The sequence below is a fragment of the Pseudorca crassidens genome, chromosome 14 (genome assembly GCF_039906515.1).
Source record: "Pseudorca crassidens isolate mPseCra1 chromosome 14, mPseCra1.hap1, whole genome shotgun sequence".
NCBI classification, from domain to species: Eukaryota; Metazoa; Chordata; class Mammalia; order Artiodactyla; family Delphinidae; genus Pseudorca; species Pseudorca crassidens.
In genome coordinates, this window is record NC_090309.1 from 45,983,135 (window position 1) to 46,055,223 (window position 72,089).

Consider the following 72,089-nt stretch of genomic DNA (forward strand, 5'->3'; position numbering starts at 1 on the left):
TTTAGACGTGTTACTACATTTTGTTGTTATTCAAACTTTATTGTTAATTATAATCTATTCTATTTTGGGGGAAAGCTGGGCACTCCTTTATTTCTTCTTTCTAGACAATTTTTTTGGTAATTTCACCTGCATATTTTCCCAAGTACATTTCAGAATGAATTTCTGATGTTCTAAAAAAAAAATCCATTAGCATGTATGAAGCATCTGATGTGATCAATTAATTAAGGAAGAATTAAAATTGCTCTAATACATAGTTTTCCTGTTTAAAAACTTTTTAAACTGCTTTCAGGCTTGGCTAGGTACAGGCCTAGCCTGCTGGATAAGCTTGTGCAGCCACAAAGCATGTGAGGCTGAGATTTTTCTCAAGAATGAGTCGCACTGTTTATCCAACCTTGGTGACCCAGAGGAATATTATCACCACAAAGCCAGGAGAGTTCTATCTCTAGAACTTTCTGCCCCACAATGACAACCCTAATTGACAGGATTAAACTACGGACTGTTACGAGGCACCAGAATGATAAAGTGTGTCTCCCAGCCTGATTCTCAAATCAGGTAAAAAGAAAAAGAGAGCCAAGTTCAGCCTGTCTGTGTCCTGAGGCTGCCTGGCTCTGCAGGTCTCCGGAAAGTGCTCTGGTCAATTACCTGGGTATCCGTGGAGACGCTTGTTAAAGAGAAAAAGGACTGACATGTATTTAGCTCCTGTTATGTGCCAAGTGTTTTACAAATGTCAGTCTTTAAACCTCACAGCTGCTCTGTGTTTAGGTATACTCTCTACCTCCTTTTCCTCTTTCTTCTTCCAACAATCCCATAGGTAATACGTATTATTAAATTAAGAGTTAAAGGTTAATTAAATTGCACATTGGCACAGAGCAGTCACTGATCTATTTGACTCCAATGTCTATGCCTTTCTTCATCTACTGCACTATTCAGCCCCAATACCAAGCCCAAGAAGGCACAAATACAGACATGCATCAGTGTACAAACACCTGTCTACATACAAACAGACGTATGTATTGTCCAAAACCCTGGGAGATCTGAGCTCTCATTAAGGAAATAATGACTGAGTTTTCCAGGAGAAAGAATATGCATAAAATCTTGCAACGTGGTGGTCTCAGGAGTGTGCTGGAGCCTTCTTGTACTGGCTTGCAAGCGTCGGTTGTTAAATTTTCAGGAATTTTGTGAGCTTGTTGTTAAGCCCAGCCATTATTAGAAATATATAAACTTACAATTAATTAAATTTTATTAAAACAAATGTCATTCTTACAACTCAGTGCTTACTAATATTTTATTACACTTTACTTTACACTTTGAGGTAGAAATACTGTATAACAGTATGCTGCTGTGTACACTGCCTTCCAACTGACATTCAGTGACATTTTGTTGGTAGTTTGAGTTTGGCCGTGGGAATTGTAGCCACACTGTGGAAATCAGTAAATATTACCAACCAGCGCATAGTTTCTCCAGGAACCAGTTGTTATACATTCACCAACACACCGCTGGGCAGTCCCCATACAGGTGTTGTCATGAAATAAACAATCTGCAAGGACTAATGAATATCTTCCGTAAGCCCACTAGTGCCAGCCACTCAATAGAGACTTGGTTGGGAAGTCAGAAAAAAACAGAAAGTCTGTTGGAATGTTGGTGGGCTGAGTAGTAAAGACTTGTTCTTTCACAAAATTGTGGCACAAAGCCTCTTGTGTGAGCTTGACAGTGACCCTGAAAGGTACAGCCTTTGCCCTCAAGGAAAACTAAGCCTAATTTCTTGTGCTTACAGTGACAGAAGCCCTGGATTGTGTCTAATGCTTTTTCCAGAATACTCTTCTTCCTGGGCCTCAGTGCTAATGGCCAAGAGAGGGCAGCCCGGGCTGGTGAGGTGTGTGGACACACACACACAGCAGGTTGTGGAACATGGTATCTGGCTGGCTTTCTTTAACTCACTCTGTGTGATTCCTGATTCTGAGCTCTGCCAGCCCATTGTCAGGGTGTGTACACTGTTTTATTCTAGGCAACCTTCACAAAAGGTCAGATTTACCTTCATGGGAATAAGGTATCTGGAAGTGAGTAATTCAGAATAATTGGGAAGAGGTTCAGAAACAAAACTCATGGCCTCAAACGTAAAATCATTCCTCTACTCTAGTGCCAAGAGAAGGAACCATAAAGTAAGTTTGAAATTTTAAGGTAAATATGGTCTTAGGGAATCTCAAACTTGGTGGGTCAATACCCATGACAGGAATATAGGTAAGATTTCTTTGGATATTATTTGTATTCTTCAATTATTTTTGTAAAAAAAAAAAAAATTAGAAAGTGACTCATGTCACTGTAAAAATTTTAAACAATATTCAAGATTATAAAGCTAAAAAGGGAGTTGCTTCTTATCCCAACTTTCCTGGGATAATCACAATGATGTGTATCCTTCCAGAACTTTATCTACATACACATACACACACGCACACGCACACACACACACAAACCCATCTACATGATTTGAAAATTTTTAGGTAAAAATTTGGATCATACTATCTGTATAAATAGTTTGGTGCCTTGTTCAGTTCACAACATATCTTAGAGATCTAACCCATGCTTTGGGTGTACATTAGAGAATTCAATTGTGTCAACGTACCATAATGTATTTAAACAGCTCTCTATTGAAGAACATTGGCGTTTTCTTCAATGATTTGCAACTAAAATAATATAGTAAATAAGCATCCTTATAAATACGCTCCTGTGAACGTGTGTAGCTATGTCTGTAGGACAGCTACCAAGGAATGAAATTGTAGGGTCAGACTGTATGTGCATCTACACTTTCGATTCTGTCAAATTGCCCTTCCAAAGAGTTGTACCTGTTTATACTCCCACAACCTTATAGTAAAGTACCTTTCCTCCCCCATCCTTACCAACACTTTATATGAACAATCTTAAATTTTGGCCCAACTCAGGTGAAAACTTGTATCTTGTACTTATTTTATAATTATTTGACATTGTTTTCACATTTTTTTGTATTTCTTCTTTGAATTTCCTGTTCATGGCCTTTGCCCATTTTCCTCTTTATTTGAATGACTTTATTTTACTGATTTGTATGAGTTCTTTATATAGAACTTTTTAGATCTTTATATATTAGGGAATATATTAATGTTTCATTATACGTTACAAATATTTTCTCTCTTCCGTTTATCTTTTAACTTTATTAGAGCTATATTTTTGGCCATGTTAACATTCTTTTGTAGAAAAATCTGATCTGTTCCTTCTGGCTTCTGGGTTTGGGGGTCTTGTTTTGGATATTTTTTAAAGGCTGATAAGGTAAGGGAAAGCCTTAAGGAGAAGCCTTGAAAGTCTGACTAATTAATGTCAAAAAATAATAACTAGCATTTACTTAATACTTTACTAGATATTCTATTATATGCAGAAGCAAAACCTCAAAAACGATTTTCCAGTAAGATTAAGAAATGTATTTTCACAGATCAGGAAAGAAAATGATGCAGGGTAGAAAGCTGCTGTAAACATGTATGGGAATGGAGTAAGGGAGGTAAATGGGAAACGGAAAGGGTGCCTTGATGTACGCGTTTCATCGTTCGCTCTGGAGCCAAAATTTAGCACTGGCTTATTCTGCCTTTATTTGCCACATAAAAAGAAAAGAAAGAGAATTAGAAATCTGTCAAGTGCTCTGTGTTTGAAAAGTGACCACTATATTTAAGGCCAGGTCTATCCCAGTTTTCCCTTTCTAACACACGTTTAGAAAAATGTGTACGACATTCCTGTAAAGGGACCAAAATGGGAGCTGGTTGCGGCTTAAGTTCTTTAAATGGAAACAAACAATGCTGTTTTTCTGGAAGGAATTAGTCATTCTCTGAGAAACCTAGGGCATGTTTATTGGTTCTCTAAGCATTATTTTGTCTTTACTTAAAATATTTAAATCCGTATGCTCCTTTTGCCCTGAGATAGTTTTTCTTTTTACTTGAACTCCCATCAATGACCAAAGCAACCGTGAATGTACCAGCAATTATTAACTATCATTCCTCAACCAGATAACTCAAGTCTAATTATTCAGAATACCTTGTTTTAAATAGGACTCCCAGTACATGGGTATATAATTGCTTGAAATATCTCATAATAGAACGAGAAGAAAGAAAAGAAAAAACATTCATTTTCAACATTTTAGGATCCCATCTGTAAGAATTACAGTGTAGAGCAACGAATGCTCAGACAAGACTGTAAAAGCAGTTACTACGGAGAGTATTGAGGGTAAGAAAAAAAGAGCATTGCAGGAGGCAGGCTGCATAGTAAAATACAAGGTAAGATAATTGGACAGGAAGCAAAAAAACCAATACTTCTGATGCCAGGTGTCTATATGCCATTGCCTAGACAATGGGCAATAAAGAAAGTGAACTTGCTGTCTGGCACCCAGAATTAAGTATGACCTCATGGGCATTCCTGAGACTTGATGTGGAGACTCGATGATAGGAATGGAAGGATAAACGTTGTCCAAGAGACAGAGACTATTAGGAAGATAAATATATGAGTAGAAATTCAAAAACTGAGGTCAGGACTGTGCTGGAGAATATCTGGGTACAGACAAGGGGAGAGAGGGTCAGAAACAGCCCAGAGGTGGGCACCACCCACCCAACTTAGTGGGCAACCTGAACTGTTTGACCATTATACTGAGTCTCCTCCAGCCCATAGACATAGGTGTAGGTCGCAGATGCCATACTAAGGAGTTCTGTCTCTACTCGGTGGAGAACCACCTAAATTTTTGAGGGGAAGGTGGCCTGTTGGGGGTTATATTTTAAGAAGACAGGGTGGAGATTATTCTCTGAACTAGGGCAGCAGCAGTGGATATCCTAGAAGCATTGATACATACATATTGTATGCCAGGCAGGCTGCACAGTGGGCCCTGGAGATGCAGAGTGTAGAGACAAACATCAAGTGCGTGCTACAAAGTGACATGCAAACTGGGAAACAATGGGATGTACAGGAAGGAACAGTTTGTTCTGCTGGGGGCTGGTTGAGGGGCCGCTTCAGAGAGAGTGATATCTGAGCTAGACCTTGGAAGAATAAAAATATGTTACCAAAAAAAAAAAAAAAAGTTACAGACGTGGGGGAGGTGTGAAGGTGTGGGCGGTCCAGGCAGAGGGAACAGTGTGGATAAAGGCACAGAAGCATGAACATGCCTGGCATATTCTGGAAAGAGTGAGTAGCTCCAGGTGTGAGCACAGGGCATTGGGCTGGGGCCTGGGTGGCTGGAGAGAGGTGGCCTGGCTGTGAAGATCCTGTAAGGCCTTCTGGCAGCAGTGGGGAGCTTTTAGAGGGTTTTCAGCAAGGCTGAGACTGCTCAGACTTAGGTGAATCTGCAAAGACCAAATCTGGCCAAAGTGCAGAGAGTGCATGGGGTATGAGAATTTAAAGGCAGGCAGGGCAGTTAAGAAAGCATAGCCTGTAGATGAGTGAGTGCTAAGTCCTGAGCTAAGTAAGGCAGAGGTAATGGAAATAGAAAACAGGAAACAGATGGATGAAATAGAACTTGGTGACTAACTAGAGATGGAACATGAAAGGTTCTGACCCATTGGGTAACCTATGATCCATTAACTTAAAGGCAGAAATAAGGGAGGGGGAACATAGGGGGCAGGGCTGAGTCTGATCTGGGACATGATGAGTGTTCCAGTTATCTATCGCAGCACAATAAATGACTCCAAACGTAGTGGCAAACGATAGTGATCATTTTATTATACTGTGGGCATGGCTCATGTCTGTTCCCTATCTGGGGCCTCCGCTGGAGACTGGGGATGACTCAGGACAGGAAGGCTGGGACACCCTCCAGATGGCTGGGACAGGAAGAGCTAGAGTGGCAGGAGCCGCTTCCAAGTTGAGTTTTTCATTCATGTATCTGGCACCTCAGTGAAGACTGGAAGGCTGGGCTCAGCCCAGGCTGGTGGAATACCCGCATGCAGCCTTCCCTGCACAGCAGCCTTGGGGAAGTCAGACTTCTTACATGGTGGCTTACTGTGGACAGTGGCCTTTTATGACCTAGCCTTAGAAGCCTGAAGCATTCCACATGCGTCATCTCATTTATTCCTCACTAGGACCATCTGATGTAGCTGTTTGGTTATCATCATCTAACAGATGAAGGAATGAGAGGTTAGGTGACATTCTCAAGGTCACACAGCTGGAAGGTGACTGAGCTGGAACTCGGAAACCTGCTCTGCTGCTTCCCTAGACTCAGCTCTTCCCACGGCAGCCAGCACAGCTGCTCCCCAAGTAAGAGCTCACTCCCGCGCCCACCCACACTGTGGGATTAGCTTCCTGGCAAAGCCACTGTGTTTCTGGCACTGATGTCGTCCTCCCGGGAGACGCCGCCGTGGCTACCTCGGCCCTCGCCCACCACCGGCATGTCTGAAATTTACTAGAGGCGAGAAGCTGACAACTGTGACAGCAGGTGTGGCTCCTGCAGGCACCGGGCCTCCCTGCTTGAAACTCCCAGACTGTCGCATTTGCTCTGGCACGGGGGTGGGGTGAAGCCAATAGGAACTGGGGATTGGACGCATCAACGTACTCTCTGCTCCCTCCGGACCCAGCACCAGAGCAGATGCCAGGCCCAGGTGTCCCTGACCCCTTTCCAAGCATAGATGGCTGTGGAGGTTAGGGGTGCTGAATAAGATAGGCCTGCCTTTCCCCTAAAAACCCAACAGAAGCCAGCACCCTGGGGAAGTCTGGCAGCCCCCAGTGGTGGTCGCGGCTGGGTGGTACCTCTCACTCCCTGGGGGCTGCGGCCCAGCTTATACTTTTCCCAGTCTCAACCCACCCCATCTTCCTATTTGGAGGACTCAAAATCGGACAAGGAAATATTCAGAACAGTGAGGGGTTTTCTCTTCCTCCTTGAATAGCCTAAAACATGGATGCATCTGTGAGAAAATGAATCTCTCAGCCCAGCAGAGACCCTGAAACCGTGGGGAAAGGAATAACAATGTCCGCTGCTTTCTGTTAAAGGTCACTCTCTAGGCCCTGAGGAATTTTTCCTGAATTACAAAGGAGGAACAGATCAAATGCCTGTCATAACACACTTCGGAAAACAAGGAGCAACCAGAAGTTTCCATTCATCTAAGGAATCTTTGAAAATCCTGCCTTGGGTGGAGTGACATTTGGTAACAATAAAAACAGCTCCCTTGGCAGGCGGCCCTGGGTACGGCCAGAGCTGACCGGTGGACTGTCCCTCCAGGGATTGGGCCTCACCTCTCAAGGCTTTCAGGAAGTTCCCAAGAACGTCAGGAACCCTGTCTGGTCTTGCCGAGTCCCAGCCCAACCTCCACCCAGGCTTCCTCTCCACCCACATCACAAGGGAAAGGGCCTTTGAAACAGAACTTTTTTTCTTCTAAAGCCCAGTGGGGCTACTTCACCTTTCCCCACAGTTTAAGCTGCCTAGGAGGGGTCACCAGGCAGAACTCTCTCACAGATTGTGTGTTTCCAACAAGTTACTTGGGTTCCAGCCCACTTCAGATTCTGAGAGGTGGAATCCTGGATGGCAAACCCAGAAAACATCAGCTGTGCAGCAACAGGTCTGAGTTAATAAATTGCTGCTCTTCTTTACATGGTTTTTTTTTTACAAAGCACTAAAATAACAACTAATATTTTGAAAAGAAATATGTACTTTTAAAGGACTATGCAAAGTTATTTTAATAATTAACCTCTCATGATTTCCACAACATTTTTGTACAGGTAGTAGGAAATTTTACCTCCTTTCCCTCTCCCTTCTCTGAAAATGTAATTTTGACTTTTTTTGATAGCTGGCAGCACTGAATTATAATATAGGACTAAAGGAGCAGAGAATTACCAGGTGTTTTTGTACTGTGTGAATTTACTGGTTATAATGTTAGAAGCAAGATGAAGAAAGGAACTTCCCACTCGACCATCCGGCAGCGGGACACCCTTCGTTGCTGTCACTGAATTCTTTTAGACTCTAGCAACTTAGGTGTGATTGGTGTGATGAGAAATGTCAGCATGACACTGACTTACAAACTACCCTGTGGCCTAGGAAGGAATGTATTTCATATATATATGAAAATAAGTGCATTCAGTAGTATTCTTTTTTCTCCTTTTAAAACAGTGCTTCACTGTAACCAAGGAATTGTCCTAGTTATTTAAACAACCATTTTTATTTGCCTATTAAAATTTTCATAGAATCATGACTTCAAAGATGTCATGAAACCTCACATCTGTCTGATGCTTTACGAATTTTTTTTTTTTTTTTTTTTTTTTTTTGTGGTAGGCGGGCCTCTCACTGTTGTGGTCTCTCCCATTGCGGAGCACAGGCTCCCGACGCGCAAGCTCAGCGGCCATGGCTCACGGGCTTAGCCGCTCTGCGGCATGTGGTATCTTCCCGGACTGGGGCACGAACCCGTGTCCCCTGCATCGGCAGGCGGACTCTCAATCACTGAGCCACCAGGGAAGCCCGCTTTACGAATTTTAAAGCACTTTCCAATCAATTTTTGTTTCCAGTTTCATCCTCAAGATCACCTGTGACTTAGGCAGAGCTGAATATAATTGTTCTCACTTCATGGAATAGAAAACTGATGTTTATATAGATGAGATAACCTGCTCCAAGACCTGCCTTGGTTAGAAATCAGGTTTTTCGGCATTTGGTTCAGGTTTGGTCCAAGCTGCCTCCCCAGAAATGTTCAGGATTTTTTTTTTTTTTTAGCGTTCTGAGAAGGGATTACTGTCAGATGATTCTAGTCAAAGTGTCTGTAAGTCTAGGATCATTTCACTTCAGACACACACCACACAAATTCTTGAACATTTTGCCTGTGTCAATTTAATTTTAGTTTTTGGTAAACTGAAGATGTAAGTGCTTATTATGAGAGGAGCATTATTCTGCGAGCTGGTATGACAGTTGAAGTTTCTCGTGGCCAGTTGTGCTTCACGTGCCTGAGGTACGAGGCACCACAGGCCAATAAGGAACCTGAGAGTGATTGAGTAGCTCCTGAGGAAGCTGGGACTTGGTTTTGAGAGGGTTCAAGGTTTCCCAGAAGATTAGAAGGACGGTTGGGCTAGATTTGATTGAGCCACCCTATTGGAGCTGGAATCAGTAATCCCAGGTGGGCAAGGGGGCAGCAAAGAAGGGAGTAACGTGACAGGGAGACACCTCAGGCTCACTCTTGGTGCTCTCCTGACCAGGTCCCACGTGTGGGAGACAAAGGGGATGACAGCCAAGAGGTGATGACTCACTTCAGAGGGAAACCCCTCCCTCTCCCCTTCCCAGTTGAGAGGCCAGAATCTCTAAGAGGGCTGGTGTGATGAGATAAAGGCCTTCTTAGAGGATGCTTACTTGGGGCTTAAGTATGAGTCTGTATTTTATTTAACGAGCTCTGTATATTTAATGTCTCTGAATTATATCTTTAGAAGGGACCTGAACTCCAGAGCTTTCTGTAGATTTAAGCACTGCCTATTGTCTTTTTTGTAATAACAACTTCATTGAGATATAATTCACATGCAATAAAAATGCACCTTTTTAAAACTGAAGTATAATTGATTTACAATGTCGTATTAGTTTCAGAAGTACACCACAACGATTCATATATATATGTGTGTATATACTTTTCCAGATTCTTTTTCCTTATACGTTATTACAAAATATTGAGTATAGTTCCCTGTGCTGCACAGTAGGTCCTTGTTGGTTATCTATTTTATATATAATAGTGTGTTTATGTTAAACCCAAACTCCTAATTTATCCCCCCCACCCCCAATTCACCATGTTAAAGTGTAGAATTCAGTGCTGTGCGTTGATCACCGCTATCTAATTGCAGAACGTTTTCATTACCTCAGAAAAAACCTCTTACCTTGCAGTCAGTCCTCACTCCCTCTCTCCCAGCCCCAGCCCCTGGCAACCACTAATCTCCTCTTTGTCTCTGTGGATTTGCCTATTTGGGACATTGCCTACAAATGGAATCATATAACTTGTGGCCTTTTCTGTCTGGCTTCTTTCACTTAGCATAATATTTTCAACATTTGTCCATGCCGTAACATGTATCTGTACTTCATTTCTTTTTATGGCTGATAAATCTTCCATTGGATGCGTATACAGATGGCCCCCAGCTTAAGCGTTTTTTGACTTTAGGTGGTGTGAAAGTGATACACATTCAGCAGAAACCATCAGCCACAGGATCACAAGGGTAAACAACCAATGCAGGTACAACCATTCTGTACCCATACACCCATTCTTTTTTTACTTTCAGTATAGCATTCAATAAATTACATGAGATATTCAACACTTTATTATAAAATAGGCTCTGTTAGATGATTTTGCCCAATTGTAGGCTAATGTAAATGTTCTGAGCACCTTTAAGGTAGACTGGGCTATGATATTCGGTAGGTTAGGTTTATTAAATGCATTTCGACTTTTATTTTCAACTTAAGATGGGTTTATTGAGACTTAACACCACTGTAAGTCAAGGAAGATCTGTACGGCATTTCGTTTATTCAAAAATTGATGGATATTTGGGTTGTTTCTGCCTTCTGCCTCATGAATAACACTGCCAGGAACATTTGTGTACACGTTTTTGTGTGGCCATGTTTTCAGTTTTCTTGGGTATATACCTACGAGTGGGATTGCTGGGTTGTATGATAACTCTGTGCTTAACTTTTAGACGAACCGCCAAACTGTTTTTCACAGTGGCTGCACCATTTTATAAACCCACCGGCAATGAATGAAGGTTCCAATTTCTCCACATTCTCAACAGCACTTGTCTTCTTTTTGATTTTACCATCCTAGGGGCTATGGAGTGGCTTTTCATTGTGGTTTTGGTTTGCATTTCCCTAATGACCCAAGATGTTAATCTTTTCATGTGTTTATTGGCCATTTATATAGCTTTCTTGGAGAAATAGTTATTCAAATCCTTTGCCCATTTTTTAAATGGGCCTTTTTTTTTTTATTGTTGAGTTTACAAATTGTTTATGTTTTGGATGAAAGTCTCTCATATGATTTGCAAATATTTTCTCCAGTGGGTTGACTTTTTACTTTCTTGATGGTGTTCTCTGAAGCACAGATGCTTTAAATTTTGATAAAGTCTGACTTGTCTATGTTTTCTTTTGTTCCTTGTGTTTTTGGTGTCTTATCTAAGAAACCATTGACTAATCCAAGGCGATAAAGATTTATACCTATGTTGTATTTTTACAAGTTTTATAGTTTTTGCTCTTACAGTTAGATCAGTGATCCATTTTGAACTGATTTTTGTTAGGTATAAAAAAGAGGTCCAGCTTCATTCTTCTGCATTTGGTTATCCAGCTGTCTAGCACCATTTGTTGAAAAGACTATTCTTTCCCCTTTGAATTGTCTTGGCATCCTTCTTGAAAATCAATTGACCATAGATGTGTAAGTTTATTTCTGGAATCTCAATTCTATTCCATGGGTCTATATGTCTATCCTTATCCTAGTACCACACCGTCTTGATTTACTGTAGCTTTGTGGTAAGTTTTGAAACTAGGAAGTGTGAGTACTTACTTTGTTCTTGTTTTTCAAGATTGTTTGGCTATTCTGGGCCCCTTGCATTTCCATATGAATTTTGGGATCAGCTTTGATTTCTGCAAAAGAAGGCATCTGGGATTTTGAAAGGTACTGTGTTGACTCTGTAAACCAGTCTGGGGAGTGTTGCATTTTAACAATATCAGTTGTACCAATCCATGAACATGCACATTCTTTCCACTTATTTAGATCCTCTAATTTCTTTCAACAATATTTTATTGTTTTCAGTTTAAAAGACTTGCAATTTTTTGATACACTTATTCCTAAGTGTTTTATTCTTTTTGAGAGTGGGATGGAAATAGAGTGAGTTAAAACACCACAAAGCTCACTGTTCTCACAGAGATTCAGTCATTTTTATTGAATGACTGCTCTTCCAGTTATTGTAAGCCTTTGATTAATTTTCAGAGTTTTGAAATAGTTGATTTTAACCACTTTTGCCAGTGTTCTCATTTCTTTCATAGAGGAATAGATTTTCTGAAGTCTTTTCTCTGACATACCAGAAATCAGAACTGTCTCTTATTTATACCACTGCCTTATTTTGGTTTACCTGCCTGGTCTCTGAGGACATTTGAGGTATAGAGGCAGGTGACTCAAACAAAGAGGTATGATGCAGAAGTTCATTGAGTCACAGGGCATCTTGGTGGTTGTCAAGGTTATATTAACAGACAGATATATTGGGCTAAAATTCCCATTACTGAGGCCACAGATAGAGTGGTGTACCTGAGACGTGGTTTAACTAGAAGTTGTTCCTCAGTGAACTGAAATTGAGAGAGCCATCAAGTGTCCAGTAATAAGGCATGGTTTTCATGTTTCTTGTGAAGGCTCAAACCAAGAGGAATATCATCCCAAATCTAAGAATGACAAATGCATTTCAAATGTCAACTTTAATCAATGCATAGTTACAACCTGGAGCTCAGTGCTGAGAAGATTCTGTGATCATATGTGATAGTGCCAATCACTGTATCAGTCTGGTCCAGCTAGATAATAATGGCCACTCAAACAGGGTGAATGTGGAGAATAAAGGGATTATTTAGGAAGCTGTGGGCAGAGTTGAAAGAAGTCAATAAGTTGAAAGAAGTCAGTATGATACATATGCTGTATCATAGCCAGAAATAGTGACTACTACTTCAAGGCCCAAAGGACCTTTGATAGGATTGATTAAAGAAATGAGTTTTATCGACTCACGTAGAGTTCTTCTTCGTTTTGCCATTTCTTATACCATAACCGAGGTTAGTTGTAGTAATATCAATACTTTGTCCTTTAAAATTTCAGAATTTCTTGGTTAAAAATGCTTGGGAATATTTTTAGAGCTAAACAAATGCAATTTATTATTAACTTCTTCTATCAATCATTCCAGCTCCATCTAATGTAGTGAGAGGTTCTACATTACCAAGAAGTTTCACTATAGACTTATCTTGTTTAATCCTCACAACAAATAAATCAGCAATGCAATGTTTGAGAGCCCCCAAGACCACTTTCCCTTCTGACACTAAGTGCAAGTTCAGTGGTCCCCAAGATCACCTTTAGGTTCAATAATTTGCTAGGAGTCGCAGAACTCACTAAAAGCTCTTATACTCACAGTTATAGTTTATTACAGTGAAAAGACACACATTAAAATCAGCAGAGAAAAGAGGCACATAGGGCAGTGTCCAGGAGAGATCCAAGAATGAGCTTCCAGTTGTTGTCTCCTTGTGCAGTTGTGGATAGTGTTAACTTCTATCAGTACTGCATGATAGACATACGAAATATTGCCACCTAGGATGCTTACCTGAGTTTTGGTGTCCAGAGATTTTATTGAGCTTGGTCATATAGCCATTGTTGACTGCCTGCATGGCTGACCTTAGTCTCCAGCCCCTCCAGAGATCAAACTAATATTGCGTAGCCCAAGACACCCCTCAATAAATCACACTGTTGCATAGACCATCTGGCATGGCCCAAGGTTCCCAGGTCAACAAAGATACTCTTACCAGGCAGGATATTCCAAGGTCACTTAGAAGTGACCTTACAGGAGAGCCCAGTCCTATTTTTAGGCAAGATTAATCCTTCACTACACAAAGATGTAGGGTTATAGAATCCTAATTTAAAAAAACAGAATGAAGGAAACCCTTAAGGCAGGCAGACATCTGATAGGGATTTTCCTTTTGTCCTTATAGCTCAGTGATACTTTAGTGTATATAAGAATTACTATACACAAAATTTTGTATACTAGACATCCTGGGCTACATGACGGACTTTCAAAGGACTTTTTCCTTTACAGCTTAACTTTTAAAAATACCTTCTTGGGACTTCCATGGTGGTCCAGTAGTTAAGAATCTGCCTTCTAGTGCAGGGGAATGTGGGTTCAATCCCTGGTTGGAGAACTAAGATCCTACATGCTGCAGGGCAGCTAAGCCCGTGTGCTCTAGAGCCTGCATGCCACAACTACTGAGCCCATGTGCCGCAACTACTGAGCCTGCATGCTCTAGAACCCACATGCTACAACTAGAGAGAAGCCCCACATGCTGCAACGAAAGATCCCACATGCCTAAATGAAGATCCCGCATGCTGCAACTAAGACCTGATGCAGCCAAATAAACAAAAATATTAAAAAAAAAAAATAAAAATACCTTCTCACTATACCCAGCTCCCACCACAATGAAATACATAAGCAGCTGCTACTATAAAGAAACAAAAACAAAGGAAACAAAAACAACCTACATAATGAAATTGTTTTTACAGAAGAACTTAATCTGGAAACTCAACTTCTGTTAGGGCTACAATTAAGATTCTAGCCATAAAAACTCCATTAGGTCATACGTCTCTTCAACACACTTGTTTATGATTGTGAAACAAAGAGCTAAGAACTCTTGGGACCATTTGGGGGACATCTCCTTCTAGTGCAAAGTTGACTAAAGAATGAGGAAATTGTGTGACTTACAAGGTTACTGAAGAGTAAAATATTAGGCATTCTTAATCTACAGAATTAAAAAAGATAGTTTACAGAGTCATTCGAAGAAAGTTTTATAATAAAGAAGTCAATCATTACAAGCAAGTAAAAAGTAACATGTTTTCTCTCTTCCTCACAAAATTCACTCTTTCAGAGATGTTTAGTGTGGTTATCCATCTCTGACTTTGTTGGGCATATAACAGCACTGGGCTCTGCCTTCCTGGCTGAAATATTATAGATCATCTTGAGATAATTTATCAACCAAAAGCATTCTCTCCATAAATCTTACTAAGTTAGCAATGAATTTCTGTGGTGGAAAGGGCTTTCCCCCCCCCTTTTACATTTTGATTTATAGCATGCCCTTTGCTGAGCTGTGTCTCTAAGAGAACAGTGATTCTCTCTAATGGTTACATGTAGCCTGTCTTCCTTACACCATGAATTCAAATACTCAGCAAAATATCCTCTTACCAATAAATATATTTGTTATATAACACATTAGTAATTAACTTGGATAATTCGCTTTTTAAGGAAACAAACCTTTGTTGCACAATAGATTAAGCCAATAGTTTCCAGACTTTGTGATTTCACAGACTAGGAAAATTCCCAAAGCTTTTTTTGGAAGAACTAACATAGAGTTGTCAAATATTTTCTTTTGCCAAGTAAAGACACTACAAGGAAAAAAAAATCCCACAGAATCTAGTATCAGAATTATTTTACAAAAGAGTATTTTTGTAGTTAATATATGAGTTAATCAGTATGATTTACTGATTTGTCTTATTTTTCTGCTTACATCCTATTTTTTCTGTCCAGGTTCAATATGTCTTTTAGTAGTAATTTCAGTGAAGGTCTGTGACGAACAAACTGCATTACTGTAAGTGATTAAAACCATGGAATCTGGGGCAGAATGCCTGTGCTTGAATCCCCATTTGGCCACTGACTAAGCTGTATGACCTTGGGCAAGTTACTTAACCTCCCTGTATATTAGTTTCATCATCTCTAATAAGGTAATATTAATAATACCTCAAAGTGTTGCTGTGGGGATTACTGAGTAAAAATATATAAAGCACTTAGTACAGTGCCTTGTAAAATTGTATTATATAGCACTTGCTATTATTATTAATCTGTATATGTCAAAAATGTCCATGTTTTGTCCTCATTCTTGAATTACAGTTTAGTTAAGCATGGGATTCTATGTTGACCATTATTTCCTTCAGTATTTTCAAGATATTACTCCACTATCTTCTTACATCTATAGTTGTGGATTGCTTTCCTTTATAGGCAAGAATCTCTTTTCTCTACTTGCTTTAAAGCTTTTTCTCTTTACACTTGATATTTTGTGGTTTCACTATTATGTGTTCATGTGTGAATTTAACTTCATTTTTCTAGCTCAAAATTTTTTGCTCCTTCAAATTGAAGACTCACATCTTTCTTCAATCCTACAAAGTTATCAATTATTGTGTAAATTAGGAAAAGATTCTGCTGCAAGTGATAAAAACAAACAAACAAAAAAAAGAAAAACTCTAAATCGGAGTGATTTACATAAGACAGAAGTTTCTTTTTCATATAAACTAGGCCTTCCAAATGGTGTTTGATGACGTCAGGGACTCAGGGACCCTTCTATTTTATTGTTCCACCATTCTCAGCAAGGAGAATCTCTACTCGAACTTAAACCATAACATCTGCATTCCAGTTACTAGGAAGGAAAAAGTACAGAGAAGGGCCTACCTCCTCCCTCTAAGTACATTTCCGGAAGTTGTTTCTGCTGTTTCAGTTACATCTCAGAACATAGTCATATTGTCAATCCAGATACAAGGGAAGCCGGGAAATATTGTCTTTTGTCTGGGCAGCTAAATTCCCAGCTAAAAATGGGTGATTCTATGAATAAGGCAGAGAGGGAGATTGGTTACTGGAAACAAGTAGTAGTCTCTATCATAGCCATTATTTTGGTTGCAGATTTCTCTAGTATTCCCTCTATTATGTCCTTCTGGAACTCTTAGTAACATTCTATTCTCTTTGCCTCTTTTTAATATATTTTTATCTTTTTGTGTTATATTCTGTGAGACTTCTTCAGCTCTATCTTCCAATTTACTGATGTTCTTTTAAGCTATGTTTAGTCTACTGAGTTAAGCTTTTTAAAAATTATACATTTTTATTGAAGTATAGTTGATTTACCATATTATATTAATTTCAGGTATACAGCATAGTGATTCAGTATTTTTACAGATTATACTCCATTAAAAGTTATTATAAGATAATGGCTATAGTTTCCTGTGCTATGCAATGTATCCTTGTTTTTAATCTATTTTGTACGTAGTAGTTTGTATCTCTTAGTCCCATACCCCTAATTTGCCCCTCCCCCTTCCCTCTCCTCTGGTAACAACTACTTGTTTTTGGTATCTGCGAGTCTGTTTCTGTTTTGCTATATACATTCATTTGCAGTATTTTTTAAAATTCCACATATAAGTGATATTATAAAGTGTTTGTCTGACTTATTTCACTAAGCATAATATTCTCTAGGTCCATCCACACTGCTGCAAAAAATGATATATTTTTTATCTTTAGAATTTCTATAACTTTTTCCCTGAAATATGCCTGTTATTTTTTTATGCTCTTCTGTTTTTTTCATTCTTTTATGTCTCAAATCATTTAAGCATACTTACTTCATAGTCTCTTTGCTCTACTGTCTGTAATTCTTGGGGGATGAATTCTACTAACCCACAGAAGAGATATTTCTATATTTATATACATATACACACAAATATATATGTATGTAGGTGTATATATGTGTGTGTGTGTATTTTTATCTCATCTTGGGTATTTCTTTCCATGGTGTCTCATGTGTCCAGGATTGCAGAGGGTTATTATGGAACAGTTCTGTATTTGTCTTTAACAGCAGTCTTCAGGTTTCCCTGGTTCAAGCCAGCTTTTCTGTTGCTACCTCAGCTTGGGTTTCCTGCACTATTCATGAATGCACATTTGGCCCCCACTCTTGTGGACAGCTCAGTTTGGGAGGTATGTCATGTGGTGGTAATCAGTCTGCATTCTCCCCTAATTCTAAGGCTAATGGGAGCAGATATTCTAGAGTCCTTTTCACTTCAGCAAAGCTCTTCTGAGATCCTACCTCTGCTCAGCTCCAAAGCCATTGCACTTGGAACCTCAACTCCCCTTTCAGCTTAGGTATTAACATCCCAGCCCCTAAGTCAATTTCTGATTCTACTTCTCCAGTTGCCTGTTTAGCCTCACCTCTTGCTCACCACTTTTTAGTGTTCTCTTCATTTCCGGTATTTGAGGATTTTAATTTCTTAGTTTAGTTGCAAATTTCAAATGTTTTTATTATATTTTATTGAGCATTTATCTGTGTAAGGAGTGATGAGTGCTTTCCACATCAAGTTAGTCTGTCATAGTGATAAAAAGATAAAAAGTCTGGCAAAAAGAATTTTAAATCCCCCAAAGCAGAAGAATAAAAATCTCTCAGTAAAAGTATTGAAATTATTTGCTTCAGTATACTAACCTTGTTTATTCATTTGTAATGGGCCAGCATTGCCGTGTGGGTTGACATTTAGAAATTAATGGATAGAGCATTGAGTTGTTCAGTTGGTTCAGGTCCTGGCTTTGTTGCCTGCTAATTGCAAACTTGAGGAAATTGCTTAAGTTCTCTGAGCTTATGATTAGCCATAAAATTGGCATATTATTATTTGCCCTGCTTCATATGATTATTGTAAGGACCAAATGAGACAATGGATTTGAAAATGCTTTATTTTTTTATTGAAGTATAGTTGATTTGCAATGTTGTGTCAGTTTCTGGTGTACAGCAAAGTGATTCAGATATATATATATATTTTTTTCAGATTATTTTCCCTTATAGTTTATTACAAAATATTGAGGCTAGTTCCCTGTGCTATACAGTAGGTCCTTCTTGGTTATTTATTTTATAGTAGTGTGTATATGTTAATCCCAAACTCCTAATTTATCCCTCACCCACCTTTTCCCCTTTGGTAACCATAAGTTTGTTTTCTATGTCTGCAAGTCTATTTCTGTTTTGTAAATAAGGTCATTTGTAGCTTTTTTTTTTTAGAGTCCACATGTAAGTGATATCATATGATATTTGTCTTTGGCTGGCTTCCTTTACTTGGTATGATAATCTCTAGGTCTAAGTTGGAAAATGCTTTAAAACTTAAAACACATCATACAAATTTATAGTATTATTAATAGCAACGTCAAGGGTTGAAAACCATTAACACATTCATTAAGATAGTTTTCAAATGCTATATGAAGTATTATGGGATTTTTGGTTTGGTTTGGTAAACTGAAAAAAAACAAAAACACTGTATCCTGGTAAATGCTATCATTCTATGAAAATACCTACTAAGGGTACTACTTGGAAACATTCAAATTTTCTTGTGAAATTTAAGAGCAGCATTTGTACTGACAGGCAGTTATAACCTTAATAGACTATGGAATTCATCGTGGAGAGATACACTCTTAGCAGTTAAAAAACAGAGACTCGAACCTGGAAGTCATCATTTCATTTTGTTATTATGTGTTTTCTCAAACAATGGATACTGAAAGTTCAATTAATATTCTGTGAGGAAACATAAACTCTTTATTTAATGCAGAGAAGATGTCCTCATATTTGAAAATGTTGAGAACTACCAACCTAGCCTATGGTAGTACTCCACTAACTGGCTCCAAACCCTCCTTGTCTCACTAAAACATATTCTCTAAGACAGAAGGATTGTATCAATCCTCCATGATTATCAGTCAACTATGATGTCTATTGCAGAGTATCTGTGATTTACTAATGGTTATAGTACTAAGTTTGCAAATAATTTACTTAAAAGAAAATGAAAGATTGACTTGAGATGGCAGACTGATCATACACCTCTACCATTTACTCTGTATTAAATCTCATAAAAATACAGGTAAATAGATGTAGATAATAAAATACAGTTTAATAGCATTGGAAAACAGAGAAACTTCCTATCAGAAGAAATACTTTTTAAATAAATTCTGAAAGATATCACCAAGAACAAATGTTTGGAAAACAAAAATAAATGAAACAAAAGCCCAACCCATGTGGAGGTAACTGCTGGGGAGTTAAGTCTGATAGAATTACAAGCTTAGAGTCAGTGAATATTAAGAAGTGGAAAGGGCCCTGGTACATTTATCAATTTGGAAAATTAGGGAACTGCATGTGGAGCAGCAAATTAGTTATCCCCTCTTCTGTGTGCTAAGAAACGGGCAGCTGTGGTATGAACTGAATCATACACTGTAGCTAGAAAAGCAGGTGATGCCTAAGTAGCTACTAACCCCCAGGGGGATCAAAGAGCCCATCAAACAAATCATGCTCAGGTACTATCTGACTGCATATCCCAGCCCTGTTCCAAAGTCAGGCTATAGTAGACAGAAACAGCTTATACTGATAGGGATTTGGAAATATCATGCGTAAGACTGTACAGTTAAGAGTCACCACGGGCTTCCCTGGTGGCGCAGTGGTTGAGAGTCCACCTGCCGATGCAGGGGACACGGGTTTGTGCCCCGGTCCGGGAAGATCCCACAAGCCGTGGAGCAGCTGAGCCCGTGAGCCATGGCCGCTGAGCCTGGGCATCCGGAGCCTGTGCTCCGCAACGTGAGAGGCCACAACAGTGAGAGGCCCGCATGCCGCAAAAAAAAAAAAAAAAAAAAAAGAAAGAAAAAAGAGTCACCAAACATTTGAGAAAAAGTACAATACAAACAAAAATTAAGAAAGCGAACAAAAGACTTTAAGCATAAGTACAATATTCTAAGAGAGATAAGAGCAGCTTTTGTATCCATAATATAGGAAGAGTCTTATGTATTAAGGAAGCATGTATAGATCTTGGAAATTAAAAATACAGTCAAAAATTTAAAATTTTAATAGATGACCTAGCATAACAATGGACATGGCTGAAAAGCAAATTAGTTAGTAGAAAGTTAGTGCCAAGGGATTCTTGCATTACTTAGTGGTAAAGTACGATGAGAAGGATAATGAGAGAAAAGTTAAAAGACCTAGATGATAGATCCAAGTGTTCATTCTGTTAGTAGCTGTCCCAGAAGGAAAGAGAGAGAATGGAGGGGATGGAAATAACAGAAAAAGCTACAGGATAAAATTTTCCAGAATGGAAGAAAGATAAGAATCTTCAAACTGAAAGTATTTTAATTCTTTTCTCTCCAGTTGTGAAGTTTTAATCATTCTCTTTGTTGTACTGTTGTACTCTTGCTCAGTCTGATTTTCTTCTTTGTGTGATTTGTAGTTTTTGTTTGTAACCTTGCCTTTATCAGGGACTGTTTCTTCTGTGGATTGTGGAAATATCTTTCCGGGGGTGGGAGTGTGTGTTGCATTTGCTTTTGTCAGGCACCTCAGTGGTATCCCCAGCAGGATTATTTTTTATGTTAATTTTCTGTCATATGAGATGACCTGCATGTAAACTCATGTTTCAAATTGGAATGTGGTGCAAGCTTGAGGTTTTACTTTCTCGCAAAGATTTATTCATTATCTATAGCTCTAGGCAGAGGCAAACTTTCTTGCTAACAGTTAAGTGAGTGGAGTTCTTCCAGTATGCCTTGTACCAAGATAGCAGCTATTCCAAAGTTCTAGCTTTATGCAGGTTTCAATGCCATCTCTCTATTTTGGAGGCCATAAATTTCCATCTCTGTTCCAATGTGAATTAAAATTCAAGTTCATAGTTTTTTTTTTAAAATAGTGTACACTTTTTAAAAAATATTTTTTCAAGTCCCTAGCCTGTAAGACCTCTCTCCAGATCTGCTAGCAACCTCCATTCCCTTCCCCCACTCACATCAAAGCTTGTGTTATTGCTCCAGTTATATAGTATATCTATATGATGGAAGACTATGCTGCTGTTAAAATAATGAGGTAGTCTACATGTGTTGACAAGAAAAGATCTTCAAGATATATATTGATACATAAAATTAGCAAGTTCTTTATTTTGAAACATGAGGGTTTCCCTGTTTTGTGAGCTGGGCTGCATGTTTATTTATTGTTTCATTTTATTCAGCATTTCAAGGTGTTTGTAATGAAAGGGGTTCACTATTTGCCTTAATCTGCCATGTTGTAAGAACCAAAAGTTCCCAATACACAAATATTTAATAATGGCATTTATTTGTTTGCAGTCTATTAAAATGTCTTTAGTGGAGGAATAAAGATACACCTGTAGTCTTACCAGTACTATAGATAATAGTGTACAATGGATATGTTCCCATGGAAATTTGTTGGGCATGTAAATACTCTTTGGGGCAACAGAGGAATACTTCACCTACTTCCACTTGTGTGCAACATAACACAGCTTACAGTAGATACATTTTTGGCACACCAAAATGTACCAAATAGAATAACTGGTAGAATTACCCATACCAAACTCTGCCAAAAAGCAAAGGTTGAGTTAGTGCTAAAAAAAATTTAAATAAAATAGAAATCAATTTAGGAAATATTTTGATATTCTGTGTACTCATGCCTTTCAATTAAAAGTGTGTGTGTGTGGCTTCCCTGGTGGCGCAGTGGTTGAGAGTCCACCTGCCGATGCAGGGGACACGGGTTCGTGCCCCGGTCCGGGAAGATCCCACATGCCGCGGGGCAGCTGGGCCCATGAGCCGTGGCTGCTGAGCCTGCGCGTCCGGAGCCTGTGCTCTGCAGCGGGAGAGGCCACAGCAGTGAGAGGCCCACGTACAGAAAAAAAAAAAAAAAAAATGTGTGTGTGTGTGTGTATCTTGTACTGGGAGAAAGGTTTTTAGTTTTTACACTCTTAATTGTATATAGAAGGGTTCAAAGTTTTAGAATAAGGAGGAGAATTCAAGGTTATAGGAGAATGTTATCCTTAAATTGAAATTTTAATTATAGTAATAGTGATAATGTGATTACATTGATCACTGATCAATGTGTATGATCTCATGCTCAATATCCTTACGAAGTTACTATTATCCTAATTTTACAGATGAGGAAACTGAACTCTAGAGAGGTTAAGTAATTTACCCAAAGTCACACAGCCTCTATGTGGTGAAGCCCAAATTCCAGCCCCAGTTTGATTCTAGACCCATGGCTAGAAACAATCTAACATAGAAATATGTCTCATATCCATCACTCATTGGAGACCACACTTAAATTTTTGGTGTATTTTATTAACTTTTTTCATTTTCCCATTTACGTAAGTTGTCATTTTTGAGGTTATTGATAACAGAAAAAGCAAATGTGAGGGCCTGTATGATGATTCTGAAATCGTCTACATTCTAAGGACTATGTTTTTATTTGAAGAAGGTAGTTTATCCTGGTTTATCCTGACTTTTTATTGGTGGACTTAAAGAATCATGCCTGATGAGAAGAGCTTTTACTGCAGTTATTTGAAAGACGTCTGTAGTCTTCTCCCTTCTCTCAAGACTTCTGGGACATGTGTTGGCTGCCTCTCTGACGTCTGTTTCTGATAAGTGAGTTTTAGTCTCTAACAACTCCTGGGAATTTTGTCGGCAGAGACCGGGTGAGATCATTTTGCTTTCCGCTGAGTTTCCTTTCTCTGTTTTTTTGGACTGTTCTGATGAGCATGACCCTGGAGCATTCAGTAATACCTCTGTTCTCTTAGGAACTGTTGGCCTACTCCCTGGTTTTATCTCTGTCTGCACAAAAACTCCATGTCGCTGGAAAGGAAAACAAAGTTGACATTAACCAGGGCACACAAGTTGCTGGAAGATGCAGCTGTGACCTGAGTTCATGTATTAGCTCAAGTCCTGATTGAAGCAGGCATTTATTTCTCTGCCTCTTCATTGGCTGTCACCTTAGTTCGAAACTGAAGACGGAAGCATAATAATTATTGGTGAACCATTTAAACCAATTATGAACAAGGGTGCACCAGAAAATGAACAGGAAGGGAAAAACAGAAAGTCAAAGGAGCAGCATCTCATTATCTCCCATTCTCAATTTTTCTGTCATTTGAATTGTATGAGACTATTCATATCCAATTTCATTTCTTGCTCTGCAGGTTGCTATGGATACGATAGAAACTGCAGTTCATAGACCTAAGGATTTATGATTGCATCATAAACGTCTATTACTTCCAACAACTAATAGTTGTTGTGAAATGTTGTTATTATTAGCTATGGTGAAATATGAAAACAAACATCTGTAGTTGGGAAAAAATCCAGCAATTGACTATTACATTACTGTTCAATTTATAAAACTTATATGCATCCCCCTGCCACACACATACATAAGCATATCAAAAACTTTAGCAGGTTGCTTTGATATTATCTTAAGTGAATGATTTTAATAATTTGAACCAAATTCCAAAGACTGATCCAAAATTATGACATCATTCTTTAGTTTTGACTATGACATGTGGTTAAGATTTTATCCTCCTAATAACCATGTTAGTTTGTTTAAATCAACTTTGAGAAATATGATTATGACTTGAAAGGCTTAGAGTTCTACCATAAATCTATCCCATCATAAAGTATTAAGTAATTGATTCTAAATACTGACTTACCTTTCCCCGGATAGGCTCACTGGGTGTTTTCCTGGCATCATACTGATGTGAAAAAGAGATGCGTTCTATAAAATTCTTTTGGGGTTCTGCTGATGCATCAGGAGAGGCAAGTGGAACTAAGGGGAGAAAAGAGATTTTGTGAAGTCAGGGTAAAAGATTTGTATATGGAAATGTAATCAGTATTTATAATATTTTTGCTTTATCAAAAATGTTAACGAAACTAAATTCTTTTAAGTATGAAAGGTTACCTAAACACATCTAAATAATACAATAATAGATTCATCATTCTTTCTCCATGAAAAGAACCAAATCAAAACAACCAAATTAGCCCCACAGGTGGAATTGCTAGTAATTTTAAAAACTAATAATAATGTAATAATGGCTTTTAAAAGTCAACTGTTAGATCTGCTTCTTGCACATATGCCAACCAAAGTGTTAGGAAAAGCATAAGTACAATTTATTTGTCAACTTATTTTTACTACTGAAAAGGCTTTGAGAAATTTATGCGTAAGTTGCTCCCTGCTAGTACTGATAAATGAACTGGAAGATTCCAGGGCTACTGCACTTGAACACACAATTCTTTTCATTTCCCATTGACAAAGGCTCTGAAAATTTGTGAGAGTATTAAATTCTTTAAAAATCGCTTTTAAATAATCTTCCAATCTGTGTAATAGCTATATAGGGGTTCATTATATTGGTTTCTCTATGTTTAAAATTTTTAAAAATTTTAAAAACTCACTTTAGTTTTGCTTTTAGCACACTACGTTATGTAAGGAGTCAGAGTAACACCCAGTTTAGTGACATAAAATTCTGTCAAGGAAAAAATTAAAAATTTCTCCCTTTTATAGAAAAATATGTACATAAGATAATATGTACACCTACCATATCTATGGAGTGATAACAAGAAACTGATAACAGTGGTTGTTGCAGGGGGAGAGAATTAGCTGGCTGGAGGACAGAGGTGGAGAAGAGTGGATTCACTTTCACTGTTTTCCCTATTGTACCATTTGAATTTTGTACTGTATGCCTGTATTAACTATTAAAAAATAAAATTTAAATTGGAAAAACCATGACTTTAAAATTAGGGAGAATATATAAAAGGAAAAATATGTTAGTAAATTCACATTTATTAAGCATTCATGAATTTAATTCAATATTCAGACATTGATATAAACTAATTTTACTAGCTAGAATGATTATTCCAATATTTATACATTACATAATGTGAGAGGGCAGTCTTTTCTAGCTAGCAGGGAAAAATGCTAATTGATAACATTTCCTTGATTTCTAATTGAGATCAGATACTCAAAACTCATTTTCTACTTAATCATTACCTTTCTTTTAGGATTTGCTAGCACACAAAAGAGAGCAGGTGCCAAAGATTTAACATAAATTTGTGGACAACTATTACATTGAGAAATTCTAACCATAAGTTATATTTTTCCACCAAATCAGAAAAGACTATCAGTTTTGGGGTGAACACCATGGTCTGGCTCACAGAATGTTAGTGTTTCCAGGAACATAGTCTGATAACTCTGAATAAAATGAGGCAGGTCTAAATTTAGGCATTAATCAGGTGGGGTTAATGGAGTATCCAAAGCATGGGCTTTGGGATAAGATAGACGGGCTTTGGGATAAGATAGACGTGCTTTCAAATTCCAGCTCTACTGCATTTCCTAGTTGTGTCACTTTGGACAAATCACTTAACTTCAATGAGATTCAATTTCTTCTCCCTAAAATGGGAATAATAATAATTTGCTTTCAGAGCTGTGAGGATTAAAGACAATGTTTATAAAGTCTCTAGAATGCTAGGTCAAATTAGAAAGGGACTTCTAAGTTAGGCAAGGGGCAAGCTCTTTTGCATCCTGACAAAAGGGAAACCATGGAAGAGGAGAAGCATGAATGTGATGAACTATCAAAATGCTGGGAGAAAACCAAAGGGTTTAGTAAACTGCTATGAAGGGTTGGTGGCAGCTTGGGCTGGAGGGTAGGGAGATCAGATGTAGACAGTAGAGAATAGGTTGGGAGAGCTTTTAAAATCTGCTCTTGACTTTCTCCCACATTGCTTTGGGAAGATCACTGTTTGCCTCAGGGTGGCAGAAACTGGCAGCAACTGTCTAGCCATGTGTTTGGAGCAGCACAGAAATCCCTCCAGGGTAAGGAGCTGATGAAAATGGATGCATGCAGCCCCTTGGGCATTTCCTTCTCCAGCACTCTCAGAGCAATTGTCAGTGCTGGTGGATTAAAAACATCAAGAGATTGCCTTCTCTCGGTGATGCCTCTTTTTAGGAGTTTAAAGGGGAAAGGAGTGGAGCCCTGAGTAGAGGATTGGTCTCAAATAGGGACAACAAATGGAGATGGTCAAAACTGGTTTTGTTAGGCCTGACCCTCTCCAGCCTGACCTTCATCTTCTTTCCTTAAATTCATTGAGAGGTACACAAGCCAGACCCTGGTCTTTAGCCTTTGCCCACACAGGGCTGATAATTCCCCTTGGGGAATATGACCTAAGATAAACTAGAGAGACACTGTTAAAGAAAGACAATAAGATTTAAAACGTACACTATGTGAAGCAAAATTATTAGAACCTATGTACCAAGAATAAAATAAGCATAACAAATATACTCAAAGGTACAGGAAGTATTCTTAATATAAAGCAAGAATAAAAGGTCATAAAAAAGAATCATGTAAAATATTAGAAATAAAAATATAATAGTTGAAGTAGAAATGGTGAGATAAAAATAAGAGTTATGAACTAGAAAATCAGACTGAGAAGCTTTCCCAGAAGGAATCTGGAAAGGAGAAAGAAATAAAGATAGAAAAGCTAAGAGACATTGATAAAGATAGAAAAGCTAAGAGACATAGAAATACCAACACTAGAATCCAGGAAACCTAGAAGAAGAAACAGAGAAAAGGAAATGTTTAAAGAAATAAAGATGATAAATACATAAGAATTAAAGAAAGCCCAAAGACCTCAGATTGAAAGGGCTCACAGATTACCAAACAGGTAGCAGGGCCAGGAGTAAGATGAGGCAGGTGAAGCTCATGGGATGCAAAATGTAAGGAGGCACTTGCATGATCCTGGGAGTGAGTGCCTCCTTACAGTTTGCACCCTAGACCTCTCAGTTGACTCACTCTCCTCCCAGTCCTGTATGGTAGATAAGAAATAACTCACATGTAAGACACTTTATAGAGAAATTTAAGGTCATCTGAGACAAAGAAAAAATTCTAAATGTTTCAAAGAGGAGAGGTAGATTACTTACAAAGGAGTAAGAAGCAGATTTATATCAAATTTGACAACATTGGACACATAATAACTTATTAATATTTTTTAAATATTAAAGGGAAAAAACCTTTAAGCCTGGAATTTTAATATTTTAATATCCAACCAAACTGTCATTTAACCATGAAGCCAAAATTAAAAAATATTGGGAGGCAAAGAAGGCCTCAGAATATTTCCCCATAAACAGACCACTTCAAAAAATTTCTAGAGGAAGAACTCAAATAAGAATAGAAATAAATCAAGGAGGGTGCCTAAGGTATATGGAAGAAAATAACAAAACGTTTTGCCTCCTTAAAAAGACAATGACTAAAGAACAGAAAAATAAGTATTACACCTATAATAACTCAGAACTAAAATTCTACTGTTTAACATATTAATGGAGATTCTGGTGAATATTATAAAAAATGAAAAAAGTAGTATAATGATTGCAAAGGAAAAGAAAAAGCTGTCATTATTTGTAGGTAATATAATTACCTGAATAGAAAAACCACTAGAATCAATAATGAGAATAGGGCTTCCCTGGTGGCACAGTGGTTGGGAGTCCTCCTGCTGATGCAGGGGACGCGGGTTCGTGCCCCGGTCCGGGAGGATCCCACGTGCTGCGGGGGCGGCTCTGCCCGTGGGCCATGGCCGCTGAGCCTGCGCGTCCGGAGCCTGTTGCTCCGCAGCAGGAGAGGCCACAGGGTGAGAGGCCCGCGTACCGCAAAAAAAAAAAAAAAAAAAAGAGAATAAGGGTATAGCAAGGCAAGCAGATAAGTGTACAAAAATCAAAAGCATTTTGCTATAATAAAAATGACCTACTAGAAAACAAAAGGAAAAATAAGATACAGTCCCTGTAGGAATAAAACTATACAGTATAAAGTTTCTAGAAAGTAAGACTTCACAAGATCTCTATAGAGAAAATTTTTTAACTCAAAGACAAAAATTGAGCTGAATAGACTTTCCATTCCCTTAGATAGGATGGGATAGTATGTTACTGTAAAGGTGACAGTTTTTCCTAAATTAATCTATAATGTCAACACAACCCAATCAAAGTTCTAGCTGGATATTTTGAGAAATGTCATAAATTCCAAAATTGAAATGGAAAAATAAAGGTCCATAAATAGAGAGCTTAACTGTGAAAAGGAAGAGCAAAGAATGAGGAATTTCCCTATCAGATATTAAGACAAGCTAAAAATCTATATCATTAAAACATTTTAGTAATGATCCAAGGACTGAAAATTAACCTAAGGAATGTAACAGAGAGTTCAGAGACAGACTTATTCATATAGGGAACTGTAACATACAATTAAGGAGGTCTCCCAAGTTAATGACAGAAGTGTAGATTGTTTAGTAGATGGTATCCAGAAAACTTGTTCACTGCATGGAGAAAAATGGAATAGGTTCCCTATTTAATACTGCACATAAAGCTGGGCTATAGAGTTAAATACATAATTATGGAAGGTAAAATGATAAAACCAAGAGAAGAAAATGTAGGAGAATATTTTTGTGACCTAAGGGTAGGAAAACTCATCATAAACACCCAATGCACAAACCATAGGTGAAAACTTAATAAACTTGATTACATCAAAATTTATTTCTGTACACCATGAGCAAAGTTAACAGAGATGATAGGTTGGGAAAAAATATTTATAGCATGAAAGCTAAAAGGGATAGGACATCAGTGGGAATGGCAGAGTAAAAACCTCCAAAAAAACTGCTTCTCCATAAAAGCAATGAGAACATTGGCAAAAATAATCAAAATCAACTTTTTCAGAACTTTGGAAATTAACCAAAGGCTTGCAACAATCTGAGAAGCATTTATTCAAGAAAAATGGCTTAATCTCTGTAATAAAAGCAGGCCTTTGGCCCAGTTTTCATGCCCCTGTCCCCACCTTGTCATAAGCCTTGGAAACTAACAGCCCTGAATTTATGGTGAAAATCAGCAAGAAGCTTAGCAGCCACTGGAAAGAACCACTGGCTTTGGAACTTCCCACAAACATGAACTCAAAGAATTGTTATTTAACCTGGCTGGCAGTTCTTTGGAAACTCCATTCCTAGGGCTTGTCTTTATAGACAATGACTCAGCCTCTCTTAGTGTAAATAGCCTTTCCCCTAAAGGTATTTGTCAAAAACAATCAAGGGCAATTTTTTAACAGGGCAGCTGCCATTAATGGCAATAATAGTTGGGGCAAGCAATAAGCTGACCCAAACTAGAAACTTTTATGCCTCCTACCTGCGTAGAATCCAATGCCAGCAATTTCCCACACAGGAACCTGTCCTTGGACAACACAGGTCATATCCACCTACTATAAGGAAAACTTAAAGTATGATGAATTAAATTCTCTCACTTTGTCTTAGTGAGAGAAATGCATAGAGCAAAATCTCTATCATCATTAAAAGCCCTCTGTAATGATAACAAAAATGCCTCGCCATAAACTAGATTTAATACAAATAGTATATTGCATATTTTTCATATAGGGTAACAAAGATTGGTCACAGGGTAACTTTTTTTCAAAACAAATACTTTAATACCTTACTAATATTCAAAACCAGTATTCTACCAACCAACACAGTTCTTCTAAAATAAATATTCAGTAAGTCTTTTAATTTTGGGAAGGTTTGGGATTAAATGTAGAGATGATAAAGCAAATACATTTAAATCTATAATTTGTTATGTAATATGTCAGAAGAAAATTTGATCTGATAGTTTTCTAGTGTTGACAGTTTTAGGGAAATATGATTAAGTTTATAAAGAGTATTAAAATGTTTGACATATATGTATTTACTATATTTATAGGTTTAATTTATTAGATTTACAAGAATTTTTTAATTGGGGAAGGTTTTTTTTTTTAATTTAATTTTATTTATTTTAAAAAAAATTTTTTAATGTATCAGGGTCTCATTAGCTCTTATTACAAGAATTTTTTAATTGTTTGGGAAGGTTTTGATGGTCAAAGTTCTACATTTTCCTTGTTAGGTATTTAAAGTGTTAAGAGGAAAACAGAATATAATTAAATCACCAAATGCATTTTAAAATATTAATGGAATTTAATTGACTATGTTTGTAAATAAGTCATTGTTAAGGAGTATTTCATTTGTTCAAGCTGAGTTAAACACCAAAGAACAAGTGAAACTTACTATTCTAATATTATACAATATTTAAAAATTAAGGGCTTAAGGAAATATTTTTAAATTTATAATGTTAAAACTAGAATATTAATTTAACCATAAATAAATATCTCTTTCTGTATGCAAAGACTCCCATAGAACATAAAAAATCTTCTACTGAAACAAGTTACCTTCAAAGGATTAACAACTGGACTGCTTTCAGACCTGACATAACAATAGAATCCAGATGACAATGGAATAATACCTTCCTAGTGTGAAAGCTAAGTAACTATGAATCTCGAATTCTATACCCAGCTATACTTTCATCTATTAGTGAGGGCAATTTAAGGACCTTTTCAGACAAAGAAAAATGAAGAGTTGGCCATTCCTAAACTCTCATGGAAAGGACTACTTAAAGACATTGAAGTAAGGTGTTACATTGGTGACCCCAGAGAATCAGGCCTCCCAGTATTTGCATCCTTGTACAGTCCCCTTGTGAATGTGCACTGGCCTTGTGATTAGCTTCAACCAATAGGATGTGGCAGAAGCAATACTATGCCAGTTCCATCTACCCTGCTGGAGAAACCACACGCAGAGACCAAACGGAGAAGGTCAGGCCCAATCATTCCAGTGTCCCAGCTGAGTTCAGTTCCCAGACGACCTACCAACTAAATTCAGTCGCTCAAGTGCTCACCAGCAAGAATGGCCAAAGAACTGCCCACCTGAGCTCAGCCCAGACTGCAGAATCATGAGCAAATAAAATGATTGTTGTTTTAAGCAACTAAATGTTGGACTGACTTCTTATGCAGATAACAAACAGAAAGACTTCAGAAGGAAGTCAATTAAATCAATTAAAATGAATCATCTTTTATATAGTGATCTAGAACCTCCCAGAATCTTGAAAATAATAACTTAAAAAAATATCTTCATGGGGACCAATAAAGGGGCAAAAAGGTAATCTAAACTATTATAGAAAGAAGTTCCTTACCCAGACATTATACCTATTAAAAGTAGACATAACTACCATGTTCATTTATGCAAATATATGTGATTTTTAAAGAAGCCCACAGTAGTGAAGATCATCTAAGTGGGAAAACATCAAAGAAGATATTCAAGTTCTTGGTGGTTACTCTACTTAAGAATTCAAATCGGACCCAAAATAATTACTTAAAAGAAGCCTTGTTAGATGAGGCTTACAAAAAGTAAGCCAAAGTCTATGAAGAATGTTTGAAATTCACTCTCTGTTTCTTGGAAACTTCTAATTAAAATAGGAATTTTCCAAACAAGGATACACCAAACAAGTTGGTGTCTAGCCATCTATATTTTATCAACAAAGCCAGGATTTATTCAAACACACAACTTGTTCCTCATATTGATGCGGATTTAGCAGCTTTTGTTTTGAGAAATTTTCTTAACTTTTCATTTGTATCTACTTAAAAAACATTTATCAGTATTATTTTTCTATTAGAAACCCCATTCTTCTAAGTAGTATTTATTTTCATCTTACATAAACGGATTATTAATGTAAAAATAACAGTACAGGTTTTCACAATACAGTGAAAAAGAGAAACTTGAATACAACTGTAGCAAGAAATCATTGTTATGTTATACCTTGATGCAAAAGAAGCAACACAAACTAAACCTATTTTAGAAAAATATTTTTAGCACCGTATCTGTATTCACAATTTTAAAGAATGTTAAAATATCAAGTAATTGATAAACAGCCAAAGTTTTATTTAAGTATGAAACACCTCCCTTACCAATTAGATCAGCTTTTCCAATTTATAAAGTTTTATTATATAAAACCCAAAGTGAACACTCATTCTTACAGGGACTCAGATATGATGGAGCATAGCCATTTGTTGAACTGACCATGGATGGCAGCCAGGAAATTGTGTGGTGGTACAAGACATAAAGGGCACTTTCATTATCAGTACAAGATGACATTGCTGAAATGCCAAAAACCAGGCGTAATTAAGTGGGCTGATGGAACAGAATGACTATGAGATGACTTTTGCTATTAATGCATGTTTATATACACATTTTCTGTCTATATGCATATATGTATACACACACATATATACATTAAAAATCTGGCATATACAGACTAGTTTATGTACTAGTTATACTAGTTATAGTTTAAATGTTACATAAAATATTTTCTTTTAAATATCATTCTCATCTAGTACCCAAACACCATCTAAAATATGAATAAATTGCAGGTTTATATTGTGGTGTGTATATTAGTTAAAATTACATTATGACTTTAATCTGTTGAATAATATGTAATTATCATTAAACTAATCAATAAATATTTGTTGAGTCTGGGCGTGGTGGTAGTACCTGGAATATAATAATGATTTTGGCAATGAGAAATACCAGTAAAAGAACAGACAGAGAGAGAGAGAGGAAGAAGATAGTACAATGATAGTAAAGAAATTAAAAGGGCTTAAAGCCTTAAGGAAAAAAGAGAACTAAATGCAAGCAAAGATATTAACAAATTTGGAGGCTGGAAAGCAGATGGATAAGTGGCAATTGAGTTGAGTAGAGTCCAGTAAACTGGAAGCTAAGGGCTTGCGGAGGAGGGGGGGGTGAAAATCAAGCCAATTCATGCCACAGCCTTCCAGTGAGGCTCGGGAATTGGAGGCATCAGACGCTTCTGAGGCAGGGAGCATGGGAAGTGGTACAAGTCGAAGCTGTAAACTGAAGATTGTTTGAGAGACTCCCAGATTTTCTGTCCTCCACTCCAGGCAGAGGCTTGGAGGATTCCTCTAAGGGAAAATTGACAGACCTACAGACACTGATTATGGTTGTTCCCTTATGAAATGACCGGGCCCTGCCTGATCATCCTAGAACAAAGCCTATCTCTCTGTCTCATCTTCCATCACATCCCTTATTTGAACTAGAGAAGAAACAACTGCTCCTTATGAGAAAGTACTGAGACCTGACTGGTTAGTTAACAAAAAAAGTCAGTTAAGGCAAAGAATCATAGAAAATTATGTAAACCATACTTATTTTCCTTTAACCAGTTCATTCACCAAAATTTTATTGAAGTGCAAAGGCATTTTCTTTGAGGAAGTGCCTGTTGGTTGGAATTCCACTTTATATTTCTTGCACAAACCACACGCCTAATGTGTCCTTTTCATTTTCCGTTTCTTTAACACAGAATGGAAACTTAAGGATGCATTTGAAGGAAAATGAGTACAGCGTCTTTCAAGATTTAAAAAATTCCCTCTAGCTCTTCTTTTATAGTTATTTTACCCATGCTTAATTAGCATTTTTAAAGTTAGTGATTAACCTTTTAGCAAGTCTTTGTAAAGTATTCAACTTTGAATGTTTTATAGAAACAACTGCTTTTTTTCTTACTCAGATTTTAATTTATAATATGTAATTAAGTTATAGAAATACAGTAACAAGTACACAGGCATAAATTGGTTCTGAAACAAGCATGACTTTCAGAAAGTATTCTCTACCTCCTTGGTCTGAGTTATGTGCCCCTTCTCTAAATCCCCATGCCAAGCTATCAGGAGCAATAGGAGGCTTAGGTAGATTTGGCAGGTCAAATAGGACCATGTAGGCCATGGCAAAGAATTTGAAATTTACTCTACAAACAGTGAGAAGTAGCTAAAGCCTCCAAAGGGGAAGAGTGATGTCCTTCATGTTTTTAAAAGATCTGTCTGATGATGGTGTGGAAAACATTATGGAGGAGGAAGAAAGGAAGCAGGGCAGTAGTGGCTTCACTACATTCGTAAGATAATTTGGGATAGAATTTGGAGATAGATGTGTCAAGATGGATTGGCTGTAGAGGGTAGGGAGTTTTAGAATGACTTCTAGGTATCAAAACTTGAGCATCTGGGGGAATAGAAATGACATTAATTGAGATGGGGGGATAGGTTTGGATGGGCGAAATGAAATGTTCTATTCTAGCCATGTTAAGCTTGAAAAGGAGATTAGTTATCCAAGAAGAGATGTTAAGTAGTTGGTTGGATATCAGGCTTGAAGCTCAGGAAAGAAGCCAGGGCTGGAGAGAGAAATTGGTACTTGTATTAACTCCTTTGACTTCAGCCTTAATCTTCTATTCCGTGTTTCATCTATTTTGGGTAGTCTCTCTTGAGGACTCATATGTTAAATAGTGATATTAGCACCCTTCTCTTCTACTTCCCATCTTCTGTCAACTGTATATTTATTTTTCTTCTTAAAGCTGATAACATAATTCTGATCTGTAACCATATTTAAATTTTCCATATTGTGTCTATAGAATAACGCTAAAAGTTAACTACTAAGTAGCACTTACAATACAATTCCGTGAATTTTGTTCTCTTAAGAGCCAAATGTTGTGCTAGGACTATATTTCTTTCTCAGTGGGTCCAATGCCCAGTGCCACTTGGGGAAGAAAAAGGTTCTAGTGTACACGTCAAATAAATCCTCTTTTCTAGGTTAAAAATGATTTCCCCTGAGACCTTTGAAGACATTAACTCCACTGTGCTCTTCCATCCGTGTTGCTTGATTCCATATACTTATTCCTTAGGTGGTGACTTAGTTTTCTTTTAATGGAAACTTCTGGAATCTTCTCTTTATAATTATTGTTTTGCAGTTTCATAATGATGTATAGGTGTGTATCTTTTTTCCCTTCATACACTCAGTAGACCCTTTCAATGGCTCTTCTTTATATTGGGAAACTATCTTCCTATTATTTTTCTAGAGGCTGTGTAGAGTACTGGTTATTTTTACAGGTACTAGAGTCAGACTAAGTTCAAACACCAATTATTTGCTGTGTAGCCTTGGGCAAATTATTTAAACTCTGTGCTTGCTTTCTCATCTGAAAAATGAGAGTATTAATAGTATTACTATACTATTATATGCCATAGGGTTGGTGTGGGAATTGAATGAGTAAACATTTAGAAAGTTCCATGGCAAGTACCTGGCAAATAGTATATGCTTAATAGATGTTATGTGTGGATATAATTATCTTGCCTTCATTTTTACTCTTTTCTGGAGCTCCAGAAAAGTTGGACCTCCAAGACTGATTCTCCATTTTGCTTTTATACTCTCATATTTTCTAAGGTTTTGTGTGTTGTTGTTTTATGTTCTGTGATATTTCCTTGATTTTACCCTCCAGACCTAAAAAAAGTATAATTTGGCATAATTCTAATCTTTGGTTGTCCATTCATAAATTAAGAATAGGATAGGAGACCAGTTTGAAATACTAAAGTAACTAGTGTGGTAGTTGACATCTAGCTGAGACAATGGGCTCTAGCATTCTTAATGTTGGGAGAGGGTAGAGTGCTCATGACTGGAGCAGTTATTTAAGAAACAGACTTTCAAATAACCCTCTGATTCTCCCCTCCCCCGTTTCTGTTATGCTTTGTCTGCTGACTGAGCCTTCAGATACTTTTGTTTTTTTTCAGGCAGAATGGCTCTTCACTGCATCTCCTTCTGTATATTCTAGGCTATTGCTTCTTCGCTCTTTTTTATCCGTCAACAGTCTTCCATTCCTTCTCAAAATCCAGAAGGCTCTTCCTTCCATTCTTTATGGGTCCCTTATGGGTTGACTGCTTTGCTGTCATTCAATAGGGTCTTGGGAGGCAGGGGATTTAGATGTTTGTGCTCAGTCTACCATCTTGAATCAGAATTGGAAACTTTATTACCTTTCTAAAAGAGACGCCATTGTTATAGACTATCTAATAGTTGGCCCTTCCTATTAACTACCACCCTTGAGGTAGAAATCATGTTAAATATGACCATTTTCTAATATCCTGACCTTCAATCTAGCTTCCCTTTGTATCCTTAACTAGACTGGCCAGTCACAGAGGCCAGAAGGCTAAAACTGAGGGACTGTTGACGTCTAAAAGTAATCCTTCGCTGCCTACTGTCGTGTTCAGAAAATTTGATGTTTATCTCATGAACTTTTGTATGGGGTGAGAACAGAGCGGGTATTCAATAAATCCATTTTTGTTTGGACTTGATCCTGCACTTCTTTAAGACTTGCTAAAAATTCTACTCCTGCGGTAGAGATGAGTAGTACTGGGTTAAGAAACAGATACAACTTGAATAAATGTGAAAGACCTAGATTATTATAATGACATTGTCAGGTAAAACAAATTTTAGATCTCAAAATGTATGAATACTGTATAGAACAGTATTTCCTAAATTATGTTTTGTGGGATACCAGTCATGTGAGATGATCTGAAAAAAGGTAAAGTTGTCAATATTGGGAAAACATAGCATTCTTTATCCCTCTTCTTGGAAATTCATTATGCTTATGCTTAGAATAAGGGTTTTAAGAGTTCTGTAGTAAAAAAAAAAAAAAAAACCACAAAACTGTTTAACTTTATAAATTCAGTTTTTCCAAAACTTATTTGACTTCCCCTGTTTTTTTGAGCAGTAGCTATAAACATCATAAAAACTCGTGCCCCTCATCAGAAAATCTACAAACAACAAATGCTGGAGAGGGTGTGGAGAAAAGGGACCCTCTTGCACTGTTGGTGGGAATGTAAATTGATACAGCCACTATGGAGAACAGTATAGAGGTTCCTTAAAAAACTAAAATTGAATTACCATATGACCCAGCAATCCCACTACTGGGCATACACCCAGAGAAAACCGTAATTCAAAAAGACACATGTACCCCAATGTTCATTGCAGCACTGTTTACAATAGCCAGGTCATGGAAGCAACCTAAATGCCCATCGACAGACGAGTGGGTAAAGAAGATGTGGTACATATATACAATGAAATATTACTCAGCCATAAAAGGGAACGAAATTGGGTCATTTGTAGAGACGTGGATGGATCTAGAGACTGTCATACAGAGTGAAGTAAGTCAGAAAGAGAAAAACAAATACTGTATATTAACACATATATGTGGAACGTAGAAAAATGGCACAGATGAACCGGTTTGTAGGGCAGAAATAGAGACACAGATGTAGAGAACAAACATATGGACACCAAGCGGGGAAAGCGGGGTGGTGGTGGTGGTGGTGGTGGGATGAACTGGGAGATTGGGATTGACATGTATACACTAATATGTATAAAATAGATAACTAATAATAACCCGCTGTATAAAAAAATAAATAAAATTCAAAAACAAACAACAAAAACCAGTGCCCCTCCATGCACACTTTGAAAAATACTGCTCTATAGTGTTGCCTAACAGTTACAATTTTTAAAGTTTGCTGGCAATAATGAGCAGAATGCTACTAAATTTCTGACTTGGAAGCTGGTGTTATCAATGAACATTACAATTTTTATTATGTTGTATTAAACATATTTGGAGCTAAGTTATCCACTAGGAAGGGATAAGGAGCAAACTTGTCAAGGGCTGCACTTGCTGCATGTATATTTTCAACTCCTGTAGAGGACTAATTTTCCCAGGAGGTGCAAGCACGTATAATACATCTTAATTTGATAGCAGTAACCTGAGACAGTGGAGAACTGCTAACCTTACCTATTCCATAAGAAGGCTTTTGCAACTTGCTGTATTTGACTGGAGAAACAAATGGACATGTTGGTTTTTTAAAGTCACTCCTCTGGGTGCTCTTAGTGTCATAAGGTGGTTGGCAGGGATTTTCCAGTCCTTTACCATGTGACCACCAGTCACCCTTCATGGAAAAAAAAATGGAAACACAAAATTGGATACTGTAGGACATTTTCATTTTCATGTGTTTGATGCTCAGTAATTTGATTCAACAAGTTATTGGATTTTCTAGTACTAAAATAGAGTTCTGAAATCTAGGACTAAATATATTTTCATAAAGACTGTATTTCCTAAGAGGCACCTAAAAATGCATTATCATATAATTTTAGCTAAAATACAGCTGCTAATTTCTTAAACTACCTTCTGTCAACAGATGGAATGGTAAAAATCAACAAAATAGTTATGTTTCTATGTTTTGTACTACCATTTATATATATATAAGTATGCATATGTACACACGTATGCATATAGTAAACGTGATTTAATCAAAAACTTATATTCTATACTTTTCATTATGGTAATACAAATAATGTATTATCATCTAAGATGGTGGTTTTCAAAGTTTTTAGTCCATGATCCACACCATGAAATACATTTTATGTCATGCAAGAGTACCCACTGCATACATATACATAAAACTAGAGGTTTCGCAAAACAATACTTATTCTTACTACACGCAGTGCACTTGGCTATTTTTCTATTATATTACTTTTCTATTTCATCTCATAATGCTGGTTGCAGTCCACGTTGATTTATAACTCACTAATGATTCAGTTTGAGAAACTTTGTTCTAAGCAGAAATATCTCCAGTGTTACTGAATTTCTGATAATAAAACCTGAACTAAGTATGCAGGAAATGAAGACTCTTCATTAGCACGTTTGATCTCTTAGAAGTTCAGAAAGCAGTGAGGTGAATTGTTACTCAACTTAGTACTGACTAAAAAAAAATTTTTAAATCTGGTTGATAAGGTAGAAGAGAACCTTGGGAAAAGGGAACTTGACACCTCAGAGTCCTTGGATATTAGAGAATGAAAGTAACCTTGGGTATGTTCCAACACCTACCTGGGGCTTTAAGGGAAGAGATCAGCCTTTTAAAAGATCAACTGTGATTGCATTGTCAGAGACTTTAAAATATGATTCAAGGTGGATAAATATGAGATTCTAATAAGTTAAATTCTGAAAATACAATTGAAGCTACATTGATATAAAAAGAAGGAGGCATCTAAAGAAGCTTGTGTGGCTACATAGGCAGTTAGCTTTCAAATGAGCTTAGTTTTCAAGGAGACAGGTGTGTGTACAAGCGGTGCACAAAATCAGATTCAAAGGAGAAACACTTTAATGGAGTCAGCTTGTCAGGAGACTGTCAAGAAGCTTAGAAGAGATTCATGAAATATACCAAGCAGCAAAAATAGGGTGTTCAGTGGGAAAAAATTCTGTTGCAGCAAGAAATCAAGGAAAGGCTTAGAATTTGGAGAAGAGTACCCTGCTTAGAGCTGAAAGTCAGAGCTATTCAACTTTAGGTGCTTCATTAAGGGAAGTTATCTTCAAACTGAAAAAGATGGGATGGACATGAACCAAAGAGAGCACTAAGCCCTGCACAGATGAAGACAGAGTCAGAACTAACTTTGCAACTGGAATTGAGGGCCAGTTTCCAGGCCAATGACAACCTGTAACCAGGGGTAAAAATGAATGTTTGCAGAAATCACAGAAATGTAGGAAGTGGGGAATTTTGGAGAGTAGGAAAGATCAGCCAATGCCTCATTTTTCAGAATGGACTTAAAGGTGAATTACATCTACTTGATGTAGATCCTAGGAATTCTAGAACATATCACTACACAGATGGTGTCTTCTCACTCTCTGGCTCAAAATAGTCACGTCTTACTGTTGTCAGAGTGCCTGCTTCTTGCAGCTCTTCCCTACTCTGTGATTACCACGGTGCTTATTATGCTCCAAGGTCTAGGCCTTTTCTCACTTATTCTCATCACAATTTTATGAAGTGGGTACACCCACTGTACAGATGAGAAAACTGCTGGGAGATAAAGTAACTTCCCCAAGGTATATCACTAACAGGTAGCAGAGCCGCCTCAATTCAGTCCGTCATTCGTCTGTGCATGCCTCTGATTTCTGTGCTACATTGCTATAGGAAATCTGCTGTGGAAGGCAAAGCCAGATAAACACAAATTTATTTAAATTATTTCAAAAATAAAAATAAAGAGGCTCTAAGTAAATATCCTGAGAAATCCTCTATGACAAGGTTTTAAGGCGTACTCTTTATATCTTCTTTTGTTGATCTGAAACTTATTTTGCTAACATCCAGGTTACTGGAGAAGTGACTCTGGAGTAAGTGAACCACGATGTCTGGCAGACTTCAATTATTTTCTTAAACAAGAGTGTAGTGCAAAAGCTACCTTAAAGCAGAGATAATTCACCTTTCAAGAAGACTGGAATTTAGAATTTTACCAAAATGGTCTCTTTGGTTTCACAAATAACGTATAAAGGAAATAATGAGCAGTTTTTTCTGAAGTGTGATTGATGACTTCAAGACCCTTATAGTCGGTGAGTGTTCTGATTAGTGTTGTCAATTGGATGCATCTTCACTTCAGGAGAATGAAATGCTACAGTTCAAAAACTGTTGTGTTTATCTTTTCTATTTCTGGATAGTCTGCCCTATGCCTGAAAAGTCTGGTTCCTTCCTGGAAGAGAGTGTGTATGCACCCAGGCACATGTGCGTGCCTTTTTGGTCCAAGCATTTGCTCAGAGAGATTATAAGACAAAAGGTAAAGGCAGAGGCTTATTTTTTTCCTTCACCGCACACTGAAGAGAAAGACTAAGAATAAAAATGTACTGCTCTGTGTACCATCACTTACATTGGATTGAGAGGTGCATGTGGAATTATTTATGATTAAATAAACCAAACCAGGAAAGGTCCTCTATGTTATTGCTTTGCCTAGGTTTTGAGGGTCAGACCACATCTTGCAGATTGTAGAGGGGGTTCTGCCTACAGAAAGAGTTGTTCCCAAAACGTTGCACCCAGAGAGAGGATGAAGTCCTCCCTTCCAGGCCAAAGCCTGTCTCTTTTCCTGCTGCAGGATGACCGTCCCTGGGGCTCCATGGTAGGGAGGTGCCTGGTGATTCCTGATGGCAAGGCTCCCTATAACCCCGGCTGCTGGAAGGCCTAAGAGCCATTGTGCTGTGGGCCCCTTAGTCACATTCGGAAACCACCGTGAGGCACTCTCTACGTTACACTTCTGTCAGCCCTTTGCCTTCAGAAATGCACCAGTAAACATTACTTACTTCCATTCTTTGGGAAACTAAGGGAGAATCCTAGGGGAAATGTAGTAAAAAGTGGGGTATCCTGGAGGGACCAGTTAAGAGAATATAAGAGGTGGTGTGCCAAGCTCTATGGCGCCCTGGCCAAGATGGCTGCTGCTGCTTGTGGCGGTGTGGTGATCTGTGGACATCAAATTACACTTTATGGATTCCTAGGGAAATCTGGACTTTTGACAACACCTTACACATAGAGTATCATATTTTTTTAATGGAGCTCAGTGGCTTTAAAAAATTTGCTGTGTTATAGCAAACACTAGAGTTACACTGTATCTACGTTCCTCTATGTTTTGTTGTGGACCAGAAAGAACGCTGAAAAATACCTCTTTTTAAGCAATTCATAATAACAGTTATTCCTGCACTGTGTTCTGTGGAACACTGGTTCTGCAGTATATTAATAGGTGTTATATAAAAGAGGTTTCCATAGTTAAAGAAATTTGACGAATACTGAGTTAAACAAGTTAAACAAGTTTACCACAGGATTTCTCAGGAACCTTTATCTACTAATGTGAATTGTGAAGCTCTGAGAAGGGTGTATAAAAATACAGGTTTTCCAAAACATATGTGACTTCGGAACTTTATTTTATTGAGCACACTGGCAAGGACTAGTGCTCCAAAAAAATACATTTTGGAAAATACTGACCCAGTATAATCTTTTTTGAAATATCAATATTTACTAATATTTAAAAACACAAAGACAACCAAATTAGTTTTCATTGGAAATAACTGAGCTAAAGCTCCTTTTTACTTCTTTTAGCACCACCAATTTTATGTCCCTATGTAGAACTGTATAATTGATTATTTCACTTAAAAATCTTGTAAATAAATAAAACCGACCAATCTGGTATTCTAAAGATATTATCTTAGCAAAATACATAAGACAACAGATATATGTCAATTGAAATATTTAGGCAACTTTATTTTCTTTACTTTTATTTTAAAGCCAGTATTACTATAAGCCAGTTAATTTTTTTAAACCAAGCTAACCTTTAAAAAGAAAACTGTCATCTTAAATAAAAGAACAAAGTTTACAAATATGTGAAATGAGCATTCTTTATTACTCCTTGGGTACTTGGAAATGAGTACATTGAAGGGTTTTTTGTTGTTGTTGGAGGGGGTAGGTTTAGTTTTGTTTAAGTATGTCCATTCCCTTCACTCCACGCCCAATGTGAACACTTAGCTCTGTGATGCATCTTTGGTCTTTGTACCTCCTTGTTCAGCCCTCCTTGTTCAGCCACTGTGAACCTCTCTTACCTATCCTCTTACTTCATTTCAAACTCACTTTCACCACCTGTTTAAGGTCTTTGACTCATGGAGCTTTGAGCACTAATAAACAAAGATTCTACTGCTGCTATCACCCAGTCTTGTTGATAGAGCAAGCTACTAACACTTCTGTACATTTATTTTTTTCAAGACACCTACAAAGTAGGAACAAGAGAAAATTAGATTTATTTTTAAATTTCTTTATGTTTCATATTTCTCTTCTCAAACCAGCTTCTTTTCCTTATGGGGTTCAGGATGGGTTAACAGTTTGGTTTAAACTTGGCCTTGAACTAGAGCTCAGGAGAGTCATTCATTAACTTTTGCAAGAATTATGAGGACTTCACTAACCTGGATTTCTGTACCACATTTATTTCCCCCAGAGGCATGTTCTATCAATATCTTTTAAATGCTCAATAATTATTTGTTTACAAAACAAAAGAGCCTTAAAACTGCCCTTGTAAGGGTTTACTACATGATATGAAAGCATATTTGACTACAGGAATTTCTGCCCCCAAAAGCTCTCATATTCACACACAGGGCCATGGTGTGCTGTTTCATGACAAGAACAGTTGATGTTATCAGTGTAAAGAGAGCTCATGAAAAGCAATCTCCATTTAAATGTTGAGTTAAATCACAACTACATCTAACCTTACATGGCAAAAGGGACTTTGCAGCTGTGATTAAGGATCTTGCTAAGGAGAGATTATCCCCGATTCTCTTCTTCTGAGGACCCCAATATAATAACAAGGGTCCTTAGAAGAAGGAGGCAGGGAAGTCGGTCATAGATTTGAAGACAGTATGTTGCTGGCTTTGAAGAAGGGGCCATGAGCCAAGGCAGGCAACCTCTAGAAGGCGGAAAAGGCAAGGAAATGGATTCTTTAGAGCCTCCCGAAGGAACCAGCTCTCCCAATAGACAATGAGATTGATTATGTACTTTAGAGCTTCAGAACTGTTGAGAATAAATTTGTGTTGCTTTAAGCCAGTGTTCAAGTTTGTGGTAATTTGTAACAGCAACACAGGAAATTAATACAATAAATTATACCTCAACGAACCTGATTCAAAAAAAAAGAATGGAATATATTTAATATGATAGTGAATAAAAGTGTGATTTGTCTAAACCAACAGTCCTGGATCAGAAACATGACTGTGACATTTGCTTACTATGTAATCTCAGGTATGTTAATTTACTATATTAGAGCATGTTATCATCTAAACTATTTCCAATAATACCTCCTAGAAGTTGTGCAGATTAAAGGATATAACTTATACAAAACACTTAGCTCATTCCTAGCACTTCATACACTTTCAATTAATGGTAGCTATTTTATAGAAAGTATCTGAATTACTGAGTATCATGGGAAATTTTTATATTATTTGTCACAAATACAATATTAGAGATTTCTTCAATAACCCCTCCTACCCACAAGCACCGCTGAGTGACTATAATCTGACCCGATCTAGAAAAACAATTATTTGGATTCCTTCCCTATATATATATATATAGTTTGTATGCAAAATTATCAGTGAGGATAGTTCCAGCATACTGCTTTTAACTATTGGATTATAAAAAATATTAGTCTGAGATCTGTCACATCCTTTAAGTAGTCTGTGACAAAATTATCCTGCAAAACACTTCTGAATCTAAATCTATATTTGTAAATAATGAACATGAATCCAACCTGATCATCTGGTTCGTTTTTGGGATCTATGTAGGGAACTGGTTCATTGTATGTTCTTACATTTGTGTTAATGAATTTAGCATAATATACATGTCCTCTCCCAACACATGGTTTTGAATGTTGAATACTTTTTCCAGGCTTTTTTTCATGTTTCGTTTCTTCTTTTTTTTCAGTTACATACAGTATACCAGCATCTTCTATTTCATGCTGTCTGAAAAACAGAATTAAATAGTATATCATTTATCCAATGAGCATTTCAGTGCTGAGTCGTAATTACATAAAATTAGATTTAAATATATTTCAAGTGTCAAGACAATTTAGGCTTTATTAATAACTATTAGGGGCTGGTGCAATTAAAATTTGGGAGGGTATCCTGTCATTCGAAATTATATAAAAGATAAAGAGATTTGTGTTAATAGTGATTATTTATTACCATATACCAATGTAGTGTACAGATTCATTTGCTTGGAGTTAAGAAAGAGTAGTGATTTGATCATTCTTACAAATTATGTTTACAGTATTTATTCATGTGCCTAAGTTACATGCTAATCTTAACTCATCTTCTTTAAGAGTTAGTTACCTAGGGGCTTTCCTGGTGGTGCAGTGGTTGAGAGTCTGCCTGACAATGCAGGGCACACGGGTTCGTGCGGGTCGGGAGGATCCCACATGCCGCGGAGCAGCTGGGCCCGTGAGCCATGGCCACTGAGCCTGCGCGTCCGGAGCCTGTGCTCCGCAACGGGAGAGGCCACAGCAGTGAGAGGCCCGCGTACCGCAAAAAATATTTAGCTATCTGGACAAGGATAACTAATTTTAAAGGCTCACCTGGCAAACTTATAAAAGCTACCAAAAGAGCACTATTATTTATCTTTTCAGGAAAAGACCACTGTGCAGACATCAGAATAGCTAATTCAATTTCATCATTTTTTCCTTCTAATAACTACCCTGGAAGAAAAATAAAAATTATTGAAATTTTTAAATGTTAAAAAATATTTTAAAAGGAATAGTTTATAAATGTTTTCTCCTTTTAAATAAGGAGTAACAGGAGTATTTTAAAATTTTGCGTACTTGAAAAGTAAAGGAAGGTAAGAACAAAATATTTGAATTTAGATTCTTTTTACATAGAAATTTAAAAAATCAAAGCCCTGACCCATGGAAGGTGAGTGAATAAGATTCGAAATTTATAGAGAAAGTGATTAGTTCTGTTTTGCCTTGTCCATGGCCCTACCTTACTTCAGACTAAAGCAGGTCCATCTCTTCTACCCCATGTCATTTTTTCAATTAAAAGCCTCCAGTGGCTTTCCACTGCATTTACGATAAAACACTTCCTCCTTATCGCAGTTCTGAGGCCGTGTGTGGCCCTGCTCCAGCTAATCTCTTCAACCACTCAAGCCTCTCTCCCTTCCCTTCTCCAGCCAGCCTGCCTACTCTCAGTTCCTGGAACACGCCAGTCTCCTCTCCCCTCAGGGCATCTGCTCTTCCCCAGCTCCCTGAACAGCTGGTTCATTACCATTTAGGTCTCAGCTGAAGTCATCTCCTCAGAAACTTTTCCTAGATTTCCCCCTCCCCACTCCATGTATTCTCTATTTTAGTACTTTGTTCATTTCTTTCATTCTACAATTTATCATTTATGTACCTACCTTTTGTTTTCGTGTTCTAGTCAGCACTACAAATAATCCTGTACAAGCCAGTAAGTTCCATTAAAGTGACAATCGGGTTTCATTCATCATTATGTACCCAACATCCGGACAATTGTCCTGATTGTTGCAGGTAAACAGATTGGCATTATACTATTTACACATTCCTGGTGAATCTGCTGGACTAGTTTTTCACTCTGGCTTTGCGTTAGCTGTACACACCCAAGCCTCATCCAAAACACACACGACATTCGGTACCCTTGTATTCCAGTTCTCTGCATCCCAGCAGAAGTTGCTCTCTGCAAAGGATTTGGAAAAAATGATTACTGGTAAAGTGTAAATTACTTTGAAGGTTTTTCTGTTATCTTTCCAGAGTTGAATTTATTTAAAGGCCTTAATTGATTTATCACTGTAGACTTCTGGCATCAGTTTTTTTCCATCTGCTTCTCATAGTTGTAACCCAACAATAAATTTGTACTAGAATCAGGCCTTAAGGAAAGGACCGTAGCTATTTGTTCACATACTGATGCATTCATGTGATGAAGGATTTGTGGTGTGAGTGGCTACAGATTGACTCATAAATGTGAAATGTAGGGTTCTGTAGTAATCTCTCACTAGAAGGAAAGCACAGTTAAAAATACTAATGGGCTCTGAAATAAGTCAGACCTGGGTTGGAATCCCAGCTCTGCCATTTACTATTTGAGCCTTGGTTTCCAATCCTTTGCATGATAAGGACAATAATACCTATTGTGAGACATGTGAGAATAACATTAAATAATTCATTCTTTCAATAAATATTTATTGAGCTATGTGTCCAGTGCTGTTTGAGGCGCTGAGGATAGAGGAGTAACAAAAGAAACAGAGCCTTACATTCCAGTGGGGTAAGGCAGTTGAGAAATAAAAAGTAAAATATATAGTTTGTTAGATGTGTTAAGTACTAAGGACAAAATTAAAGCAGGGCATAGGGGAAAGAAGTGCATGTATATGGGAGGTAGGTGGCATTTTTAGATAAGGTGGAGGCTGAGTTATGAAGGTGGCAACTGAAAAAAGACAGGAAAGAGGGGAGAGAGCTAAGTGGATATCTAAGGAAGCACATTCCAGTAGAGGGACGTGTGAATGCCGAAGCTTGGAAGCAGAAGCACCTGACCTCAGGACGGTGCTTCTCCAAGCGTAGTTCCAGGAGTAGCAGCCCTGGCATCAGTTGTCAGCTTGTCAGAAATACATATTCACAGGTCCCATTCCCAACCTACTAAATAATCTCTGGGGTAGGTTCCCAGGAAACTTTTAACCAGCTCTCTAGGTGATTCTCATGTATGTTAAAATTTGAGAACCACTGTTTTAGTGACAAAAATACAGGTTTGGAAGCACATACCCCTGGCTCCACACCATAACAAGCTGTAACAAGCTGCTTGATTTAATAGTTCTCAATAGGGTACATCAGAGTCACCTGGAGGGCTTGTTAAAACTCAATTATCATGCGCTTCTTCTAGAATTTCTGATTTGGTATGTCTGTGGAGGGGAGCCCGTGAGAACTGCAGTTCAAATAAGCGCCCAGGTGATGCTGATGCTGTTCTGAGGACCACACTTTGAAAACCACTGCAGATGGCTCAGGGAGGCCTCAGTGCTGGAGGAGAGGGAGGCAAGGAGCAGACAGGGCCGAGTAAGGCAAAGGCGCACATTGTGTAGGCCCCACTGGCCGCTGTAGGAGCCTTAGCTTTTGCTCTGCAATGGCCAAGGGAGAACGTGATCTAACTTTATGTTGTAAAATGACCACTCAGAAGACTGCATTGAGGAGGCTGCAGAGGGGCGAGGGGAGCAGCGAAGACTTCTGCAGTATACAGGTAAGAGACGCTGGTCCTTGGGCCAGGGTGGTAATGACGGTGGAAGTGATGAATCGTGGTGGATTCTGGATATATTTTAAAGGTAAAGCCTACAGAATTTGCTAATAAATTACATGTGGGGTGTGAGAAGTAGTGGATGATTCAAGATGACGTCAAGAGTTTTAGGCCAAGCTGTGCATGTAAAGTGCCTGATACGTAGTAGATGCCCAGTAAACAGTGCGTTTTAAAAAGTATTATTGCGCTCAATACTCGAAATGAGAGGTAGGAAGGGGATTGGCAGAGGAAAAGCCCTGATGGCCCGAAGACTCACCCTTCGGATCTCACTTAACCCTCCAAGTAGGAAAACATTTTTCGGAAGGGGAAATAGAAAAACAAACCCCAGCACTTACTGCTGCCTTTCCTCCTTTCCCTCCATGGGCTCCTACGGCCTGCCACGAGGCAATGAGGAGCCTCACGAGAAGACCAGGGGAGTAAGCCCTGACAAGAAAGGGGCGCGCGGAGAACCGCGGCAGTGACTTGTGCGTTGCTAAGCGACAGCGGACTGGGCACTAGGCCTCGGAAAGCGTCTTTGGGGGGGCAGGATCCGGAGCGCGCAGGCGCAGTAACCCGGTCGGGTCCACAGCGAGCGCGCGCGAATGGCGGGGCGTGGGTGGCAGACAGGGTCTATTTGCCGGACCCGCCCAAGGCTCTACACCCTGCGTTTGAACTTGTGCTTCCCGTATCCGGCCGGGCGGGGTATTTATCAGGGCCCACTGGATCCTTCGGGATCAGCAAGGGGCGATTCCGGAGCCTCCTCCGCGGCCTTGGCTCTGGTGCTGGGGGCTGAGCTGCTCACATCGCTGCCTCGCCAGCCCTCCAGAGCCCCGCAGGGCGCCGCCCCGGCTTAGCCCACGTCTGCCGGAGCTGGCTTCAGAAGGGCGGGCAGGCAGGAGAGAAACTTGTTTTCCCGTGAACGATTAAATACTGTGCAAGTCATCATTTGCTGCTCCTGGGCTGCTTAGTCTTTGCATGAGAAAGGTTGGCTGTCGCTGTTCTCCACGATTTCTGACACATCCTCTTTCCCCAGCCTGGGAGCAAGCCTTAAAATAAAACAAGGGAACGCTCATCTCCTACAAATGAGGCTCCCTGCGGTGTGTGCATCTGCTCCAGCCCGAGCGGGGTTCAGAGTTGGGTAGAGGGGACTGAAGGCTGTGGCAGCAGGTTGGAGCTTGTACGTGGAGCACTTCTCCAAAAAGAGCAAGCTCCTGGGAAAAGCAGATGAGGACTTGCGTCCACCTTCTGGCCCTGGAATTTCTTACCTCATTTCACCATTGCTTCCCAATTTCCACTGGCAGAGCCAAATGTCTTTGGCATCTGTTATGGTAACTCATGCATCTCCCTGGATAATGGGAAAAGAAAGTTCCTTCTTGAATTGAATTCTCTCATGTATCGGGCTATGCACGTGCATATGTTTTGTAACCTAGAGTCAGTCTTAACATGTGTTTACATTTACCTGGAAAAATGTGGGAGAGCAGAGGTTAGTCCTAGGATTCATTGTACATAAGTGAGCTTAAGTCCCATGAGGAAGAAGAGTATATGAATAGAAGTTTGATAACTAGGTATCAAACCTAGACACCTGAGGGTGGACCTTGTTGGTAAAAAGCCTGGAGAGTGTGTGAATATGTGGTTATGTGTATGTGTTCTTGGGAGTAAGGAGTGGCTGGGTAAAAAAATATGAGGAGAGTGAGTTGAAACCAAAGGTAGGGCATTAACATTAATGAGCTCCTTCGCGGGAGCCAGGCATTTGCTCTGCAGTGTCTTAAATGCCTCCTACTTATCTGGTTTTATCCTATCAAACTGTGATTAGGAGCATAGGCCTCCGGGGCAGTTAGTGTTTGAATCCTGATTCCACCACTAAGTAGCTGGTTCAGCAGGGCAAATGGTCTAATTTCTTTGAGCCTCAATTTCTTCATCCACAAAATGGGGGAATTATACCTAAGGTTGTGCAAGGTGTAGATGATGTAACACAGGTAGAGAGAGGACTGCCAAACATGTAGTAAGTCCTTGGTTATTATTAGCTATTATTTTTTTTGAGCAATTTGATCTGCATATGCTACCAGATATCTTAAGGCTCAGTCAACTCTCTCATTATTCCTTCTAATTTCTATTCCAACCTTCACCAACCTCTTCAAAGCTCCTATAACCCCTCACCCTCAGGGACAATCCCAACTGCTTGGTAGGAAAAAATGAGAAATTTTCTCAAGTTTCTCCCTCTCAAAAAAACATATTCACTTGCATTCAAACAGGATGACCGTTGTTTGATTCTGAGTCATATAGTATTAGTCTAACATATATATTTCAATCTCTTTCCAGCTGTTAACCAGTGTATGTGTAGGTTTATTAAGGGATATAAGACACACTTTTAATTTTATTTATTTATTTTATTTTTGGCTGTGTTGGGTCTTCGTTTCTGTGCGAGGGCTTTCTCTAGTTGCGGCGAGCGGGGGTCACTCTTCATCGCGGTGCGCGGCCTCTCACTGTCGCGGCCGCTCTTGTTGCGGAGCACAGGCTCCAGACGCGCAGACTCAGTAGTGTGGCTCACGGGCCTAGTGGCTCCACGGCATGTGGGACCTTCCCAGATCAGGGCTCGAACCCGTGTCCCCTGCATTAGCAGGCAGATTCTCAACCACTGCGCCACCAGGGAAGCCCAAGAAACACTTTTTAAAAAGAAATTGTGTCTACCAGAAGGAAGTCACAATCTAGTTAGAATACAGGAAAAAATTTTGAACAGCAATGATACTTAAGAGCATTATATAACTGATAGTCACAAGTTTTAAATTTCAGTACTGATAATAATACAGTATTACAAAAATGTGCCCATCATTTATTATTGGAACATCCCCTGTAGGGCACTGCAAAATGATATGGACCTTTTAAAATAACTATTGACTTTTTTATGTAGAAAAAGCACTGGACTGCTGTTAGTTTTTTCTACTACTAACTAGCTAACCTGACCTAGCAGAGACACTTAAACCTCTCTGCTGTAAATCTCACTTGTAAAGAGAGGTAGTCAGATTAGATCATCTTTATGATCCCTTTCAGCTGTAAAATACAGTGATTCTACTGGAAAATTTTTGTCTGAAAACTCAATGAACACACAGGCCTAAATAATACATGAAATTTTCTCATTTGTGTTAGGTAATTTGGATACTTGTCAGCGAAGAAGTCAAAGTGGTGTACTAATATTGGGCAAGTTAAAAATACCAGAGCTATTTGAGCTAGAACACCATATGTGAGGAAACACAATAAGATGGAAATTGCTCATCCAAAATGTTATAGATGCAGAAAATTGTCAACACTTTTTTTCGAACCATAGGAAAATGCCAAAAATAATGAAGGTACAGTTGTATAACCTGCTAGGAAAGCTGAGGCTCAGGAAGATCCAGCTTCTTCTCAGTTCTTTCTTCAGTGATGGGATACAGGTGAGGCTCTCTAGAATATGGCAAAAGAGCAAAGCTCTCTCTAATCTTATTTATTGTTTTAAAGATAGTTTTTTTTTCTTTGTCTCATATACATGTGTTGTAGGGATTAAATGACAAAATGCATGCAGAGAACTTATCCTAGCACATAGTAAGCACCCATTAAAAGTTGGCCTTAGTATTCTTCCTATTCATATAATTAGTAGGATAGAAAGTTCATCAAGTACATGCATTACATTGTCTTTATTTCATCACCTTAGACTCTAAGAATTTTATTAAGCCAAAATATACATTAATTTGAGGGCAATGGGAATGAGAATTATTAGTGTTAGGTTTGTTCATCTTTGAGGATGGATAGGTTCAAATGAATTACAGATATGAAAGGGACTCTGAATTTTCCTCTGGTCTAAGTTCAAAGCTAATTGATTTATGTCTCACTTTTAAGAGAGAAGGATTACTTTATATCTAACTTTTAAGAGAGGGATTACAAAACAAGTATGACATGATCTCTTAAAAAGTAAAAATCTCTAGTATAAATCATACAGAGTACTCTGATATAAGTGATCCTGGATGTATACATGGGTATGTTCATATTCATAGAGATGTATAAATTAAAATCTTAAAAATTTTATGAAATTCCTTGAAATTTAAACAGTTACAGACTGGGTTACTCCAAAATCATTGATAGAAATCATTAGTTAGGAAATTCACCTGATTGAAGGAAGAAGACTGTATTTTATGAATTTGGAGCCTTCTAACCACCTCTATAATTGCATGATTCAAGGTTCATTTTGAAACAATCCAACTATGGTCATGTACATAGAGGCTGTATAACCAAAGGATGAATGAAAAGCTGGTCTTGGGTGGCTAAAACAGTAGAGGGCCATTTTGGTACTATAGAGGGTTTTTTTTGTTTTTAAATATTTATTTATTTATTTTTTGGCTGCATTGGGTCTTTCATTGTAGGATCTTTGCAGCACGCAGGATCTTTCATTGTGGCACGCGGGCTCCTCCCTTCGTTGTGGTGTGCGGGCTTCTCTCTTTTTGTGGCGTGTGGTCTTCTCTCTCTAGTTGTGGTGCGTGGGCTCTGTAGTTGTGGCATGCTGGCTTAGTTGCCCTGCGGCATGTGGGATCTTATTTCCCTGACCATGGATTGAACCGGCGTCCCCTGCATTGCAAGGTGGATTCTTAACCACTGGACCATCAGGGAGGTCTCTATAGTGGTGGTGTAAGTGGAGTGATCCTGTAGTAAAGATTTGTGAATAGCTATGGACATATAACGTCTTGAGGAAGGAAGAATGCAAAATGAAACATGTCTGGGGTGTTATCATTATCAAAAAGTAAGGACACTAGTCTAAGCTCTCTACTTTTGATGGTTTTTGATGTCTTCTAGCTTCTTTTCTAGGCTATTTCCCTTGTTTTATTTGAAGACTTCCAGAGATGTAATCATCTTCCTGGAAGGTTGTTACCACATCTTACTTATCTAATTATTGAGCAATCCAATATGTACTGAGCACCTGTATGTTCTGGCCTGTTCTCACTGGACCATGAATTTTAGTTTATTCATTTGAGATTCTCAGCACCTAGAAAAGTACCTTGCAAACAATATGCCTTATGAACAAGATTGTCCCAGAAGAATTCTTCTTTATATCCTACAAAACATATATTACTTTTCATTTTTAAGTGTTTTTTATGGACACAGTCAATCATTGTCCAACAAATTCCTTAGAGAAGCTCCACATTTTAAAAATGGTAATTAAAACTACCTTTAAATTAAAAAGAATTTTTTAAATCGAAGTATAGTTGATTTCTAATCAACTATACTAGTAGTTTAAAACTCTAAATTTCTAGTAGTTTAAAACTACTTATTAAGCTAAGCAACTTAGATTCTTCAACTTTTGCCTGTAAAAATCTACCTTTGATCTCTTTGATACAAATTGCTATTCTCTGTTTTTTCCCTTGGGAAAAAGAACTAATATTTATTGAACTTCAGAGTTAGGAGACCTGAGTTTAAGTCCTAGCTCTGTGATTAAAGTTCTGTGACTCTGGGCAAGTTATTTAAATTCTTTGAGCTTTAGATTTTGAATATGTCTCTTGTTAATCTTTAAAAAATAAATGAATAAGAAAAGACCCCAAAAGAGTAGAGATAAGAACTTCTCTTGTAGGGTTGTTATGTTAAATAAGATATGCATAAAGCACCTGGCACAAAGTGGGTACTCAATAGGTATCATTTCCCACCACTCTTCCCCATCTTTACCCCTTGTGGAAGTCACCCAGCTAGAAAGTGATATAGCTAGGATTGGGGTTTAGATCAGTCTCTCCTTTTTTATACCTCATTGCCTCTACATCTAGTTTCTCTACCTCTTGCTTTAAACCATGGCAATAAGAATTGAACATAAAACTCTAAGGTCTTCCTCATGTCACTATGGTATTATGAGAGTGGGTAAAAATAACTAGAAAGAGTAATATTGGCCAGTGTGATAGGAGTGGAAGCCTTCTAGACAGGAAGGTGTGCTAGGGGAGGAGACCATGATAACCATTCAGTGATGGGGGGAGGGGGGTGTGAAAAGTGAAAGCTTGCACTATCTATTTGTAAAGTGTCACCATACACAATGCATTCTGACAGATGTGCAGCAGTTAGAGCTGATGTTTAGGTGCCATGGTTGGTAAAACGAACAGTAACAATCCAAGGAAAAGCACACAATCACAAATCACCACCGCCTCATGTAAAGTCATGACTTTACAGGGCGCCACAATTTCAGACCATGAACTGCTAAACAGTAGTAATCATTTTGTTATGGATGGTTTGTCTACCATATAGAGCTACAATAAATTAAAAATTTCTTTCCTTCTGTAACAAAAGTGAAGAGTTAGGAGCCAACTTATAGCTTCCATTTAAAGAAAAATGAAGACAGAATATACCTCAAAAGAAATCACAGTTGAGGTTTTAAATAGAAAAGTACAACACTTTTAATTAATAAGCTTTAGTTTACCTCAGATACCTCCTAGACCTCTATCATTCCTTTCAAAATGGTATGGCGAATGAACATTTCACAAGTCGTCACTCTTAAACAGTTATTCTAAAATATCCTTTTCCCTGTATGTAATTATAATGGTATTATGTGCTTCAAGCTATGTTTAATTATTTTGGTATTTATAAGATTTGCAAGAGTTTGGAAATTTAGCCATGTTTTTTATCCTCTTATAGTAAGCCTGGAAGCAAACTATTTACCTATTTACCTGATTTAAGCCTTTCTTTTCTTCATCCCTTCCTCCCTCCCTCCCTCCCTCTCTTTCTTTCTTTCTTTTGTCTTCCTTCCTTCCTTTCTTTCTTTTCTTTTCTTTCTTTCTTTCATCTTCCTTCCTCCCTTCCTTCCTTCCATCTTCCTCCCTTCCTTCCTTCCTTTCTTTCTTTTTCTTTCTTTCATCTTCCTTCCTTCCTTCCTTCCTTCCTTCCTTCTGTCCTTCCTTCCTCTGCCAACCTCTGAGGCTTTAATAATGGGTTGTAAGATTCAGGAAAAGAAATCTTATAGGATTTCCCTATAGTTTAAGAGAACATAGGCAACATTAGAAAGAAACCTGGCATTTCTGCAAATTTTTTGCCAGGTAGAGAATAGATATGGAAAATATCACAGTCCTTATTTTATTTGGATAATGGCTAGTCAACCCTGTGAGGACTGCAGGGAAGACTTTGAGCCATTGTTGAAGGTAATGAGTTACCACAATGAACAAGGGCCTGGGCTTCCTTGTTGGAAACAGATTGGTCCAGTGTGACCTTTCTGAGCCTCTGTGCCTTTGGCTGTACGCTTAGCTACTAACATCTACCCTACCTGCAGCAACAAGGTTAAAGGAGCAGTTATACACAAAAGAGCTTTGTTAAACTGCCCTTTATTAAATGCATCAGTTGGGCCATAGCAGTGTCCTAACCTCACCCTCTTGGGGTTAGTTTCACAGGACAAGGCAACTCCCTGTGTGTTAAGTACAGTTTGTCTCAGCATGTACTTTGGCAACAGCCTCTCCTGCAAACTTGCATTTGCTTTTTGTTTATATTTTAGGTTCTGCTTGTTTGTTGATAATCTTCAGTTTAAGCCATATTTTATCTGTGTGAGAATATTCGGCTGAGAAGCTCATTCGCAAGATAATCTGCTCCAAACTCATACTTCTCTCTCTAAAGACAGGCCAGAATAGTATAGAAGATAGGACCAAATAATTACCTTTAGACTTTTGTTTTAACTGGAATATGGGCTAATTAGATTGGAGGAGAAGAGAAAGTCTTGCTCATGGGAAAATATAATGATTCTAAGTATGTTATTTCCCTAGTGAATGGTTGAGGTTACATAAAATAAAATATATAGAAACCATATAATTTTATCTTGGGTGTGCTTCATGGGGTTATATCCCAAACTTATTGTTTTCTTTCTATCACTTCCTATTCATATATAGTAATATGAGACTTGTGATTTTTTCTTTTTAAACACTTTATTTTAACCTTCTCTAAGAATTTTTTATACTTTTTTACTTAGATCCATTACAGTCTTTTTTTCTGAACTGAATATAGATAGGCCTGAAATTCTACTTCCTATTTTTAATATTCTCTTTGCTTCTCATTCAGTATTTCAAGGAATATAGCACAGTGGTCACAAACTGTGCCCTGGGGTTGGACCACCTGTTAGCAACATGACTTTGAGCAAGTTTGTCTTTCTGAAGCTTAATTTCCTCACAGTAAAGTGGTAATAATGACCATACCTGCCTTCCTCATAGGCTAAAATAAGATGGTCCATAATACACTGCCTGCCACATGCTCGGTGCTCAGACACTGGTTCTCTGTCAACATTACCATCAGGATATAAATGTCTTCAAAGTTGAAATTGTCTCATCTTCTTCCTCTCTGTACACCCAGCCCCAGGCACAGTGCTTGTCATCTGGCACGTTCTAAGTAAATGCTCCAGAATAAATGGCAAAAAAATCCAGTATGTTTTATACAGTGCCTGCTCTTTCTCTGCCAGCCCACTGGTTTCTCCCAGCTTCTGGAATTTTTCACTGAGAGTTATGGGTACCAGAAATTGAACTCTTGGAGTATCCTAAGACCTTCATTTTTTTTTGAGGTACATTGATGTACAATATTATATAAGTTTTAGGTGTACAACATAGTGATTCACAATTTTTAAATGTTATACTCCATTTATGGTTATTATAAAATATTGGCTATATTCCCTGTGTTATATAATACATCCTTGTAGCTTATTTTATACATAGTAGTTTGTACCTCTTAATCCCTTACCCTTCTCTTTCCCCTCCCCACTTCCCTCTCCCCACTGGTAACCACTAGTTTGTTCTCTATATCTATGCGTCTCGTTCTGTCTTTGTTTTATACTCACTAGTTTGTTTTATTTTTCAGATTCCACATATAAGTGATATCATACAGTATTTGAGTATTTGCCTTTCTCTGTCTGACTTATTTCACTAAGCATAATACCCTCCAAGTAGATCCATGTTGTTGCAAATGGCAAAATTTCATTCTTTTTTATGACTGAGTATTGTGTGTGAGTGTGTGTGTGAGTGTGTGTGTGTGTGTGTGTGTGTGTGTGTGTGTGTGTAGCATCTTCTTTATCCATTCATCTGTTGATGGACACTTAGGTTGCTTCCATATTTTGGCTGTTGTAAATAATGATGCTATGAACATTGGGGTGCATGTATCTTTTCGAATTAGTGTTTTCATTTTATTCCAGAGACCTTTGTGTTTAGGCAAGAAAGGTTTTATTGTTTTAATCAGACTGCATATTTTTCCTTGGGTGTTATTTCAGCTGTCTTTTCCTTTGGACTTCACACTCTCAGGAGGCATGAATCTTCGTCTTAGCACTGGCCCCAGGTGTCTCACAGCTCCTCAATTTTGATCCTCTGGTCCAAACAGGGTATTCTTTTACCACAAGCCATCCTAATTTCTACTTTGCTCTGTTTGTGGATATAGTTATACTTCTCTGGACTGCTTTCCCTTCTTTTGGGGGTAAGGAATTTATTTTCACCTTTATTTATAGGTTAGAAGGAAACTGTTGCTCCATTTCTGGCACCCTTCTCTCTACCCACTTTCATTGCCCTGGAGAACAGATTTGCTCCACAGACTGTCAGAACAGGACCTTGACTGGGACCATTTTACTAGAGGGCGGGATCACTGAGTAAAGGTCGGTGCTCAGGGGTGGTGCACACCCTTGCCCTCTCTTGTACTTCCTATCTCCAGGAGTTGGACAAACCAGACAGGGTCTGTCTCAGCTGGCCTGGGCAACTCAACCCTCTCTCTTCTACCTGCAACTGGATGGAGCTGATGGACCAATCATCCATAACCGTGCAGCTATTAGGAGAGGGTATAGAATTCAAGGAAAGGGGCATAGGAAGAAAGAGGGCTCACTTTGGCTGCCGACTCTAAATGAGTTTCTGTAATCCAGCTTTTACTTGTAAGCCACTTTTACTCCTTTGTTTAACTGGGTCCTTGTCCAGTTAATGAAATCAGTACTTTGTTATTTGGCTGTTGTTTCTTGTCTACCTCTTCCTTCAGCAGAGAATTCCAGAAATGAGACCAAAGCCACAGGCACAACCAAGTTCTCAACACCATTCTCCATCCAGAATTACCTACTTCACACAACCTTTTTAGACAGCCATTGTAAGGATCTATTTTCTAAAACCAGATCTTTTACAGTACTAAGGTTCACAGCCTGTTCCAATCACCTCCTATTCACCTTGCTCATGAAGGAGAGGTTCGTGCCCTGGGGTTACGTGGGTGGCTGAACCCATGACACCTGACACTGGACAGGACAGATGATACTAGCAGCAGTTTATCAGGCATGTGTGCTCACAGCCGAGGGGACAGGGTGCCACGCCACACAGAGCCACGTGGGAGCTGCACTCCAGAACAGAGTGGATAGCCAGGGGCTGTGGGAGGCTGGTTTGGAGGGTCAAGAGGATGAGGTCACCCTGGTTCCCACGGGGGATGTGATTGGCTTGTTTGAATAATTTTGCAGGCTGGCAGGGAACTGAAACTTGGTACCCCGGGATCAGCAGGACGTGCATCTGGCCTCTTGTAAAGAGGGTTGTTTGGCTACAGGACCCTTTCCCTGAGAGCAGGCTGGCAAAGAGAACTTGTAGTTATAGGCCATTTGAGACCCTCCCGATGTCGTCAGATATCAAGGAAGCACACAATATCAGACCTTAATTCCAGGACTTCCACCACACAGACTATAGTACCATGACATCATTTGTTTATTACCTTGGAATTTTACTCTAGGTGTGTGTTTGTGAATGTCTTGTTTTCTATTGAAATTGTGAGCTACTCAGGGACAACCAGCACTTCAAAAACAATGCACGTTATGGTTTGGGAAAATATTTACATTAAAATGATCTCTTTCACATCTCCGCGATATTTTCAAATTTACTCATGTGAATACTGCTTAATACACCCAAGCTTTGTCTTAAAAATGGTTAGTTTTTTAATGCAGCCAAACTTTTAGTAGTGAAGGATATGCTAGGTAGAATTTAAACTTGTATTAGTAAAGAGTTTGAACTCATGGCTGGCAACGATGCCCACGTATACACAGGCTGCTGAATTAAAGACGTGTGATGTGCCACGGATTGACAGCTCTAAACATTTAGAGTTACCCACGTTTGCTGACATTTCAGAAGAGCTAATGGGTTTTTTCCCCACTCTCTTTTCAAACAGTGAACGAAACAATAAAATGAATGGGACATTGGCATTCTTTTAAAAATCAGAGTTAAGCTACAGCCTAAACACCAGAATGCTGATGTCTCAAATGTATTATTCAGACTGCATATTGTAGGCACTAATGGGGCCAATTAAGAGGTTTTATTGTTGCTAAATTGAAGCAAATTGGTATGAAGGAAGGAATGTAAGGACGTCATAGACAGATTGGAAGAATTTACAGTATTTCCCCTTAACTTTCTAAAAATATCTAATATTAAATCTAATATTAATTTTATTCATCTCCGTTTAGGCCCATTAAATTAATTTTATTTTCTATAATTATTAAAATATTTGTTAAATTTTATGCAACTGAAGTGCAAATTCTTTCCCTTTTAGTTATGATATACAATTAGACAAATGACTGAAAGTTTCAACATTTAACAGATTTTTATATTGTCAGAGAATTCCATTTTGTCTCTGAGATAGAATGTCTTTTCTTGTATTTCTTACAAATAATCCTATCGAGATCCATCACTGTGCAGACAAAACATTGTTGTTGTAAAGACACTACCGATTTCACTTTAACATGAAAACTTAAAACTGATTTCCTTAAAGTAAAATGAGATTTCCATTGCTAAACTCTGTTGGCAGAGGAATTTCTATCCAGAGAAAGACACTGCTTTTAAGGATTAAGTGCTAATTCAATTTTTATACTATTATAGTTTAATTCTAAAAATTTTCTGGTGAAATCACCACTTATCAGTCCAAATTAGGTATTAGGAATTTAATGTATACACTTTTAAATAGTCTTTTTTCCCGTCATATTATAAAAGGGATACATACTTATTCTAGAAAAATTTGGTAAACATAGATATAAATAAAGCAAAATCTTACCAGCTGGAGATAACCACTGTCCAATTTCAGTGGATTTATTTCCATTTTCCCCCATCAATCTAGGGTTGTGCTCTCCAATATGGTAGCCACTAGCCACATGTAACCTAGCCTCCATCCTCTGTCTCTGCTCTTTAGCAAGGCGTCCAGGTCCTGTTTGGATTTTCCCTTCCTGCTCTTGCAGTCTGGAAATCACCTTTAGGTGGAAAATTGTGGCAATTTCAGGACTCACTTCATTTGCTCCCCTTTTCTCAGGGATCACGGTCCTGCACTGCCTGTTGTACACTGCCTGAAAACAGTTGTTCCATGTATTTTGTCCAGTGTTCTGGTTGTTTACAAGGGGAGATTAAATCCATCACTATATTGTGGATAATAATGGAAGTTTTTGTCACCTTATTCTATATGTCTATTCTACGTGTCTGTGCTTGGCTTATGTGAGGAATTGTTATAGAGGAATTTAACCTATTTTTTTTATATATTATCATGAATATGCAGTCTTAACTCTGTCATCTTACAATAGTTTAAGCCCTTGGAGGAATATTTCTTTTCCTGTATTTAACTCAACAAATACTATTGGGCACTTACTATGGCCATGCATTATTGTAGATGCTACAGATACAGCAGGGTACAAACTTCCACAAATTCCTGCCCTAATGTAGCTTACATTGGGATGAAAGAAAATATGGAATATTAGTTAGATGGTAATAACCACCATAGAGAAAGTAAAGGAGAGAAGTAAATAGGGAGTTTGGGGAGTGAGTGTTTGACAATTTAAATAGTGTGGCCAGGGAAGGACTCATTGATAAAGTGATATTTACCCAAAGAGCAAAAGCAAGTGATATCTGTGGATGTCTGGGAGAAGAGCATTCAAGTCAGAGAAGATAGTAAGTGGAAAGGGCTGGGCACAGAGGGTGCCTGGGGCATTCAAGGAACAGCAAGGAGTTCCTTGTAGCTGGAGCCCGGGGAGCGAGGGAGAGAGCAGCAGGAGGTAAGGTCAACAAAACAAGGGGAGGCCACATTGTTTAGGGCCCAGGAATGATCTGGGCTTTTACTGAGAGTAAGATAGATTTCTATCAGAGGGTTTCGAGCTGAGGAGTGACGTGATCTGATTTCCTTTTTAACAGTATCCCTCAATGCTGTGTTGAGTATAGACTGAAGAAGGGAAAAGGCAGAAGCAAGGAGTTCAATTAGGAGGCTGTTATATGATGACTGAGATCAAGGGTGTTGCCTTAGAGTTAGTGAGAGATGCTCAGATTTGAGCATATATTTTAAAACTTTTTACTGTGGAAAATATAAACAAACAAAAAGAGAGGGAATGGTTTATGGAACCTCTGTGAGCCACATAGTGGCTGTCAACTCATGTTTAATCATGTCTTATCTATACCTCCATCCACTTTCTGGCCCTCCCTTCTTCCTACTGGATTATTTTTAAGCAGATTATGGACGTTTGAAGACAGAGACAACAGGGGAATGAATAACAGAAAAGCCAATGATGAATTTTTTTAGCCCTGAGTTTTGGCCTTAAGCATCTCAAAATGAGGTGTTGCCACCATCTACAAAGGTGTAGAGTTTGTAGGAGGAGCCATCAGCTGAGGTGAAGTAAGTCTGTGAGAGGAGCAAATTAGGAACTCGTTTTGGGACATTAAAATTCGAGATGTCTAATAGAAGTCCAACTGGAAATGGACTAGGCTGTGGGTTAGATGAACCTGGAGTTGAGAGAATAAGCCTGGTTGGGAGATGTAAATTTTGGAGTTGTCAACATGTACATAATATTTAAATTTATGAGACTGGATAATATTACCAGAGGGATGAGTACAGATTAAGAAGAGAAGATGTCCAGGGCCTGAGCTCTCAGATCCTCCAAATTTGAGATTGTAGAAATGAGGAGGAATCACACAAAAGAAGACTGAAAAGGTGTGAATAATGAGGTAAAAGGAAAATCAAGAAAGTGTGATGTCCAGGAAGCCAAGTGAAAACAAGTACTGATGGGTTAAAGTAAAGAGGAGGACAGAACTGCCCAGTGGAGTTAGAAACACTGAACTGAAATCATTAGGGGTAATATGCAGAGTGTCAACAGGTGGGGGAGCAAAAGCATGATGGAAACAGATTTGAGAGTGGAGGGATTGGATTCCAGCAAGTGTAGACAACTATTTATTTTCCAGGAGTTTATCCATAAATGGAAGAGGTATGTGGCCGTAGTTGGAAGAGTCAAGAGAGGAACAAATAACAGCATGTGTGTAGACGGGTAGGAGAGACTCATTCAATAGGAAACAAAAATTGATGGTGCGGAAGTGAGAATGGTAGGAGCAGCATCCTTGCGGCTATGGCATCCAGGTGTCCAGACAATTTGCCTATGGTAACAGGCAGGAAGGTAGAGGAAGTACTTGGGCACAAATGTGGGTAGGTAGGTAAATGCAATGGTAGAAGCTTGGGGGAAGTTCTCTTCTGCTGGAAATAGAAATCACAGCCAAGGCTGAGTGAGGAGTAGGTGTGAAATGGTTGTCTAGGAGGGTGGGAGAGTGAATGGGTTAGAGAAACAGAACAGTTACTGGGCAGCAATTAGGTCCTTGTTAAAGTGAATGCTAGAGGTTTTTTGTTTATCTTAATAATTAATTTTTTAGCCATGCTTTATGTATGGGCTGATTTTCAGTAATTTTTGCTTAAAACCTAAGTTGTTCCTAACTGTGTAACTTTATACTGTATAGGTTATAGTTATATACGTTAAGAAAGTTTTCTTCTATCATAACTGATTTTTCCTTCTCTTTCAATTATTCTGCTTTTTCCCGATGAATTTCTATCATTGATTTATTGATGGGTTAGATAAGTGCTCTTTCTTCTAAATTAATAATTTTCTTTTTCACATTTTCATCTCTTTTTCCTGATGAACTTTTTAGATTATTCTCTTTACCAGTGTTTCCTAAAACTGCCAGACTGTCAAAATCACCTGGGGACATTTTTAAACTTGCAGATTCAGGGACAAAACCCTTGGAAGATCCTGATTCATTAGGTATGGGGTGAAGCCTAGTAATAAATAAGTCTATTTAAAATGCTCCCGAGGTAATTCTGATAATCAGCTGGGTTTGACAATCACAGCTCTGTATCACTGTTGAGATTTACCAGTTACTAATTCCAGAATGGAATTTTATATTTCAACTAATTTTCCTTAATCCATATATTTTATTTTAATCTGAACGAATTCTCCCCACTGGCTCCCTGCTCTTCTTTCAAAGATCAACCTTCATTATACACTATTGAGGACATATGCAGATGTTTCCTGAAATTTTATTTTTTCCTATAATAAATAACTTTTAGAGATAGGTACTTCCTCTGATTCTAAGGGGGTATTATTCCATTTACCTTGGCTGTAGTGCTGTTTTGAATTTCAAGATGATTTTTTTTCCCATTTATTCATCTTTTAATGAGGCGAGTTTGGTTATACACTGGCATTTGCCAACAGACAGTTTATCCCTCTCAGGTCTAAAACCTTAGAATGGTTGATCTGCCCTAATCCAGTATTTTGCTGTTGTTATGAGATTTTCAGGAAGCTTACATTTTTAAAAAAATTATGAAATACACCATAGATATAGGATATATAAAATAAGGTATAAAGTATGAATAATTATAAAAGGAACACTTACAGAGCTACCTTGCCTTGGCTTCCATGCTTTAAGTAAGGGGACTACCCAATTGACTACTACCTGTTCCTTCTGTCCCCTGTGTGCTGTGATTTAGTTTTATTATCCCAATCAGTGGAGAAAGAATAGTAGTTGGGTTCAGAGAAGGGAGAGAAGGGTTGATTCTTCTTTTCCTACCCTGGAAAATAATACCTGAGGAGAAGGATTTCTGTCTCATCTTTTTCTAATTGTTGTAGATACAGCAGCTCAGAAATAATGGTACATACCATCTACCCACTTTATGCCAATTTCCTGGTGAAATATTGCAGGCATGTTCTTAATCCAGATTAATATGCACTGAATTCAGTGGAAATTCTGCTTTAATACTTGCAAATGGTCAAATGACTGACTTTGATCCTTTATCTTTAGAACTGTTTTGAAACAGACACCACATTTCCAATACATTGAATTTCCTGCATCTTCTCTTTCTCTATGTGTCTTCTAGTATTTGTAAAAAACTAGAAGAAAAAAAAAGATACCACATTGGAAACTTGTATTCACTGATTCTTGAACAGTTTATTGTGGCAACATGGAAAATAAAACTAATGAAAGAAAAATGTAGTTTAAGGATGAAAGAAGTATCTTAGACATCCAACCAAGAAGGTATACTGTCCTTTCAGTGGAGGAGAAAGCATAAATCTTGCTCTCTAGAAGAGGGAAGAACCCACTTTCTACAGAAAATCTGCTAATGAGATCACACAGTAACTAGACTTTTTAATTCTAAAATTTTAAATTTTCATCAGACTTTGGTTTTATTCAAAACCACTTGAACCTGTTAAGAAGGGGAAAATTACCTTTTACACATAATTCTAAATGTTAAGTTAAAATCTTCAAGATATGCTTATAAAACACTTTTTAATTAAGCCACTAATTATATATTTGTATTTTCTCTTGCATATTTTTAAAATTTTGGTAACATCAAAATAGAAACAAAAGACAACAGAAAATCACTTTCAGAAATATTTTAGTTATCATGGACCTTTATGGAGGCCACTCTGAAAAAGAAAAATTTATTTTCAATGCTCAGTTGTCACAAAAATGGAAATGGCTACAGGTAAAGTATACCTACCACACTGGCTTGACAAAAGTAATCAAGAGAATGGGCAATGCATTCGAGTTTAGCATTTATAAAAATTTAGAAAAGACCCCAGATGCTAAATTCAGTGTCTTTGTTGTTTTTGTTTCTTTTCAGTTTTTTGTTTGAGGCAGAATTCTTCTCAAAATACGTCTTATGGAGAATCCTAATATAGGAAAGAGATGAGAGTAGGACTGGTCTGATTGGGACTGTTGGCTGCCCAGCTTCCTCATTGCCTTTCTGTAGTTCTCCTGGTACCACTTCCTGGGAGGTCTCTGTCTTACTGGAATCCTGGGAGAAGTCCTAATTCTTGACTTTGCCATTGAGGGCACCTAGGCACACAGCTAATTAATGGGTGGGCTGGGCCCAGAATGCAGGTGTTCTGATTCCTAGAGCAGAATATCCTCTACCATACCACACTGCCTATATTCAGTTCCCAAAATTAGTTCCAGACATGAAGATCTCATCCTTTTAACAAGTAGTGAACATTCTTTGATATCTGCATTAATGGAGGCCAGGGAGAAGTACTATATGAAAAATATTTGTGGACTATATATTTCCAAATACAAGCTAAATTTTGGAATTGGATTGCTTTTTCTGTTGTCTTTATGAGTTTAGAGACAGGTGCTTCTGAAAGATTCCTTCGATAGACAAAGTTGAAAATATTTCATTGTGAAAATGGTGACCAACTTCCAGAAAAGTCAAACTAGTGGGTGTTGTGGCCATATCCACCCTGCACCTCTTAGTTCCCCCTTCAGTGCTTCTGTGCTCTTTGTTAACATAAGCACCTACTTTTGAAGCACAAGCCTTCTTCAGGCTGCAGGGAATTCCCCTGTACCTAGAGATTCCCAGCCTCATATGAAAGTTGAATTGCTTCTTCTCAAGCTTAGAAGCCCACAGTCTTCTTAATAGAAAAATCTCCTGTTTCTACTACACCCCTGTTGCTTCTGTGCACCCAGACTGCTAAAGAGTCTGTCTTTTGCATCTTCCCTCCAGCCAAGTGCTTTACTTCTTGAGTTAGCTTTTTAAAAAGATAGGCATATTTTTATAAATATGAAAAATAGTTACATGCTTTAACAAATCATATACGCCTAATTCTGATGTGTTGTTTCTTGAGGAGGTTGTGGGCATGTGGGGTGTTGAGACTCCTGGCTGACAGTCATTGAAGTAGAGACCCATCTTTTGCTTAGTTGGTTTTTAAAATGCCTAATTCTGGCAAAATTAAACCTGTCAAAGTTTGTTATTATCTAAAATATATGTAAATTTAAAAGTCCCTGTGTACGTTCAATATGACACATTAAGTTTACTGTTCAGATGTGCTATCTGGTCTCAACACATTTTTGAAATTGCTTTACCTTTTTTTTCTCTTGCTTTCTATCCATTTATGAACACCCATTTTTAATCATTATTTACAATATTTTTCATCCCGTAATAGAACTTAGTTATGTATTAATCATTAAGCAACCTTGACTAATGTGATTCACTTTGTGCAGTTAGAAGATTGTGCCAGTAAAGTGTGATTTTCTTATAAAGAGATTGGGGAAGGGAACTACCAGAGGAAATCAGGGTAATAAAGTGACATATTGGTGTCACTTCTGAGACCGTATTTTTCTAAAATCATTTGGCCTTCCTATGTGTAGAGATATAGATTTTATTTTCAACTTGACTGTGCAAGAAATTATTTATTTTCCCTAAGTCAAATTGAGCCTGCTTCAAGTCCCATCCTGTCTGGGAGGTGAGAAGTTAAATCTTTCATCCCTGGTGCTTTGTACCCTCTCTCAAAAGGATCATATAAAGGGCCTAATGTAGAGAGAACATTCAGGAAAGACTTCTCTAGTCTCTTGTCCATACCAGTTACCATGACCACCATGGTCCCTTGTAGTCAGGATGCTTTGCAGCACTTTTGGGGATAGGAATCTTGCTAGGACTGGAAGCCCCTGGGCTTGGGATCTAGCTTCTCTGGGTGGACCACAGCTGTTTCCTTCTCAGATTTGGCCATCCCCCAGAGGTGCTACTGGGGAGAAAGGCACAGGTCTCCATCTCTTGGGAAATACATTGCCTTTGGTCCCTTTCCAAAGTCTTGGATAATCTCGTTGTCCCCTTGGCTCTTGCCACTTCTGCTTCTCTTTTACCTGCTAAAGGCACAGTGTTTGTCTTTCTCCTCAACTCACAGCATAATGCTCCCTTTAAAATGAAACCTTGGAAGGAAAGTCGTCTTCAGGGAATCTGGCACCAAAACCCTCCTTGAGATAAAGGGCTAAAGACTTGTCGACCTTCCTTGAATCAGGAGTGGGGAAATACAGGGAGAGGAAAAGCCAAACGAATAACACAGTTGAGTCTCCTTTACATAGTGATGGTATTAAAAAAGTAGGAAAATTCTTTACTCCTTTAAGTGTATTTGGAAAGTTAAAAAAAAATGTCATTCCCTAAAGTTGTATTGTCTGCTTATATACATTTGATATCAATATTATCATCGAATTAACCATTCAAGTGAACAAAAGTCAGCCCATGCTTCATCTCCTTACTTCTAATCTTGCAGCAGGTAGAGAAGAGAGGCCTGAATTCTTTCTGTATGCCATGGAGTGTAGCAATAGAGATTTGTTCCATAGATACAGAATGGTGGTTTCTAGCCTGTATTCCCAAGGCATTTGAAATTATTGGACAATTGCTGAGGACAAGATGCGGGAGGGAAAACTGAGATCAAGTGTGCAGGGCTCCACGGACGCTGATTTCAATCATTCTAGTCCTTTTCCACTTGCTTTATGTATAAAATTCCATGTAAACCTTTGTTTTAATGGATTCCATTGTTATAAAAACTTGTAAATCATTGAAGGAATATGTAAGTATATACCTACAAATTTGAAATTCCCCAGTATTTTGAGTTAAAGGTCTCCCATTTTCCAGAGTATAATTCTGTAGTATAGAAATAAACCTTCCCCTTAAAATACTATGTTGCTTAATTATCAACTGTATGTGAAAATCCCCGGATGATAGGCCAAGTTTGGGGGATAGTATGATTTATTTAGACTCTCAGTTCCTTTCCTGGTTCATAGGCCATCCATTGTGGGTGTTTGTGGATATAAACCTTGCAGCTTGCTACACTACCAGTGTGGGTTCTTCACTCATCTGTTCACTGTACAGAACAATATAGTTCCTAGAAAGCATTAAGTACTTCCAACCGAAGTACTGAGTCATGTTCTCATTTAACCAGAGTTTTTGAAACTATTGATTTTAGGGCTATGCTGATCATCATATACATTTATATCTAACTACTGGTTATTTTGTTGTTGTTATTAAACAAATTATTCAACTTTGAATTATTATTCAGAGATTTTAGAATGCAATTCAGACAACAATACCTAAAAATAATTTTTACATGGTTAACTTTATTTTATGTCCAGCCAAATAACATGTATGCCATAATATTAGAATTAAAGATTCCAAGAGACAAGTTTAAATACAGTAAAATATTCATATTAAATATTTTGTAATGACATTTTAAATTTTAGAACGCTAAGTTTTGGCTTGTTCAAAACATATTTGAGCAAAACTATTTCAGTGTCAGACATTTTTAGTAACATATAATGTAGCTTTCAGAACAGAAAGTTCCTTTTTTTTACCCTACTCTGCTACTATCAATCATTGTAGTATATAGACTTAAGAATACATAGTGTCTTTTGTGCAGTATGAGCGTTACAATTTTAATTTTTCTCCTATTAGTATCGAATAGTAAAATTAGAGTATTCAAGTTTAGAGATGGTTTTTTCATTGGAAAAGGTCGTGCGATCGATGCGAGAACTAGGACTTCCAACATTGCTCAGCCAGGACTTCCTACAAAAAATACACAAATAAAAATTAGCATTTAAGTATATATAGACTAGCTAAAATGATCCCACGATGAGTAATAATGGGAGTTTACATTTACTAAGTAACTTCTGCATATAATGTGAAATATATACATGATTTGTACAACGTGAAAATTTTATATCAGAATACCACAGAGTTTAACATATAATTAAATGTGGACAAAGAAAAGCTAATGACAAACTAAGCACAGTCAACTCCGGATGATTTCATATTGGGGTTATTTCCCTCCTCTTAAAACATCCGATGCCATTACTACCTAGCTCTTGTATGCAAAAGGATAAAAATATTTTTATAAAGAAGAAAAACTGCACCATGAGTTTTTCTCCTTACCCAGCACATGGTAGATTATATATATGTATGTGCAGAATGAGAGAGAGAGAAAGAATGAAAGAATATGGGAAAAATCACATTTATTCTTTATTTAAACATTAAAATAAAATTAGATGAATATTTTTCTTATCTATTCAAAAAACATTTCTTACCATATATATTAGCAAAGTGCATTAAAGAGACAGAGTAAATGTTCTGAAACTTTTTCTGCTTATATAGTGTTTTTTCTTATTAGTGATATCATGTGTCTAATTTATACATGATATCACTAGTAAGTGATAATTTATACATTTGGTATACTTAATGAGATGCTTCATATAAATTCCAAGATTACTGTAATATTGCTAACACCTCAGATATTGTTAAGGATTTTCCAGAATCTTTCTACCTACTAATAATTAGTTGGCGTTTCAGATTAAGTGGGACTACAGGTTAATAATAATAGGAGGCAGTTTTATACAAATGATGGCTGTTATCCCAGTTGTAGAAACAGTCTACAAGTTTCCTCATATCCCCAAAAGTCTTTGAGGTTGTGAAGCTAGTGCTGTGTACAGCTGTGCAGTATCATATGTAACAATCTCACATAACCTTGAATTAAGAATATTTTCTAAGCTAAAGTTGTCTGACTAGCTGAAAATTACTCTTAATCAGGCTGGAGAAGAATGACAATGATTCAAGATTGCCCTTGTGTTATTTAACTCTATTATTGGCATATAGTGGATTTACAATATTAGTTTCAGGTGTACAACATAGTGATTCAATATTTTTATAGATTACACTCCACTTAAAGTTATTATAAAATATTGTCTATGTTCCCTGTGCTGTATATTACATCCTTGTATCTTATTTATTTTACAAATAGTAGTTTGTTTTAACCACCTTTTTGATTCTTATTTGTGACAATTTTTCTGGGTAACGTGAGCTTTTATTTTATTCTTTTTCATAAGCTAAGCCATCAGCACAGCAACAGTTTCTTTTCTTCAACTCATTTAGTTGAAATCTTAAAAATCAAAATTGCATGTGTTGAAGAATGAAGTTCAGTTATTATGAAAACGGCTGATGGCTTCAACATTACCAGTCAAATCTCCTTGAAACCTTCTAGAAAAGAAAGGCCAGTAGAAATAAAAGCTAACATTTATGAAGCACTACCTGTTTGCTCAGCACTGTGCTAAATTCTTTACATACACTATTTCCTTTAATCCACACATTAACCCTGTAAGCTATAGTCCATTAGTCCTCCTAAGTTACTGATGAGGAAAGAGACACAGAAGAGTTAAGTAACTTGCCCAGGGTAGGAGCAGTGGTGGTGGTGACAGTGATCAGATTCTGGATATACTGTGAAGGTATAGTCAATGGATTTGCTGACAGATTGGATGTGGGTGTGAGAAAAAGAGGAGACTGAAGGATGATACCGGGGTTATTGGTTTGAAAAACTACAATTGGTTTGAAAAACTACAATTGGTTTGAAAAACTACAGATGGAATTGTCATTTACTGAAATGGAGAGACTGTGAGAAGAGCAGATTTGGGGGAAAGATCAGAAGTTCATTTATAGAATGTTAAATTTGAGATGTCTGTTAAACATCTAAATGAGATGTTGAGTAGGCAGCTGGATCTATGAATCTGGAGAGATGAAATTTGGAATTTGTCTGTAGATAGCATTGAAAGCCATAAGAATGGGTGGGATCACCAAGAAAGTGAATGTAGATAGAAAAGGAAAGAGGTCCACAGACTGCACTGTAGGGCATCCCAATGTTAAGAGCTCAGGAAATAGAAGAAGAACCAGCAGAGGAAAAGAAAGCATCCAGTGAGGTAGGAGAAAAACTGGGAGAGCATTGTGTCCTGAGAGTCAAATGAAGCCCTCTGGGAACAGGGAGAGATCAACTGGGGCAACATTGCCAGCAGGTCAAGTAAGGTGAGGACTGAGAATTGACCATTGTGTTTAGTAACACAGGGGTCACTGATGACCTTGACAAGAACAGTGTTGGTGGAGTGAAAGCCATATTTGAATGGGCTCCAGTAAGAATAAGAGAGGAACTTGAACCACTGAGTCCAGGACTTGGACTAGTGGACATCAAAGCTGCAATGACTAATCCACCTGAGCTCTGTGTATTTAACTAGTTGAGAGCTTGACTATCTACCTGTAGTTGATCTTCAACACCACCAAGAACTTCTTCACTGGCTAGACCTATGGCCAAGGAGGAATTTACACCACTGGTAGGAGCAGAATGGTCATGCTGTTAGGTGAGTCAGCTCTGTTTACACTGTGTGTGTGTGTATGTGTAGGGGGAGGGCCACTCTGTGCCATGGCTCCACACATGTCATCCGTGTTGCTAGGAACTGTCTTGCCTGACGTGCCTACTCACCTAGGAGTATTCTGGTCATCTGTCACTTGGCAAGCCCTAAGACCTCACTCTTCATGTGCTGCCCTTGCCCTTGATAGGGGTGGCTCAGGTCTGGAAATGGCAGACATAAGAGTTCTCCTAGCCAAAAAATAACTAGTCACAAATTTTTACACAAATTTTTTTCTAATTAGTGAGGATGTGATTGGAATGAGATATATATTTTTTCCCACTCCCCGTTAATGTGTAAAAGAACCACATAATCCAATAGTACCCATTAATTCAATTCAATAAGTATTTAAGTAGCACTGTATGCAAGGTATATTCTAGATACTGGAGTGCATACATAGGCATCTAAAATGAGGTTCTTTCCTCAATCTAACCTTACATCTAAAGCAACTAGAGAAAGAAGAACAAACAAAACCCAAAGTTAGTAAAAGGAAAGGAATCATAAAGATCAGAGCAGAAATAAATGAAATAGAGACAAAGAAAAAAATAGAAAAGATCAATGAAACTAAAATCTAGTTCTTTGAAAAGATAAACAAAATTGATAAAACTTTAGCCTGACTCATCAAGAAAAAAGAGGACTCAAATGAATAAAATTAGAAATGAAAAAGGAGAAGTTACAGTGGACACCACAGAAATACAAAGGATCATAAGAAACTACTACAAGCAACTATATGCCAATAAAATGGACAATGTAGAAGAAATGGACAAATTCTTAGAAAGGTACGATCTCCCAAGACTGAGCCAGGAAGAAATAGAAAATATGAACAGACCAATCACAATTACTGAAATTGAAACCATGATTTAAAAACTCCCAACAAACAAAAGTCCAGGACTAGATGGCTTCACAGGTGAATTCTATCAAACATTCAGAGAAAAGTTTATCCTTTTCAAACTATTCCAAAAAATTGCAGAGGAAGGAACACTCCCACTCATTCTGAGGCCCTCATCACCCTGATACCAAAACTAGACAAAGATACCAGGAAAAAAGAAAATTACAGACCAATACCACTGATGAACATAGATGCAAAAATCATCAACAGAGGGCTTCCCTGGTGGCGCAGTGGTTGGGAGTCCGCCTGCCGATGCAGGGGATGTGGGTTCGTGCCCTGGTCCGGGAAGATCCGGACCAGGAGATTTTTCAATATCTGCAAATCAGTGTGATACACATCAACAAATTGAAGAATAAAAACCATATGATCATCTCAATAGATGCAGAAAAAGCTT

General features: G+C 38.0%; 2 protein-coding genes across 3 annotated transcripts in view; both read right to left on the bottom strand.

Annotated features, from left to right (window-relative positions):
• Window positions 1–22,526: 22,526 nt before the first annotated feature.
• Window positions 22,527–47,945, bottom strand: CIMIP6 (ciliary microtubule inner protein 6). The gene is made up of 5 exons (XM_067703910.1): window positions 47,920–47,945; window positions 44,056–44,266; window positions 37,757–37,910; window positions 23,940–24,055; window positions 22,527–23,094 (listed from the first exon to the last, which is right to left on the bottom strand). Exons 1-5 carry the CDS (start codon window positions 47,943–47,945, stop codon window positions 22,726–22,728), a joined length of 876 nt encoding a protein of 291 aa, XP_067560011.1. The 3' UTR covers window positions 22,527–22,725.
• Window positions 47,946–67,684: 19,739 nt separating this feature from the next.
• ACYP2 (acylphosphatase 2) overlaps window positions 67,685–72,089 on the bottom strand; it is a 175,214-nt gene continuing 170,809 nt past the window's right edge. For both annotated transcript variants that reach the window (XM_067705058.1, XM_067705059.1), the window contains one exon: window positions 67,685–68,149. In XM_067705058.1, coding sequence (XP_067561159.1) covers window positions 68,035–68,149 — 115 coding nt within the window. In that variant the 3' untranslated portion in view covers window positions 67,685–68,034. The remainder of the gene's footprint in view (window positions 68,150–72,089) is intronic.

Excerpts from the sequence above, each read along its gene's own strand:
- CIMIP6 (XM_067703910.1), bottom strand. The coding sequence starts at position 47,945 with ATGGAGGGAAAGGAGGAAAGGCAGCA. Across the intron at positions 44,267-47,919 it reads GGAAAGGAGGAAAGGCAGCA|ACAGCATGAAATAGAAGATG; the intron begins GTAAGTGCTGGG and ends TCTGTTTTTCAG. Across the intron at positions 24,056-37,756 it reads AAAGCCTTCTTATGGAATAG|TTCCACTTGCCTCTCCTGAT; the intron begins GTAAGGTTAGCA and ends TTCTCCCCTTAG.